The 71,888-nt window shown below is 43.3% G+C and overlaps 14 non-coding genes across 14 annotated transcripts; all 14 read left to right on the forward strand.

The window, feature by feature from the left end:
• The first annotated feature begins 10,977 nt into the window (after nucleotides 1–10,977).
• Nucleotides 10,978–11,141, forward strand: LOC147271842 (U1 spliceosomal RNA). Its single transcript, XR_015116927.1, has one exon. It is a non-coding gene; the product is annotated as a U1 spliceosomal RNA (small nuclear RNA).
• Nucleotides 11,142–11,727: 586 nt separating this feature from the next.
• Nucleotides 11,728–11,918, forward strand: LOC147271843 (U2 spliceosomal RNA). Its single transcript, XR_015117325.1, has one exon. It is a non-coding gene; the product is annotated as a U2 spliceosomal RNA (small nuclear RNA).
• Nucleotides 11,919–12,460: 542 nt separating this feature from the next.
• Nucleotides 12,461–12,624, forward strand: LOC147271844 (U1 spliceosomal RNA). The gene has a single exon (XR_015116627.1). It is a non-coding gene; the product is annotated as a U1 spliceosomal RNA (small nuclear RNA).
• Nucleotides 12,625–13,210: 586 nt separating this feature from the next.
• Nucleotides 13,211–13,401, forward strand: LOC147271845 (U2 spliceosomal RNA). The gene has a single exon (XR_015117455.1). It is a non-coding gene; the product is annotated as a U2 spliceosomal RNA (small nuclear RNA).
• A 618-nt stretch (nucleotides 13,402–14,019) lies between these two features.
• LOC147271846 (U1 spliceosomal RNA) lies at nucleotides 14,020–14,183 on the forward strand. The gene has a single exon (XR_015116628.1). It is a non-coding gene; the product is annotated as a U1 spliceosomal RNA (small nuclear RNA).
• A 586-nt stretch (nucleotides 14,184–14,769) lies between these two features.
• LOC147271847 (U2 spliceosomal RNA) lies at nucleotides 14,770–14,960 on the forward strand. Its single transcript, XR_015117326.1, has one exon. It is a non-coding gene; the product is annotated as a U2 spliceosomal RNA (small nuclear RNA).
• Nucleotides 14,961–15,578: 618 nt separating this feature from the next.
• LOC147271848 (U1 spliceosomal RNA) lies at nucleotides 15,579–15,742 on the forward strand. The gene has a single exon (XR_015116933.1). It is a non-coding gene; the product is annotated as a U1 spliceosomal RNA (small nuclear RNA).
• Nucleotides 15,743–16,328: 586 nt separating this feature from the next.
• On the forward strand, nucleotides 16,329–16,519 carry LOC147271849 (U2 spliceosomal RNA). The gene has a single exon (XR_015116445.1). It is a non-coding gene; the product is annotated as a U2 spliceosomal RNA (small nuclear RNA).
• Nucleotides 16,520–17,061: 542 nt separating this feature from the next.
• Nucleotides 17,062–17,225, forward strand: LOC147271850 (U1 spliceosomal RNA). Its single transcript, XR_015116871.1, has one exon. It is a non-coding gene; the product is annotated as a U1 spliceosomal RNA (small nuclear RNA).
• A 586-nt stretch (nucleotides 17,226–17,811) lies between these two features.
• On the forward strand, nucleotides 17,812–18,002 carry LOC147271851 (U2 spliceosomal RNA). The gene has a single exon (XR_015116512.1). It is a non-coding gene; the product is annotated as a U2 spliceosomal RNA (small nuclear RNA).
• A 542-nt stretch (nucleotides 18,003–18,544) lies between these two features.
• On the forward strand, nucleotides 18,545–18,708 carry LOC147271852 (U1 spliceosomal RNA). The gene has a single exon (XR_015116629.1). It is a non-coding gene; the product is annotated as a U1 spliceosomal RNA (small nuclear RNA).
• A 586-nt stretch (nucleotides 18,709–19,294) lies between these two features.
• Nucleotides 19,295–19,485, forward strand: LOC147271853 (U2 spliceosomal RNA). The gene has a single exon (XR_015116483.1). It is a non-coding gene; the product is annotated as a U2 spliceosomal RNA (small nuclear RNA).
• Nucleotides 19,486–20,027: 542 nt separating this feature from the next.
• LOC147271854 (U1 spliceosomal RNA) lies at nucleotides 20,028–20,191 on the forward strand. Its single transcript, XR_015116630.1, has one exon. It is a non-coding gene; the product is annotated as a U1 spliceosomal RNA (small nuclear RNA).
• A 13,966-nt stretch (nucleotides 20,192–34,157) lies between these two features.
• Nucleotides 34,158–34,230, forward strand: trnar-acg (transfer RNA arginine (anticodon ACG)). The gene has a single exon. It is a non-coding gene; the product is annotated as a tRNA-Arg (tRNA).
• The last annotated feature ends 37,658 nt before the right edge of the window (nucleotides 34,231–71,888 follow it).

Below are 71,888 nucleotides of genomic sequence, written 5' to 3' on the forward strand. Positions count from 1 at the left end.
GTAGCATCATTTTGAGGTTCGTAGAAACTCTCACGACATCACTTTCAGCATCATTTTGAGATTAGTAGCAACTCTCACCATATAACTTTAGCATCATTTTGAGGATAGTAGCAACTCTCACGACATTACTGGAGCCTCATTTTTAGGTTTTTAGCAACTATCACTACATCACTGTGGCATCAGTTCTTAGGTTTGTAGCAACTCTCACCACATCACTGTTGCATCATTTCTTAGGTTAGTAGCAACTCTCATTACATCACTTTAGCATCATTTTGAGATTAGTAGCAACTCTCACCCCATCACTGTGGCATCATTTCTTAGGTTAGTAGCAACTCTCATTACATCACTGTCAGCATCATTTTGAGGTTTTTAGCAACTCTCACTACATGACTGTAGCATCATTTTTTAGGTTAGTAGCAACTCTCACCACATCACTGTGGCATCATTTTAAGGTTTAAAGCAACTCTTACTGCATCACTGGAGGATCATTTTGAGATTTGAAGCAACTCTCAACACATCACTTTAGCATCATTTCTTAGATTAGTAGCAACTCTCACAACATCACTGCAGCATCATTTTGAGGTTTTTAGCAACTCTTCCTACATCACTGTAGCATCATTTTGAGGATAGTAGCAAATCTCACTTCATGACTGTCAGCATCATTTTGAGGTTCGTAGCAACTCTTACTACATCACTGGAGCATCATTTTGAGTTTTTTGAAACTATTACCACATCACTGTCACATCATTTTGAGATTTTTAGCAACTGTCACGACATCACTGTAGCATCATTTGGAGGATAGTAGCAACTGTCACTACATGACTGTCAGCATCATTTTTAAAGGTTTTAAGCAACTCTTACTGCATCACTGGAGCATCATTTTGAGGTTTTTAGTCAACCGAATACATTACTGTAGCATCATTTTGAGGATCGTAGCAACTCTCACTACATCACTGTAGCATCATTTTGAGGTTTTTAGCAACCTAATACATTACTGTAGCATCATTTTGAGGATCATAGCAACTCTCTCTACATCACTGTAGCATCATTTTGAGGTTCTTAACAACTCTCACTACATTACTATCAGCATCATTTTGAGGTTTTAAGCAACTCTTACTGCATCACTGGAGCATCATTTTGAGGTCCGTAGCAACTCTCACTACATCACTGTAGCATCATTTGAGATTTTAAGCAACTCTCACTACATCACTGTAGCATCATTTGGAGGATAGAAGCAACTCTCACCACATCACTGGAGCATCATTTTGAGGTTCGTAGCAACTCTCACCATATCACTGTCGCATCATTTTAAGATTTTAAGAAACTCTCACCACATCACTGTATTATCATTTTGAGATTTGAAGCAACTCTCACTACATCACTTTAGCATCATTTCTTCGATGAGTAGCAACTCTCACTGTATCACTGTAGCATCATTTTGAGGTTTTTAGCAACTCTCACTACATCACTGTAGCATCATTTTGAGGGTCGTAGCAACTCTCACTACATTACTGACAGCATCATTTTGATTTTTTTTTTCAACTCTCACCACATCACTTTAGCATCATTTTGAGATTTTTGGCAACTCTTACCACATTACTGTCGCATCATTTTTAGGTTCGGAGCAACTCTCACTACATTACTGGTGCATCATTTTGAGGTTCGTGGCAACTCTCACTACATCACTGTAGCATCATTTTGAGGATTTTAGCAACTCTCACCACATCACTTTAGCATCATTTTGAGATTTTTAGCAACTCTTACCACATCACTAGAGCATCATTTTGACGTTCGTAGCAACTCTCACTACATCACTGTAGCATCATTTTGAGGTTTTAGCAACCTAATACATTACTGTAGCATCATTTTGAGGATCGTAGCAACTCTCTCTACATCACTGTTGCATCATTTGAGATGTTAAGCAACTCTCACTACATCACTGTCGCATCATTTGGAGGATAGTAGCAACTCTCACCACATCACTGGAGCATCATTTTGAGGTTCGTAGCAACTCTCACTGTATCACTTTAGCATCATTTTGAGATTTTTAGCAACTCTCACCACATTACTGTCAGCATCATTTTGAGGTCTTTCGCAACTCTTACCACATCACTGTCGCATCATTTTGAGATTTTAAGAAACTCTCACCACATCACTGTAGAATCATTTTGAGGTTTTAAGCAACTCTTACTGCATCACTGGAGCATCATTTTCAGGTCCGTAGAAACTCTCACTACATCACTGTAGCATCATTTTGAGGTTTTAAGCAACTCTCACCACATTACTGTAGCATCATTTTGAGGTTTTAAGCAACTCTCACCACATTACTGTTGCATCATTTTGAGCTTCGTAGCAACTCTCACTACATCCTGTAGCATCATTTTGAGGATTTTAGCAACTCTCCCCCCATCACTTCAGCATCATCTTTAGATTTTTTGTAACTCCTACTACATTACTGTAGCATCATTTTGAGGTTCGTAGCAACTCTCACTACATCACTGGAGCATCATTTTGAGGTTCGTAGCAACTCTCACTACATTACTGACAGCATCATTTGAGGTTTTGAGCAACTCTCATCACATCACTTTCGCATCATTATGAGATTTTTAGCAATTCTCACCACATCACTGTAGCATCATTTTGAGGATAGTAGCAAATCTCACTTCATGACTGTCAGCATCATTTTGAGGTTCGTAGCAACTCTGACTACATCACTGGAGCATCATTTTGAGTTTTTTGAAACTATTACCACATCACTGTCACATCATTTTGAGATTTTAAGCAACTCTAACTACATCATTGTAGCATCATTTGAAGGATAGTAGCAACTCTCACCACATCACTGTCGCATCATTTTGAGATTTTAAGCAACTCTCACTACATGACTGTCAGCATCATTTTAAGGTTTTAAGCAACTCTTACTGCATCACTTTAGCATCATTTTGAGATTAGTCACAACTCTCACCCCATCACTGTGGCATCATTTCTTAGGTTAGTAGCAACTCTCATTACATCACTGTCAGCATCATTTTGAGGTTTTTAGCAACTCTCACTACATGACTGTAGCATCATTTTTTAGGTTCGTAGCAACTCTCACCACATCACTGTAGCATCATTTCTTAAGTAAGTAGCCACTCTCATTACATCACTTTGGCATGATTTTGAAATTACTATCAACTCTCACCACATCACTGTAGCATCATTTTGATGTCATGAGCAACTCTTACTACATCACTGTAGCATCATTTTGAGGTTATTAGCAACTCTCATTACATCACTTTAGCATCATTTTGACATTAGTTGCAACTCTCACTACAACACTGTAGCATCATTTCTTAGGTTCGTAGCATCTCTCATTACATCACTTGATTATCATTTCTTATGTGAGAAGAAACTCTCACTACATCACTGTAGCTTTATTTTCAGTTAAGAAGAAACTCTCACGACATCACTGTAGCTTTATTTTCAGTTAAGAAGAAACTCTCACTACATTACTGTAGCTTTATTTTCAGTTAAGAAGAAACTCTCACTACATTACTGTAAGCATCAATTTGAGGATAGTGTCAACTCTTACTTCATCACTGCATCATTTTGAGGTTCGTAGCAACTCTCACTCCATGACTTTAGCATCAATTTTTAGGTTTTAATCAACTCTCACTACATTACTGTCAGCATCAATTTGAGCTTCCTAGTAACTCTCACTACATCACTGTCGCATCATTTCTTAGGTTCGGAGCAACTCTCATTACATCACTTTAGCATCATTTTTAAATTAGTAGCAACTGTCATTACATCACTTGAGCATCATTTTGAGGTTCGTAGAACTCTCACCACATCAGTGTAACATCATTTTGAGGTTAGTAGCAACTCTCACTACATCACTGAAGAATCATTTTGAGAATAGTTGAAACTCTCACTACATCACTGTAGCCTTATTTTGAGTTTAGCAGAAACTCTCACTACATTACTGTCAGCATCATTTTGAGGTTTTTAGCAACTCTCACCACATCACTGGAGCATCATTTCTTAGGGTAGTAGCAACTCTTACTACATCACTGAAGCATCATTTTGAGGATAGTAGTAACTCTTACTACACCACTGTCGAATCATTTAAAGGTTCGTAGCAATTCTCACTACATTACTGTCAGCATCATTTTGAGGTTCGTAGAACTCTCACCACATCACTGTAGCATCCTTTCTTAGGTTAGTAGCAAGTCTCATGACATCACTTCAGCATCATTTTGAGGTTCGTAGCAACTCTCATGACATCACTTTAGCATCATTTTTAAATTAGTAGCAACTGTCATTACATCACTTGAGCATCATTTTGAGGTTCGTAGAACTCTCACCACATCAGTGTAACATCATTTTGAGGTTAGTAGCAACTCTCACTACATCACTGAAGAATCATTTTGAGAATAGTTGAAACTCTCACTACATCACTGTAGCCTTATTTTGAGTTTAGCAGAAACTCTCACTACATTACTGTCAGCATCATTTTGAGGTTTTTAGCAACTCTCACCACATCACTGGAGCATCATTTCTTAGGGTAGTAGCAACTCTTACTACATCACTGAAGCATCATTTTGAGGATAGTAGTAACTCTTACTACACCACTGTCGAATCATTTAAAGGTTCGTAGCAATTCTCACTACATTACTGTCAGCATCATTTTGAGGTTCGTAGAACTCTCACCACATCACTGTAGCATCCTTTCTTAGGTTAGTAGCAAGTCTCATTACATCACTTCAGCATCATTTTGAGGTTCGTAGCAACTCTCATGACATCACTATCAGCATCATTTTGAGGTTAGTCGCAACTCTCACTACATTATTGTGGCATCATTTTGAGGTTTTTCGCAACTCTCACTACATCACTGTAGCATCATTTGTTTGGTTAGTGGCAATTCTTATTACATCACTGTAGCATCATTTGAGCATCGTAGCAACTCTCACTACATCACTGTAGCATCATTTTGAGGATTTTTGAAACTCCCACTTCATGAGTGTCAGCATCATTTTGAGATTAGTAGCAACTCTCACTACATCACTGTAGCATCAGTTTGAGGTTTTTAGCAACTGTCACAACATTACTGATAGCATCATTTTGAGATTTTTAGCAACTCTCACTACATCACTATCAGCATCATTTTGAGGTTGGTAGCAACTCTCACTACATCACTGTAGCATTATTTTGAGTTAACAGAAACTCACACTACATTACTGTCAGTATCATTTTTAGGTTTTTAGCAACTCTCACTAAATGACTTTAGCATCATTTTGAGGTTCGTAGTAGCTCTCATGACATCACTTTGGCATCATTTTGAGGTTTGTAGCAACTCTCACTACATTACTGTAGCTTTATTTTGAGTTAAGCAGAAACTGTCACTACACTACTGTCAGTATCATTTTTAGGGTTTTAGCAACTCTCACTACATCACTGTAGCATTATTTTGAGATAAGTAGCAACTCTCACTACATCACTGAAGCATCATTTTGAGATTTTTAGCAACTCTCACTACATAACTGTAGCATCATTTTGAGGATAGTAGCAACTCTCACTACATCACTGTAGCATCATTTGGAGGATAGTAGCAACTCTCACTAAATGACTGTCAGCATCATTTTAAGGTTTCAAGCAACTCTCACCACATCACTGTAGCATCATTCATAGATTTTAAGCAACTCTCACTACATAACTGTAGCATCATTTTGAGGTTTGTAGCAACTCTCACTACATTACTGTCAGCATCATTTTGAGGTTTTTCGCAACTCTCACCACATCACTGTAGCATCATTTTGAGGTTCGTAGCAACTCTCACTACATTACTGTTAGCATCATTTTGAGGTTCGTAGCAACTGTCATTACATCACTTGAGCATCATTTTGAGGTTCGTAGAACTCTCACCACATCAGTGTAACATCATTTTGAGGTTAGTAGCAACTCTCACTACATCACTGAAGAATCATTTTGAGAATAGTTGAAACTCTCACTACATCACTGTAGCCTTATTTTGAGTTTAGCAGAAACTCTCACTACATTACTGTCAGCATCATTTTGAGGTTTTTAGCAACTCTCACCACATCACTGGAGCATCATTTCTTAGGGTAGTAGCAACTCTTACTACATCACTGAAGCATCATTGTGAGGATAGTAGTAACTCTTACTACACCACTGTCGAATCATTTAAAGGTTCGTAGCAATTCTCACTACATTACTGTCAGCATCATTTTGAGGTTCGTAGAACTCTCACCACATCACTGTAGCATCCTTTCTTAGGTTAGTAGCAAGTCTCATTACATCACTTCAGCATCATTTTGAGGTTCGTAGCAACTCTCATGACATCACTATCAGCATCATTTTGAGGTTAGTCGCAACTCTCACTACATTATTGTGGCATCATTTTGAGGTTTTTCGCAACTCTCACTACATCACTGTAGCATCATTTGTTTGGTTAGTGGCAATTCTTATTACATCACTGTAGCATCATTTGAGCATCGTAGCAACTCTCACTACATCACTGTAGCATCATTTTGAGGATTTTTGAAACTCCCACTTCATGAGTGTCAGCATCATTTTGAGATTAGTAGCAACTCTCACTACATCACTGTAGCATCAGTTTGAGGTTTTTAGCAACTGTCACAACATTACTGATAGCATCATTTTGAGATTTTTAGCAACTCTCACTACATCACTATCAGCATCATTTTGAGGTTGGTAGCAACTCTCACTACATCACTGTAGCATTATTTTGAGTTAACAGAAACTCACACTACATTACTGTCAGTATCATTTTTAGGTTTTTAGCAACTCTCACTAAATGACTTTAGCATCATTTTGAGGTTCGTAGTAGCTCTCATGACATCACTTTGGCATCATTTTGAGGTTTGTAGCAACTCTCACTACATTACTGTAGCTTTATTTTGAGTTAAGCAGAAACTGTCACTACACTACTGTCAGTATCATTTTTAGGGTTTTAGCAACTCTCACTACATCACTGTAGCATTATTTTGAGATAAGTAGCAACTCTCACTACATCACTGAAGCATCATTTTGAGATTTTTAGCAACTCTCACTACATAACTGTAGCATCATTTTGAGGATAGTAGCAACTCTCACTACATCACTGTAGCATCATTTGGAGGATAGTAGCAACTCTCACTAAATGACTGTCAGCATCATTTTAAGGTTTCAAGCAACTCTCACCACATCACTGTAGCATCATTCATAGATTTTAAGCAACTCTCACTACATAACTGTAGCATCATTTTGAGGTTAGTAGCAACTCTCACTACATCACTGTAGCATCATTTTGAGGTTTTTCGCAACTCTCACCACATCACTGTAGCATCATTTTGAGGTTCGTAGCAACTCTCACTACATTACTGTTAGCATCATTTTGAGGTTCGTAGCAACTCTCACTACATTACTGTAGCATCATTTTGAGGTTTTTCGCAACTCTCACCACATCACTGTAGCATCATTTTGAGGTTCGTAGCAACTCTCACTACATTACTGTCAGCATCATTTTGAGGTTTTAAGCAACTCTCACTACATTACTGTAGCATCATTTTGAGGTTTTTAGCAACTCTCACCACATCACTGAAGAATCATTTTGAGATTTTTAGCAACTCTTACTACATCACTGTAGCATCATTTTGAGGAAAGTAGCAACTCTCACTTCATGACTGTCAGCATCATTTTAAGGTTTGAAGCAACTCTCACTACATCACTGGAGCATCATTTTGAGGTTTTTAGCAACTCTCACAACATCACTGAAGCATCATTTTGAGATTTTTAGCAACTCTTACGACATCACTGTAGCATCATTTTGAGCTTCGTAGCAACTCTCACTACATCACTGTAGCATCATTTTGAGGTTTTAAGCAACTCTCACTAAATCACTGTTGCATCATTTCTTAGGTTTGTAGCAATTCTTTTTACATCACTGGAGCATCATTTCTTAGATTAGTAGCAACTCTCACTACATTACTGGAGCATCATATTGAGGTTCGTAGTGTCACGTCCCCATGGTCACGGGCATGGGGGCGTTGCATTATTTTTGACTTCCTTCCCTTTTCAGGTTCGAGCTTCATGGGGCGGAGCTGCTGACTAATTGGGAGCACCTGGGCCCGGCGTCTCCCAGCTATAAAGCAGGCGATCAACCTGGCCGGTTGTCTCTCGCTCACTCCTCCTGGCCCACGTCGGAGCGATGGTTGTGTTTCTTGAGTTATGTCTTGTTTAGTTCTCTGCATCCATCACACCGCACACATACACCCCCTGTACACTCATGCACACACTCGCACTCACCACTGACACTACTGATAACCACACTCCACTGTACGTTATGGTTTGCCTTGTGTTGATTTTGCGTTACTAATAATAAATTATTAGTTGTGTTTCACGTTTAGTCTGCGTCTCCCTCCTTCGATGTCACGATTTCTGAGCCGGGTCGTGACAGAAGCAACTCTCACCACATCACTGTCGCATTATTTTGAGATTTTAAGCAACTCTCAGTACATCACTGGAGCATCATTTTGAGGTTCATCGAAACTCTCACTACATCACTGTAGCATCATTTGGAGGATAGTAGCAACTCTCACTACATGACTGTCAGCATCATTTTAAGGTTTTCAGCAACTCTCAGTACATCACTGGTGCATCATTTTGAGGATAGTAGCAACTCTCACCACATCACTTTCGCATCATTTATTAGGTTAGAAGCAACTCTCATGACATCACTTTCGCATCTTTTTGAAATTAGTAGATACCCTCATTACATCACTGTCAGCATCATTTTGAGTTCATTATTATCATTGAGGTTATTCGAATCTTTCACTGCATTACTGTTAGCATTATTTTGATTTCATTAGCAATTCTTACGACATCTCTGTCGCATTATTTTGAGGTTATTAGCAACTCTTCCTACATCCCTGTAGCATTGTTTTTGAGGTCGTTAGCAACTCTTCCTACATCACTGTAGCATTTTTTGAGGTTATTCGCAAATCTTACGACATCACTCTCAGCATCATTTTGAGATCATTAGTAACTTTAATTACATCACTGTAGCATCGTTTTGAGGTTCGTAGCAACTATTACTACAATAATGTCAGTATTATTTTGAGTTTATTAGCAATTCTTACGACATCACTTTCGCATTATTTTGAGTTTTTTAGCAACTCTTACTAGATTACCGTCAGCATCATTTTGAGTTCATTAGCAATTCTTACAACATCACTGTCGCATCATTTTGAGTTCATTAGCAATTCTTACGACATCACTGTCGCATCATTTTGAGGTTATTAGCAACTATTACTACATTACTGTCAGCATCACTGAGTTTATTAGCATCCATCACCACGTGACTGTTAGCATCGTTTTGAGTTCAATAGCAATTCTTACGACATCACTGTCATCATCATTTTTAGGTTACTCGCAGCTCTAACCACATGACTGTCAGCATCACTTTGAGGTTATTCGAAACTTTCACTACATTACTGTTAGTATCATTTTGAGTTTATTAGCAATTCTTACGACATCACAGTAGCATTATTTTGAGTTTCGTAGCAGCTCTTACCACATGACTGTCAGCATCACTTTGAGGTTATTCGAAACACTTACTACATTGCTGTAAGCATCACTGAGTTGATTAGCAACTATCACTACATTACAGTTAGCATCATTTTAAGTTCATTAGCAATTCTTCCGACATCACTTTCAGCATCATTTTGAGGTTATTACCAATTCTTCTGACATCACTGTCGCATTATTTTGAGGTTGTTAGCAACTCTTACTACATTACTGTTGCATTATTTTAAGCAACTCTTTCTAACTGACTGTCAGCATCACTTTGAGGTTGTTCAAAACACTGACTAATTACTTTAAGCATCACTGAGTTAATTAGCAACTATCACTACATTACTGTTAACATCATTTTGAGTTCATTAGCAATTCTTCCGACATCACTGTCGCAATATTTTGAGGTTCGTAGCAACTTTTACTACATTACTGTCAGCATCACTTTTAGGTTATTCAAAACTTTCACTCCATTACTGTTAGCATCATTTTGAGTTCATTAGCAATTCTTACTACATCACTGTCGCATCATTTTGAGATCATTAGCAATTCTTCCGACATCACTATCGCATTATTTTGAGGTTCGTAGCAACTCTTTCTACTTTACTGTTGCATTATTTTGACGTCATTAGCAGCTCTCACTACATTACTGTCAGAATCATTTTGAGGTTATTAGCAGCTCTCACTAGATTACTGTCAGCATCATTTTGAGTTCATTAGCAATTCTTACTACATTACTGTTGCATTATTTTGAGGTTAGTAGCAACTCTTACTACATGACTGTCAGCATCACTTTGAGGTTGTTTGAAACACTTACTACATTACTGTAAGCATCACTGAGTTTATTCGCAACTATCACTACATTACTGTTAGCATCATTTTGAGTTCATTAGCAATTCTTACGACATCACTGTATTATCAAATTGAGGTTAGTTTCAACTTTTCCAAAATTACCGTCAGCATCATTTTGAGTTCATTAGCATTTCTTCCGACATCACTGTCGCATTATTTTGAGATTATTAGCAATTCTTCCGACATCATTGTCGCATTATTTTGAAGTTCATAGAAACTCTTACTACATGACTGTCAGCATTACTTTGAGGTTATTCGAAACTTTCACAACATTACTTTTAGCATCATTTTGAGTTCATTAGCAATTCTAATGCGGCTCGAGGCCACGCTGGTTCACCGAGCGACAAGGTGAGCCTTGAAAACGGCATCGGTCGAGCTTCCCGGGCTTGGGATATCCGACATCCGGCATCGTTGTGAGAAACAAAGGGGGCTGCGCACGCGGCAGATTGGCACAAGGTAGGAAAGATCAGGCGCTGTGTCGGCCTCCCTGCCTGTCAGTCAGAAGGCTGTGTCCCTGGAGCTCATGTCTGTTCCTAAGCTCAGCGAGTCATACTTACCTGGCAGGGGAGATACCATGATCAGCAAGGTGGTTCTCCCCGGGAGAGGCTCAGCCATTGCACTGGGGCTGTGCTGACCCTGGTGAATTCCCCAAATGTGGGAATCTCAACTGCATAATGTCTGACAGTGGGGGACTGCGTCCGCGCTCTCCCCTGTGATCGTGTGAAAAAAGGAAAGAAAGAAAGAAAGGCCGACCACGGCGGCAACAACAACAACGGTGACCGCCTGTCCCGGCCAGTTGGCGGTCTCCTCTTGTGCTGGCCAGCCTGAGGAGACCGCGGAGGACGTAGCCTCGATGAGCTCCCAGTATCTCTCACACCTTCCAGCCCTAAATGAAGAGGGCAGGGTTTCTGCCACATTTAGTTGAGGGTCATGGTATCTGACAAGCCCTGGGCTCAGGACAATACATCCACGGCTCGTCTTCGCAGTAAGTGGAATGATACCAGAGAATTCATGCGTGGGAGGAGATCAACTTGGAAAACCCCGACTCCAGGATGAGTCGCTGGCTTGTGGCTTTGAACACCGCTTTGTTTTACTTTGAGTCGCCCCACTAGCATAGCAGGGTGAAGGCACCGATTGCCTTTGCTTTGGATAGCAGTGGGGACAACCAGTGCGCCAGATGTAGTGTTTATGGCACTGCATTTTGTTTCGCCACCCAAAATGTTGCAGTTCCTGCCCACAGCCGCGGCCGGGATTGGCTGTACCGGGGGTGCTGGCTCTCACGTCGGGTGGCTGACAGGCATCGCTTCTCGGCCTTTTGGCTAAGATCAAGTGTAGTATCTGTTCTTATCAGTTTAATATCTGGTATGTTCCCTATCCGGGAACCATATATTAAATAGCTTTTTGGAACAGGGAGATAGAACGGGAGCTTGCTCCGTCCTTTCCACGCATCAACCTGGTATTGCAGTGTTTCCAGGAGTGGTGCAATGCCCCGCATTTCTCGTCGGAAATAAAACAAGCCTCCGCCAGGCACTCGCTCACCTGCTCCACCCAAAGCCGGACCAGGGTTCTCCTCCTGCACTGCAGCTTTTCCTCAGCCTGCGGCCGCAATGGCCTTCCAGGAACAGTGCGGGCCCCTCCCCTTTTGTCAGGAGCAAATCCCGTGCTCTTCAGGCCAACTCTCGAGTGCTGCACATGAGGCAGGGGCTGGATTTCCGCCCGCGCTGCCGCTGGGCGTCAAGCTGTGGCTCCGTTTGCACTCCAGATAAGGATGGAGGTCCGCTGACGGCACTGCTCTCGGAGCCTTTCCCAAAAGGCTTTGGAATGCACTCTGAAAGACCTGAACCTTCAATGTGCCTGAGCTTCCCGGGCTTGGGATATCCGACATCCGGCATCGTTGTGAGAAACAAAGGGGGCTGCGCACGCGGCAGATTGGCACAAGGTAGGAAAGATCAGGCGCTGTGTCGGCCTCCCTGCCTGTCAGTCAGAAGGCTGTGTCCCTGGAGCTCATGTCTGTTCCTAAGCTCAGCGAGTCATACTTACCTGGCAGGGGAGATACCATGATCAGCAAGGTGGTTCTCCCCGGGTGAGGCTCAGCCATTGCACTGGGGCTGTGCTGACCCTGGTGAATTCCCCAAATGTGGGAATCTCAACTGCATAATTTCTGACAGTGGGGGACTGCGTCCGCGCTCTCCCCTGTGATCGTGTGAAAAAAGGAAAGAAAGAAAGAAAGGCCGACCACGGCGGCAACAACAACAACGGTGACCGCCTGTCCCGGCCAGTTGGCGGTCTCCTCTTGTGCTGGCCAGCCTGAGGAGACCGCGGAGGACGTAGCCTCGATGAGCTCCCAGTATCTCTCACACCTTCCAGCCCTAAATGAAGAGGGCAGGGTTTCTGCCACATTTAGTTGAGGGTCATGGTATCTGACAAGCCCTGGGCTCAGGACAATACATCCACGGCTCGTCTTCGCAGTAAGTGGAATGATACCAGAGAATTCATGCGTGGGAGGAGATCAACTTGGAAAACCCCGACTCCAGGATGAGTCGCTGGCTTGTGGCTTTGAACACCGCTTTGTTTTACTTTGAGTCGCCCCACTAGCATAGCAGGGTGAAGGCACCGATTGCCTTTGCTTTGGATAGCAGTGGGGACAACCAGTGTGCCAGATGTAGTGTTTATGGCACTGCATTTTGTGTCGCCACCCAAAATGTTGCAGTTCCTGCCCACAGCCGCGGCCGGGATTGGCTGTACCGGGGGTGCTGGCTCTCACGTCGGGTGGCTGACAGGCATCGCTTCTCGGCCTTTTGGCTAAGATCAAGTGTAGTATCTGTTCTTATCAGTTTAATATCTGGTACGTTCCCTATCCGGGAACCATATATTAAATAGCTTTTTGGAACAGAGAGATGGAACGGGAGCTTGCTCCGTCCTTTCCACGCATCAACCTGGTATTGCAGTGTTTCCAGGAGTGGTGCAATGCCCCGCATTTCTCGTCGGAAATAAAACAAGCCTCCGCCAGGCACTCGCTCACCTGCTCCACCCAAAGCCGGACCAGGGTTCTCCTCCTCCTCAGGCCAACTCTCGAGTGCTGCACATGAGGCCGGGGCTGGATTTCCGCCCGCGCTGCCGCTGGGCGTCAAGTTGTGGCTCCGTTTGCACTCCAGATAAGGATGGAGGTCCGCTGACGGCACTGCTCTCGGAGCCTTTCCCAAAAGGCTTTGGAATGCACTCTGAAAGACCTGAACCTTCAATGTGCCTGAGCTTCCCGGGCTTGGGATATCCGACATCTGGCATCGTTGTGAGAAACAAAGGGGGCTGCGCACGCGGCAGATTGGCACAAGGTAGGAAAGATCAGGCGCTGTGTCGGCCTCCCTGCCTGTCAGTCAGAAGGCTGTGTCCCTGGAGCTCATGTCTGTTCCTAAGCTCAGCGAGTCATACTTACCTGGCAGGGGAGATACCATGATCAGCAAGGTGGTTCTCCCCGGGTGAAGCTCAGATTGGCACAAGGTAGGAAAGATCAGGCGCTGTGTCGGCCTCCCTGCCTGTCAGTCAGAAGGCTGTGTCCCTGGAGCTCATGTCTGTTCCTAAGCTCAGCGAGTCATACTTACCTGGCAGGGGAGATACCATGATCAGCAAGGTGGTTCTCCCCGGGTGAGGCTCAGCCATTGCACTGGGGCTGTGCTGACCCTGGTGAATTCCCCAAATGTGGGAATCTCAACTGCATAATTTCTGACAGTGGGGGACTGCGTCCGCGCTCTCCCCTGTGATCGTGTGAAAAAAGGAAAGAAAGAAAGAAAGGCCGACCACGGCGGCAACAACAACAACGGTGACCGCCTGTCCCGGCCAGTTGGCGGTCTCCTCTTGTGCTGGCCAGCCTGAGGAGACCGCGGAGGACGTAGCCTCGATGAGCTCCCAGTATCTCTCACACCTTCCAGCCCTAAATGAAGAGGGCAGGGTTTCTGCCACATTTAGTTGAGGGTCATGGTATCTGACAAGCCCTGGGCTCAGGACAATACATCCACGGCTCGTCTTCGCAGTAAGTGGAATGATACCAGAGAATTCATGCGTGGGAGGAGATCAACTTGGAAAACCCCGACTCCAGGATGAGTCGCTGGCTTGTGGCTTTGAACACCGCTTTGTTTTACTTTGAGTCGCCCCACTAGCATAGCAGGGTGAAGGCACCGATTGCCTTTGCTTTGGATAGCAGTGGGGACAACCAGTGCGCCAGATGTAGTGTTTATGGCACTGCATTTTGTTTCGCCACCCAAAATGTTGCAGTTCCTGCCCACAGCCGCGGCCGGGATTGGCTGTACCGGGGGTGCTGGCTCTCACGTCGGGTGGCTGACAGGCATCGCTTCTCGGCCTTTTGGCTAAGATCAAGTGTAGTATCTGTTCTTATCAGTTTAATATCTGGTATGTTCCCTATCCGGGAACCATATATTAAATAGCTTTTTGGAACAGGGAGATAGAACGGGAGCTTGCTCCGTCCTTTCCACGCATCAACCTGGTATTGCAGTGTTTCCAGGAGTGGTGCAATGCCCCGCATTTCTCGTCGGAAATAAAACAAGCCTCCGCCAGGCACTCGCTCACCTGCTCCACCCAAAGCCGGACCAGGGTTCTCCTCCTCCTCAGGCCAACTCTCGAGTGCTGCACATGAGGCCGGGGCTGGATTTCCGCCCGCGCTGCCGCTGGGCGTCAAGTTGTGGCTCCGTTTGCACTCCAGATAAGGATGGAGGTCCGCTGACGGCACTGCTCTCGGAGCCTTTCCCAAAAGGCTTTGGAATGCACTCTGAAAGACCTGAACCTTCAATGTGCCTGAGCTTCCCGGGCTTGGGATATCCGACATCTGGCATCGTTGTGAGAAACAAAGGGGGCTGCGCACGCGGCAGATTGGCACAAGGTAGGAAAGATCAGGCGCTGTGTCGGCCTCCCTGCCTGTCAGTCAGAAGGCTGTGTCCCTGGAGCTCATGTCTGTTCCTAAGCTCAGCGAGTCATACTTACCTGGCAGGGGAGATACCATGATCAGCAAGGTGGTTCTCCCTGGGTGAGGCTCAGATTGGCACAAGGTAGGAAAGATCAGGCGCTGTGTCGGCCTCCCTGCCTGTCAGTCAGAAGGCTGTGTCCCTGGAGCTCATGTCTGTTCCTAAGCTCAGCGAGTCATACTTACCTGGCAGGGGAGATACCATGATCAGCAAGGTGGTTCTCCCCGGTTGAGGCTCAGCCATTGCACTGGGGCTGTGCTGACCCTGGTGAATTCCCCAAATGTGGGAATCTCAACTGCATAATTTCTGACAGTGGGGGACTGCGTCCGCGCTCTCCCCTGTGATCGTGTGAAAAAAGGAAAGAAAGAAAGAAAGGCCGACCACGGCGGCAACAACAACAACGGTGACCGCCTGTCCCGGCCAGTTGGCGGTCTCCTCTTGTGCTGGCCAGCCTGAGGAGACCGCGGAGGACGTAGCCTCGATGAGCTCCCAGTATCTCTCACACCTTCCAGCCCTAAATGAAGAGGGCAGGGTTTCTGCCACATTTAGTTGAGGGTCATGGTATCTGACAAGCCCTGGGCTCAGGACAATACATCCACGGCTCGTCTTCGCAGTAAGTGGAATGATACCAGAGAATTCATGCGTGGGAGGAGATCAACTTGGAAAACCCTGACTCCAGGATGAGTCGCTGGCTTGTGGCTTTGAACACCGCTTTGTTTTACTTTGAGTCGCCCCACTAGCATAGCAGGGTGAAGGCACCGATTGCCTTTGCTTTGGATAGCAGTGGGGACAACCAGTGTGCCAGATGTAGTGTTTATGGCACTGCATTTTGTGTCGCCACCCAAAATGTTGCAGTTCCTGCCCACAGCCGCGGCCGGGATTGGCTGTACCGGGGGTGCTGGCTCTCACGTCGGGTGGCTGACAGGCATCGCTTCTCGGCATTTTGGCTAAGATCAAGTGTAGTATCTGTTCTTATCAGTTTAGTATCTGGTACGTTCCCTATCTGGGAACCATATATTAAATTGCTTTTTGGAACAGGGAGATGGAACGGGAGCTTGCTCCGTCTTTTCCACGCATCAACCTGGTATTGCAGTGTTTCCAGGAGTGGTGCAATGCCCCGCATTTCTCGTTGGAAATAAAACAAGCCTCCGCCAGGCACTCGCTCACCTGCTCCACCCAAAGCCGGACCAGGGTTCTCCTCCTGCACTGCAGCTTTTCCTCAGCCTGCGGCCGCAATGGCCTTCCAGGAACAGTGCGGGCCCCTCCCCTTTTGTCAGGAGCAAATCCCGTGCTCTTCAGGCCAACTCTCGAGTGCTGCACATGAGGCCGGGGCTGGATTTCCGCCCGCGCTGCCGCTGGGCGTCAAGTTGTGGCTCTGTTTGCACTCCAGATAAGGATGGAGGTCCGCTGACGGCACTGCTCTCGGAGCCTTTCCCAAAAGGCTTTGGAATGCACTCTGAAAGACCTGAACCTTCAATGTGCCTGAGCTTCCCGGGCTTGGGATATCCGACATCCGGCATCGTTGTGAGAAACAAAGGGGGCTGCGCACGCGGCAGATTGGCACAAGGTAGGAAAGATCAGGCGCTGTGTCGGCCTCCCTGCCTGTCAGTCAGAAGGCTGTGTCCCTGGAGCACATGTCTGTTCCTAAGTTCAGCGAGTCATACTTACCTGGCAGGGGAGATACCATGATCAGCAAGGTGGTTCTCCCCGGGTGAGGCTCAGCCATTGCACTGGGGCTGTGCTGACCCTGGTGAATTCCCCAAATGTGGGCATCTCAACTGCATAATTTCTGACAGTGGGGGACTGCGTCCGCGCTCTCCCCTGTGATCGTGTGAAAAAAGGAAAGAAAGAAAGAAAGGCCGACCACGGCGGCAACAACAACAACGGTGACCGCCTGTCCCGGCCAGTTGGCGGTCTCCTCTTGTGCTGGCCAGCCTGAGGAGACCGCGGAGGACGTAGCCTCGATGAGCTCCCAGTATCTCTCACACCTTCCAGCCCTAAAAGAAGAGGGCAGGGTTTCTGCCACATTTAGTTGAGGGTCATGGTATCTGACAAGCCCTGGGCTCAGGACAATACATCCACGGCTCGTCTTCGCAGTAAGTGGAATGATACCAGAGAATTCATGCGTGGGAGGAGATCAACTTGGAAAACCCCGACTCCAGGATGAGTCGCTGGCTTGTGGCTTTGAACACCGCTTTGTTTTACTTTGAGTCGCCCCACTAGCATAGCAGGGTGAAGGCACCGATTGCCTTTGCTTTGGATAGCAGTGGGGACAACCAGTGCGCCAGATGTAGTGTTTATGGCACTGCATTTTGTGTCGCCACCCAAAATGTTGCAGTTCCTGCCCACAGCCGCGGCCGGGATTGGCTGTACCGGGGGTGCTGGCTCTCACGTCGGGTGGCTGACAGGCATCGCTTCTTGGCCTTTTGGCTAAGATCAAGTGTAGTATCTGTTCTTATCAGTTTAATATATGGTACGTTCCCTATCCGCGAACCATATATTAAATTGCTTTGTGGAACAGGGAGATGGAACGGGAGCTTGCTCCGTCCTTTCCACGCAACAACCTGGTATTGCAGTGTTTCCAGGAGTGGTGCAATGCCCCGCATTTCTCGTCGGAAGTAAAACAAGCCTCCGCCAGGCACTCGCTCACCTGCTCCACCCAAAACCGGACCAGGGTTCTCCTCCTGCACTGCAGCTTTTCCTCAGCCTGCGGCCGCAATGGCCTTCCAGGAACAGTGCGGGCCCCTCCCCTTTTGTCAGGAGCAAATCCCGTGCTCTTCAGGCCAACTCTCGAGTGCTGCACATGAGGCCGGGGCTGGATTTCCGCCCGCGCTGCCGCTGGGCGTCAAGTTGTGGCTCCGTTTGCACTCCAGATAAGGATGGAGGTCCGCTGACGGCACTGCTCTCGGAGCCTTTCCCAAAAGGCTTTGGAATGCACTCTGAAAGACCTGAACCTTCAATGTGCCTGAGCTTCCCGGGCTTGGGATATCCGACATCCGGCATCGTTGTGAGAAACAAAGGGGGCTGCGCACGCGGCAGATTGGCACAAGGTAGGAAAGATCAGGCGCTGTGTCGGCCTCCCTGCCTGTCAGTCAGAAGGCTGTGTCCCTGGAGCTCATGTCTGTTCCTAAGCTCAGCGAGTCATACTTACCTGGCAGGGGAGATACCATGATCAGCAAGGTGGTTCTCCCCGGGTGAGGCTCAGCCATTGCACTGGGGCTGTGCTGACCCTGGTGAATTCCCCAAATGTGGGAATCTCAACTGCATAATTTCTGACAGTGGGGGACTGCGTCCGCGCTCTCCCCTGTGATCGTGTGAAAAAAGGAAAGAAAGAAAGAAAGGCCGACCACGGCGGCAACAACAACAACGGTGACCGCCTGTCCCGGCCAGTTGGCGGTCTCCTCTTGTGCTGGCCAGCCTGAGGAGACCGCGGAGGACGTAGCCTCGATGAGCTCCCAGTATCTCTCACACCTTCCAGCCCTAAATGAAGAGGGCAGGGTTTCTGCCACATTTAGTTGAGGGTCATGGTATCTGACAAGCCCTGAGCTCAGGACAATACATCCACGGCTCGTCTTCGCAGTAAGTGGAATGATACCAGAGAATTCATGCGTGGGAGGAGATCAACTTGGAAAACCCCGACTCCAGGATGAGTCGCTGGCTTGTGGCTTTGAACACCGCTTTGTTTTACTTTGAGTCGCCCCACTAGCATAGCAGGGTGAAGGCACCGATTGCCTTTGCTTTGGATAGCAGTGGGGACAACCAGTGTGCCAGATGTAGTGTTTATGGCACTGCATTTTGTGTCGCCACCCAAAATGTTGCAGTTCCTGCCCACAGCCGCGGCCGGGATTGGCTGTACCGGGGGTTCTGGCTCTCACGTCGGGTGGCTGACAGGCAACGCTTCTCGGTCTTTTGGCTAAGATCAAGTGTAGTATCTGTTCTTAGCAGTTTAATATCTGGTACGTTCCCTATCCGGGAACCACATATTAAATTGATTTTTGGAACAGGGAGATGGAACGGGAGCTTGCTGCGTCCTTTCCACGCATCAACCTGGTATTGCAGTGTTTCCAGGAGTGGTGCAATGCCCCGCATTTCCCGTCGGAAATAAAACAAGCCTCCGCCAGGCACTCGCTCACCTGCTCCACCCAAAGCCGGACCAGGGTTCTCCTCCTGCACTGCAGCTTTTCCTCAGCCTGCGGCCGCAATGGCCTTCCAGGAACAGTGCGGGCCCCTCCCCTTTTGTCAGGAGCAAATCCCGTGCTCTTCAGGCCAACTCTCGAGTGCTGCACATGAGGCAGGGGCTGGATTTCCGCCCGCGCTGCCGCTGGGCGTCAAGTTGTGGCTCCGTTTGCACTCCAGATAAGGATGGAGGTCCGCTGACGGCACTGCTCTCGGAGCCTTTCCCAAAAGGCTTTGGAATGCACTCTGAAAGACCTGAACCTTCAATGTGCCTGAGCTTCCCGGGCTTGGGATATCCGACATCCGGCATCGTTGTGAGAAACAAAGGGGGCTGCGCACGCGGCAGATTGGCACAAGGTAGGAAAGATCAGGCGCTGTGTCGGCCTCCCTGCCTGTCAGTCAGAAGGCTGTGTCCCTGGAGCTCATGTCTGTTCCTAAGCTCAGCGAGTCATACTTACCTGGCAGGGGAGATACCATGATCAGCAAGGTGGTTCTCCCCGGGTGAGGCTCAGCCATTGCACTGGGGCTGTGCTGACCCTGGTGAATTCCCCAAATGTGGGAATCTCAACTGCATAATTTCTGACAGTGGGGGACTGCGTCCGCGCTCTCCCCTGTGATCGTGTGAAAAAAGGAAAGAAAGAAAGAAAGGCCGACCACGGCGGCAACAACAACAACGGTGACCGCCTGTCCCGGCCAGTTGGCGGTCTCCTCTTGTGCTGGCCAGCCTGAGGAGACCGCGGAGGACGTAGCCTCGATGAGCTCCCAGTATCTCTCACACCTTCCAGCCCTAAATGAAGAGGGCAGGGTTTCTGCCACATTTAGTTGAGGGTCATGGTATCTGACAAGCCCTGGGCTCAGGACAATACATCCACGGCTCGTCTTCGCAGTAAGTGGAATGATACCAGAGAATTCATGCGTGGGAGGAGATCAACTTGGAAAACCCCGACTCTCAATTCTGACGACATCACTGTCGCATCATTTTGAGATCATTAGCAATACTTGTTACATCACTGTCGCATTATTTTTAGTTTCATAGCAACTCTTACTACATTACTGTGTCATTATTTTAAGTTTTTTAGCAACTCTTCATAAATTACTGTCAGCATCACTTTGAGTTTATTAGCAACTATCACTACATTACTGTCAGCATCATTCTTGAATTCATTAGCAATTCTTCCGGCATCACTGTAGCATCTTTTTGAGATCATTAGCAATTCTTACTACATCACTGTCACATCATGTTGATATCATTAGCAATTCTTACGACATCACCGTAGTATTATTTTGAGGTTAGTAGCAACTCTTACTACATGACTGTTAGCTTCACTTTGAGGTTGTTCAAAACACTTACTACGTTACTGTAAGCATAACTGAGTTTTTTAGCAACTATCACTACATGACTGTCAGCATCACTTTGAGTTCATTAACAATTCTTCCGACATCACTGTAGCATTATTTTGAGGTTATTAGCAACTCTTACTACATTACTCTCAGCATCATTTTTAGGTTACTCGCAACTCTAACCAGGTGACTGTCAGCATCACTTTGAGGTTATTCGAAACTTTCACTACATCACTGTCGCATCATTTTGAGATCATTAGCAATTCTTCTGACATCACTGTCGCATTATTTTGAGGTTCGTAGCAACTCTTACTGCATGACTGTCAGCATCACTTTGAGGTTATTCGAAACTTTCACTACATTACAGTTAGCATCATTTTGAGTTCCTTAGCAGTTCTTCCGACATCACTGTCGCATTATTTTGAGGTTCGTAGCAACTCTTACTACATGACTGTCAGCATCACTTTGAGGTAGTTCGAAACACTTACGACATTACTGTAAGCATCACTGAGTTTATTAGCAACTATCGCTACATTACTGTTGGCATTATTTTGAGTTCATTAGCAATTCTCACTACATGACCGTCACATCATTTTGATATCATTAGCAATTCTTACAACATCACTGTAGCATCATTTTGAGATCATTAGCAGCTCTTACTAGATTTCCGTCAGCATCATTTTGAGTTTATTAGCAATTCTTCCGACATCGCTGTCGCATTATTTTGAGTTTTGTAGCAACTCTTACTATATGACTGTCAGCATCACTTTGAGGCCATTCGAAACTTTCATTCCATTACAGTTAGCATCATTTTGAGTTCATTAGCAATTCTTGCTACATCACTGTCGCATCATTTTGAGACCATTAGCAATTCTTCCAACATCACTGTCGCATTATTTTGAGGTTCGTAGCAACTCTTACTACATTATTGTCAGCATCACTTTGAGGTAGTTCGAAACACTTACTACATTACTGTTAGCATCATTTTGAGTTTATTAGCAATTCTTATGACAACAGTGTAGCATCATTTTAACGTTAGTTTCAACTCTTCCTACATTACCGTCAGCATCATTTTTAGTTTTTTAGCATCTCTTACTTCATCACTGTAGCATCATTTTGAGTTCATTAGCAACTCTTCCGACATCACTGTCGCATTATTTTGAGTTTAGTAGCAACTCTTACTACATGACTGTCAGCATCATTTTGAGGGAGTTTGAAACTCTTCCTACATTATTGTAAGTATCACTGAGTTCATTAGCAACTATCACTACGTTACTGTTAGCATCATTTTGAGTTCATTAGAAATTCTTCTGAAATCACTGTCGCATTATTTTGAGGTTATTAGCAACTCTTAATACATTACTGTCCGCATCATTTTTAGGTTACTCGAAACTCTTACCACATGACTGTCAGCATTACTTTGAGGTTATTCGAAACTTTCACTACATTACTGTTAGCATCATTTTGAATTTATTAGCAGCTCTTACTAGATTACCGTCGCATCATTTTGAGATCATGAGCAATTCTTCCGACATGACAGTCGCATTATTTTGTGGTTTTTAGCAACTCTTACTCCATGACTGTAAGCATCACTGAGTTTATGAGCAACTATCACTACATTACTGTTTGCATCGTTTTGAGTTTATTAGCAATTCTTACGACATCACTGTCGCATCATTTTGAGATCATTAGCAATTCTTCTGAAATCACTGTCCCATTACTTTGAGGTTCGAAGCAACTCTTACTACATTACTGTCAGCATCACTTTGAGGTTAATCGAAACTCTAACCACATGTCTGTCAGCATCACTTAGTTTATTAGCAACTATCACTACATTACTGTTAGCATCAATTTGAGTTCATTAGCAATGTGGGGCTTTGATTGGGAATTGTAAGAAAAATCACTGAATGAACAACACAAACACAGACTGTGTCTGAAATTCCACACCTGCACTTGAAACCAGTGTGGAATCAATTGTATCCACTGTCAATCCTGATTCTGGAGAAATTTCTTTGTGTGTTTTGATGGACGCGAGCCAAGCAGAAATTTCCCACAATGAAATAGGGCGGCGTTTGGTCAGTGTTGAGCAGGCGTCAGTCTGACAATGATGTCATATTATTGTGTCATCACTTGACCAGACCCAAAAGTAGGCTCAGGTATCAGTTTCTTCTCAATGCTAATGTCTACTAGCTTAGTCTGCTACTTTGATGGCTCTGCCTGCTCAAAGGTCCAGACCCCTGGATGTGGTGGTTCCTACCTGAACGTAGATTCTGTCAGCTCATGTTGTTAAATCAACTCACCAGGAACACCAGTAGATTTCAATGGACTGACAATGAGTCTCATTGAATGGGTGTCTCGTCCAATGAGAAACAATCAGTCTCAGGTTGAAGCTCATCAATGAGGTCTTGTGGATCAGTGGCTTGCATGAATGAATGAGTTGGGAGACTTCTTGGAAATTAAAGAGGATTTAATACAATTAAGAAAACACTTAAGACAGAGTGACAATTCCAGCAGAGTAATTAAGGCCCATATTGAGTAGCAGGTATGAATTAGCCTGGATTTATCTGAGCTTCAAGTAGACGGCTAAGAGGCAGGTGGAAAGGTGTGTAGGATGAACGATGGTGACCTCCAACCAAATGAAGAGGACTGAGTGGAGGCTGACCAGCTCTACGGAGTCAGGCGGAGTTTGGCAGCGAGACAGGAGTCCAGGCCTGAATCGGTGAAAACCAACGTAACCGGCTTACGTTCTCAGCTGGATTCTCCCATCGATGTACGACGCCTCTCCAACGAACTGGTGGGAGGACGGCCTCCAAAGCCTCCACCTCGTCGACCGTGGCTCCCGCTGAGATTCGCTCGATGAAGAAGGGAAGCGCGTTGATTGGCTACCCTCTGGTCTCAGGCTGCTGGCTGCCTGGACTAAGCTGCTCTTCTCCAACACAAAGGTGGCTTCTCTCTCTTCAAGGCTCACAGGAGGTCAAGAGTGTAGCGACCGTGAGCCGAGATCGATGATGAATTACAAAAATAGAAAATCAAAAAATAAATTAGAGGAATAGAAAAGAAAAGGGGGGGGCGGACCAGCTGCTCTAGGAGCTCACACACAAAGGGCAGAAACAAGAAGCACTGAAGAGAGCGCCAGCAGTGGATGGTGCCACCACTGTTACAGTAAACTGGTCCGCCTCAGAGCAGTGACCTTTGACCTGTGAGGGGTTGTTGGCCAATCAGCACACTTTGCTGTCTTCAGTCCTTCTCAGATATCAACAAATGAAGCTGGTTGAACAGACAGCAATCATCATCACTCAGAGACATCACCTGGAGAGGAAGACTGCTCAGAGTTCTGACAATGACAGTGAAGAGACAAGGAGAGCTGGACAACCACAGACAGTGAAACATTCGGAACATCATGTTGATACACGTGTGTGTGTGTGTGTGTGTGTGTGTGTCAGAATCGGAATCAGAATCTTTTATTTTCGTTGTGGGGGGGGGTACAGTGACAATAGTTAGAGCGCTCTTCCAGAGCCACCGTGCACCACAGAATGCAGATACAAAGAAAAGATAGAAAAGATAAAAGCAAGATAAAAGACACTGTTAGAACAGAGAGATCCATCAACCCACCAACCAGAGGTGTGTCTGGTACAGATGTGGAATTATTGGCTCACACAATGTTGAGGCAACTGGAAGAAGACAAACAAAAAAGGCTGGTGTGATCCAGACCTTCATCAAAGATGGTCCTGGAGAACTGTTCAATGTGTCAGGACTTCTGTCCATTGTCTTCTGCTTATCCTGTTCAGGGTCATGAGGGGGTGGAGCCTATCCCAGCAGCTTTTGGGCGACAGGCCGTGTTCACCCTGGACAGGTCACCAGTCCATCACAGGGCCAACACATCCACAGACAAACATTCCAAGCCAGACTCAGGAGGATCTCTCCACCCTACAGACTGTAAAGGAACCATCAAAGATGGCAGTTGGAGTTCTGTGGATCTGTGCTGGATTCCTCATCCTCACGGACCAGAAGTCTGTCTGAAATACTGCACTGATTGATGATCTTTTCATGAATCTGGAAAAGCTTCTAAAACGAAAGGAAAACAATCCTATCTTCTTCATGCCTCAAGCCAAATCAAACCAAGAGTTCTTTTATCATATTTTTTTAACCGGACGTCTGCTTTGACTGGTTGGTTGTTGAAAGAGAGCAGGACAGGACAGACAGCAGAAGACAAATATAGAGAAGGAAAGACAAAAGACAGAGAGAAAGGAGGGAGAGAATGACAAAAAGATGGGAACAAGATGAGGGTGAAAGACAAGCAGAGAGAAAGACAGAGGGACAGGGGGATGGAAGACAGACACACAACCAACAACAGCAGCAGCAATAATAGTAAACTAGCTGCCAATGATAACATCTCCTGGTCGCTGAAGCAATCAACTTCATAATAGGAGGATTGAAGAGCCAGGAAATAAAATATTAGCACAATACTGATGTGAATGTTCGTGCAATACTGAGAACACTGATATGTAGACGACTAGTAGGGGCGGCACGGTGGTGCAAGAAGACAAACAAAAAAGGCTGGTGTGATTCAGACATCCATCAAAAATGGTCCTGGAGAACTGTTCAATGTGTCAGGACTTCAGAAGCTCCAATCCTCTCTAAGGTCCAGTGAGAGTGGAAGAGATTATAAATGAGAGAAGCAGGGCCCTCACTCAGAACTGAACCAGCTCAGTTGGGAGAGCCTTAGACTGAAGATCTAAAGGTCCCTGGTCCGATCCCAGGTTTCAGCAGAGGAGCAGCATTGACTTTACTTTCCAGTGGAGGAACTGCAGACATGAAGGAAACTAACATCTTGTCCTGTGCATTCTTGTGACATTCAGGACATTTTTGGAGCCTCTTGTTGGATTTTGCCACAGAGAATCAGAGCCAATCAAAAGCATGGTGGACTTCAACATGGAGGACTGAACAAGTCAAGAAAGCATCAGTTTGACCTTCACAGGTGTTTCTGTTCCTGTCTCAATGCTGTAGAAAGAGCCTGAGGAGCTCAGAGGGTAGAGCATCAGACTTTTAATCTGAGGGTCCAGGGTTCAAGTCCCTGTTCAGGTGCTGTGGAGGTTCCAGTGTTTGACAACATGGTACTGGATGAAGTTCAGTGTTGAACAAACTGTCAACATTAAAAGTAGAAGTGTTCTTGTCTTGCCACTGTGAGACAGTCGCTAGAAAACTGAACAACAATAATTTCATGTGGCATGCAATTAACAAAAGACCTACACTGATGGTCGAGGGGGGGGCTGGAGCCTATCCCAGCATCTACAGGCCAGAGGCGGGGTTCACCCTGGACAGGTCACCAGTCCATCACAGGGTCAGCATACAGAGACGAACAACCATTCACACTCACATTCATACCTACGGTCAATTTAGAGTGTCCAATCAGCCTCGTCCCCAATTACATGTCTTTGGACAGTGGGAAGGAGCTGGAGTACCAGAGAGAACCCACGCATTCATGGGGAGAACATGCAGGCTCTACACAGAAAGATTCCCCACCCGAGCCTGGACTCAAACCAGAACCTTCTTGCTGTGAGGCCACAGTGCTCACCACTGCACCATCATGCTGCCATGCTCTCTTCTACTTTCCTCAATTGTGTTTCTTTCATGTCCTCCTGAGATCAAAGACAGAATTCTAGCTATTGTCAAAGCCCTGATGACATCATCAGGAATTCTGACTTTGATCTGGAGACTCTTGCTTTAATCTGAATTTGACCTGACTAATGTTTTAGTTTAGGTTGCATGATACCGACCACCTCATTTCTCCTGATGGACTGGTGACCTGTCCAGGGTGAACCCTGCCTCTTGAACAATGTCACCTGGGATCGCCCCCCCCCCCCCCCCCATGACCCCATACCCCCTTCCCTCATGTGACTCTTTCATGCGGGCCTCTCAAAACAAAAACGTGGCCGCCGCTCCTGTCATTTTCGGAGGAAAGTGCCTTCTTCCAAGATAGTTTTGATTTAATAAAGCATTCTGATGACATTTCTAGAGAGAAATATACATTTTGTTTTCATAATCTTTGCTCAGTTCTTGTGTTTAATCTTTGGTTTGTTCGTTATTACGGTGAATCTTTCACCTCTCGGAAGAGAGTCGTTACAGTGTCACATTTCTACTGTTGCTATGTTGGTTGCTAAGGAAGCCATTACGGACGAGTGTCATTTCAAGATAGGTTTGATTTTTAAAAAGCATTTTAAGGACATTTCTGGCGAGAAATATAAATTTTATTTCCATAATATTCGCTGTTCAAGAAAGAATAATATGAAATGGATTTTAGTGCCCCAGGAATTACAAACATCTGCTTCCGTGGAAGTCGCCCCCCGTTCTTCTGTGAGAAAATCCGGTAGTTGTCGCTCACTCCGAGGAAAAAAAACAAATATTTTTAATACTTCATCTTTTGATTAATAAGACAATCTACAAATTCATTTAATTTCTGGATGTTTATTCTACCTACGAAGTCCATTTGTCACCATTATAGATCGACCAATCAGTATTAAGAATATAAACAATGACTCAAACTAATGGCGGTCTGCTGACGTCACATCCGTCACAGAGGCTCACTCCTGCACTCAGAGGTGGCCTTTTAGTTCCATCACTTCACGCTATATTTACAGATTTATGATTGAGGGGAACAAACCACTCTGATGTCTGGGTTCATCAAGGATATCATTAAAGAAATCCTAACTATCTGGCCAGTTAAATTGATCCTAACTGTTCTTCAGATGTTGTGCTGGTAATGTCATGTAGTTTCTTTTCCAATGTAACTTTGTCGTTCTGATGTGTGTATTTTTACTGCTCCAACAAAGCTGTTCCTCTTCTGGGGAAATCAAACATTCAGGCAATCAATAACTGAGTGTCTCTGATGCTGTACTGTAGTATTGCAGTACAACAACACTCTGATCCTTCCTTTTCAAATGTTTTTATTGTGTTTCTCTCATCAGGTGTTCAAAATGATGACAATAAAAATCAATAATTGATATTCAGCTTTGTTTCAACAATAATAATTGATCAGAAATGAGGCCTGATGGCTGCAATAGCAGCTTTGTGCTGTTCAGTGACTCCTGCTATAAAAAGGAGTCAAGGCGGTCTTAAAGATGTGAAAATGTTCCAAAGATCCTTCTTCATGTTGGTCCTGAACAAGATTGGTGTCAGGCCTTTTTTCAAAGGAGCTCCAAAAGGCTCACTTAACCCTTTGAGGCCTGGCTGAGACACGAGGCCTGTTGACCTTTGACCCTGTTGCTCTTTTGCTCTCATTGGCCTCTCCAGTGGATACAGACCTGAAACTTTATGAAATCCTAATCTGGTGGAATAATTCTAGAACCCCCTCCCAAACAGGAAGTAGCTTCAGGAAGGAGGTGGGGCTTCAAAGTTTTAAATGTTGGTTTCTGGCAGAGGTGTGAACTCCTCCCAGAAATCTCATCTCATTTGGAGCAACTTTGACCAGTTATGATGCTTCATTTAAAGACTTTACTGGACTTTGCCACACCCTTTACGGACAGCAGAAAGGACTTAGGGGGGTCAAACCAGCACAGATGTGATCCTTATGGAGGACAGAACAACACACTCAAATTTCAACTTCCTAGGTTCAAAGAGAAAAAACTATCCCCTTGTGAAACTGGGCAAAATCAGGGTCTGGGACTTCTGCACTCCGAGAGCCTTTTGGAGCAGAATTGAGGATCAAATCTGGGTTCTGGTGTTTGTACTTGGGCTACATCCACCAAACTTTACACACATAGTGTGATGCCCCAGAGTAGCATGTGCTGGGAATTTCAGCCATCTAGGTGCTAAGGGGCCCAAGCACGGTCCCGGGGCATCCACTAACCCTAAGGGGCTCCTCAAAGTCTGGCCCCTCTTCCCTGGTTTCATTTGAGCTGAAGCCACCAAAAGTCACACCAATGGTTGATGTCAGTGAGAGGACTGATTCTGACATTTTCAGCCATCCAGAAGTTACAGAGCTGAAACACAAGACCCCAAAGCCCCTTCCATGCTTGTTGCCAGAGATATCGTAGTCATGACTGTGCACCTCCTTTATGAAGAAAAACAAAACAACTACTGCTTTGGGGCTTGTGTTCAGGGTTATTATATTATATTATTATATTATATTATGTGTGTAAAGTTTGGTGGATGTAGCCGGATGGGCCGGTGTGAGCAGGCATTTCAAAATATATATTTCTGGTAAAAACGCAGAAACAGCGGTTAGTTTGTTTTTGTGTTAAAATGAGAAACAGACCCATCCAGTTGTAGTGCCACCACTCAGCGGCCGCCTTGCAGTCAGAAGCCACGAAGAATGTTGCCCAGTAAGAGGAAGGAGAAAGGAGGAGCCAAAAAAGAGAGACACCGGAGAAGAAAAGCAGCCGAATTTCCAAAACTCGACGCGTTCTTTCCAGGGCTGGACTGGGAAGAAGAGACGTCAGGTGTTGGAACGTGTAGTGGAAGAAGAAGGTCTCTGTGAGTAGTGAAAGAGTATCATTCTTTTAACATGGTTACTGTCTTCCATGTAGAATACTGCACTTTATTTTAATTTTTGAAACTTCAAAATGTGCACATACATCCTCTGGTATGGCGTGTGCTTACACATATCGTGTAAATAACCATGGAGGGCTGCCAGGAATGAAAAATGCCAGGGCCATTTTTTGGTCCCAGTCCAGCCCTGCTTCTTAACCTGCTCACGGTGTCCTGTCAGCTGTCTTCCCTCAAGGAGGTGGCCAGTCTTGCTCTGGAGCAGTTTCAAAAATAGGCCTCAGCACACTGCCTCTGTGCCATGCCTCTCTCATGCTCCTCTACTCTTTGGTGCACATGCCTCCAGTCTGTCAGGCCTCTAATGAAGACACTTGGATCACTGGGCTTGCTAAAAGCAGGGCAAACAAAACAAAACAAAGCATGACGTTGACCACAATAAGTCAGCCATTTCCACGTCGTGCCGTCCGTTCTAACGAAGAGCCTCTGGACGACAGGGTTTATGGAATCTTGTTGAGGATGAAACTTTAAAAAATCAGTCCTCTGTGTGGAAGAAGGGCGACTAAAATAGTCTCCAACTGTCTGATCTGACTCCTCCACTTCCATTGCAACAGCATGGCTTGACTAAGAGAAAGAGAGAGAGCTGAGAGATTTCATTGGACGAGCCCAATGTCCTTCAAGAAAATCAACCAATGGGCCGCGTTTCGCGTCTCCGATACCGTTACGGTCGATTAAAATCTATACACTTTTGAAAAAAAAATTATGACAGTTATGGGCCGGCCCAAAGATGTGCATCGGCCAGGTGGCCAGTCCAGCCCTGGGTTCACCCTTGATGGGTCACCAGTCCATCCCAGGACCAACACACACACACAGACAGACAACCATTCACACTCACAGTCATTTAGAGTGTCCAGGTAACCACTACCCTCTTGATGTCTGGACCGTGGGAGGAAGCTGGAGTACCAGAGAGAACCAACACAGAGACAGGGAGAACCTGCAGGAGGGGTGGAGATCGATGAGTCCTGGAGACGTTCAATAATGTCCACAACTTTGGCACCAGGAAGACAGCAGGTGATGGCACCTGGGAGTTCAACAGACCTGATGATTGAACCACCAATCACAAGGATTTCAGCCTCCATTGTAAACAGAGAGTTTAGATGAGAGAGAACCTGCTGTCAGCCTCACCAGTCAGGGCAGTGGCAGAGGCAGCAGAGTTGAATGAAGCCAGACCACCTGGCAGGTCTCAGCTGGAGGTGATGACATCACTGGCCTCAGTCCTCACCAGTGCTCTGCCTAGCAACAGGGACGATGGAGAGAAACCAGTAGAAGCGCTCTGAGAGTTGGAGACAGCAGGAGAGAGACCACGACAGAGTCACCCATGGGAAACTGTTGGATCCACTCAGGACAAACTGGACAGACACAGATCAAAGTCAGAATTGATGATGATGTCATCAGGAGGCTTTGATAGTGTTTTTATTTGTACCTAGAATTCTGTCTTTGATCTCAGGAGGACATGAAAGAAACCCAATTGAGGAAAGTAGAGGCGAACATTCAGCTTCATTAGAAACACTTGAACTGTTGAACAGTAGAATTTGTTTGAAACAGTTTACAACACTGAGTGACAGGATTGAGGAGGGAAGATTTTTGTATTTTCAGTTTAATTCTAACTTAAAACTGGGCATGAACATTTTTAGTCGTTCATATTCTAACATACAGAGGAAGTCATGGCATTCCCTTTTTTTTAACCTGTCCTGTTCAGGAAATGGAAATGGAAATTTAGCTGCTATGTTGAATCAGAAAAACCTTTTGAAGTCTACTTTTGCTTCAGTCAGAAAGTGGACTGTTGTTAACTCTCACAATGGTTGGTGATTGTGGAGGAAGACAAAATCCTTATGAACCTCTTTTTAACAGACACACATTTCTAAAGATGCAGGTTCATTTTATTTTGTTCTTTTAGCAGAGGATGGTTTCGATCCATCGACCTCTGGGTTCTGGGCCCAGCACGCTTCCTCTGCACCACTCTGCTCTACCACTGATGGTGCCAGGAGGCCTAAAAACACAAAACACCAATTCAATCCAGGACCTTGGAGCCTGAACTGAAACTCCATCACCCGGTGGCTCTGCTGGGGCTCCCACAGGTGAGTGAGGCTGAGCTCCAGTCTGCTCTGAGGAGGCAGCAGACATCTGCACCACTCAGAGGTTTGGTTGGTGGCTTTGACAAAATCCCAACAAACTCAAATCCTGTTGAATCAGGAAGTTCTAGTTGAACTCTCATCCACGTCACATGACCAAGAAAACCTTCTCTTTCATTCAGACCAGAACAGACAAACATAGAAACATTGTTTCAGCTTCTTATCAAACAATAACAAGTTCTTGATTGTTTGTCATGTTCTATTAATCAGACTGATGATCTCTGGATGTTCTAGGAGGGGGGTCTGTTTCTGATGAAGCCTGTTTGGTCTGGGGGGGTTAAGATGGTGGGGCTGTTTCAGTTCTAGTGCTGAAGGCTTTCATTATGACAGTCAGACTCTCCTCTGTCCTTCATGGTCCCTCAAATGTGCAGTGTGGACCTCACAAACTGAATTTAGCCTGAAAACTCTTCATGAAAAGCAGTGACTCAGAGTCTCTGTGGCGCAATCGGTCAGCGCGCTCGGCTGTTAATCGAGAGGCTGGTGGTGCGAGCCCACCCAGGGACGATGAACAGGCTCTACTGGTGCTTAGGAGTCGCTGTGTTAATGATCTGAATGTGGACAGACAGACTGACCCTCCACAGCAGACTCATGTGACAGATCTCTGGATGAGACGCTTTAGTCATCGTGTGTCATGCAGTGTTGAGGAGGCCTGCTGGCTGTGGGTAAAGTGGGGGCTCAGAGTTTGTGGAGTCGGCTCTGGAGTGAAGGGGGTCACTGTTTGGTTCTCAGATGCTCCAGCTCAGGTTAGCGAGGTGGTGGAGAAACCAGTGAGAGCTCTGCCAGCTGGAGCCTCTTGGGTCCCGGGAGGCTTCACTCCTGGAGGTGGAAATGTTGAGGAGTTTTAAAATCTGCTCCTCTTTCACGCTGACTTGTTTTCTAGGGTTCCCTCTTTTATTCTCCTGGAGATCAAGAGGATCCTGCCATGTTTGTCCAGGAGACCCACAGTACAACAGTCAGTGAATGGGGATGCAGGCAGACTTTTAATGGGGGTCATTTGAAGTCCCAAGTCCAGTTGGAGCAGAGGGTGGAGTTTGATTCTCCAGGAGGTTTTTGTTGTTGTTTTTTCACCAGTTTCTTTTGATTTGGAGGAAATCATTCCAGGTGTTTGAAAGAAGGTGAGAGCAACTTTGGAAAATGTTCAACTGGTGTTTTTAAATGTCTTTGCACCAACAAATGGTGGACAGGACAGCTTTTGAGACATTTTAATGCCACCGTTCAACAGTGAATGTGCTGGTTTCCTGTTTTTAGGAGCTGATGGGAGCTGCACAGAGAAGCTCTTTGAGACAGGAACCATTCAGAGCTCCACCCTGCTTCTTCCAGCAGGATCCACAGATCCACCAACACACCAGCTGTTTGATGAGTGGAGGCTTTTGACCAGGATTCCTGGACAGCACAGCTGGACTCACTCAACAGCTAACTTGTTAGCACCGACTAGACAGGAGCGCTTCTATGGTTTTACTCAGTGGTTCAATGTTTTTAAGAGATGTCCCATTCAGCCTGTGGGTTTGAGTGATCACTCTTCAGTCTCCTGTTCTGTTTTATTAAAATATTCATTTAAAAGCTCCTGAGAGAGAGAGAGAGGGGGGGGGAGACAGAGAGAGAGAGGGAGAGGGGGGTAGACAGAGAGAGGGGGAGAGAGGGGGGAGACAGAGGGAGAGAGAGGGGGAGAGAGGGGGGAGACAGAGGGAGAGAGGGGGGGAGACAGAGGGAGAGAGGGGGGAGGGAGAGAGAGGATCAAACTGATCTCAAACTTGACTTCAAAATTCTCAGATTATAATCATTTGTACTCCTTGATAGATTCATCACTGCAGTGTCATAGAGGGTCCATTACTATTGCAGTATATTAAAGAATATAAGAACGAGGTTACCATTCATGTAAATATAATATTTCATGTATTGCAGTATATTTTCAAAGATATAACACTTTAATTTTTTTAATCAGAGACTTTAATGTGAGACTTTAATGTCTGTCTTTGATCTCTAACTCTGACTCTGATGTCATTGGTGGTGACTGAACTCTACCCCCTGACAGACTGGGAAGGCTCCTATTGGTGATGTCATCATAAATACATGAAGGTCTTTTTTCAATGGTATAACATTAAAGCTCATCTTAGTAAAACAATCAAGTTACTAAATTCTTGAAAAAATGACTGTCACTGACTTAAATAAATCAAATCTACTTCAAAGTTCCTTCTGTTGTCATAAGTCAGCCATTTTAAGTGTACTTGTAGTTCCAGAACATTCCAAGAGGAGATGATATGAATCATTTTGTTAGATGAACTCAGTTCCTCTGCTTTGATGTTGGTGGACCGAGGGGAGTTTGCCTGAACCTGCTTGGACCTGCTGGCTCCTGCTCAGTCCCTCACTCAGCCTCACTCAGCCTCAGCAGCACCGCTCCACTGAGGCCTGATTCAGGTTCCTAGCAACCAAATAGGAGGAGAGCTGAACCTTCTTGCTGGGAGGCCACAGTGCTGACCACTGCACCATTGTGTCCCCTGAAAATGCCAACACCTTGTTGGGATTTTCTGTAACAGCAAGCACACATGAACACAGCAGCTTCTTCACAGGGCTGGTGGCGCAATGGACAACGCGTCTGACTACGGATCAGAAGATTCTAGGTTCAACTCCTGGCCAGCTCGCTTTGAACTTCATACTGAGAAGATGAAGTGAGAACCACTGATCAAAGTCACTGAAGTCCTCCCAGGTTTCCTCCTTGTCTGCTGGAAACATGAACACATGAATGATCCTGCTACCTCTCATGTTAAGCTGCACTTGACAGTGACAGCAGGAGAACAAAAATCCCAGTTTGTCATCAACATTTCCTGTCAATCAATGATAGAAGCTGTTGAATTTCTGTATCAGAACAAGGAGAAAGGAGCCCCAATGAAAGAGTGATGGTTCTTGATTCTGATTTTGTTCTTCACTCCTACACCAGAGAGTGAAAGTGTGGGCTGGCTGGGCGCAACTGCCTGCTTCAGAGTGGGAGGAGCCTCAGGACTTTCCAGTGAGAGCTGCAAACTTCCACCAGTGCCAGCAGGTCTTCATGATGGAGCTGAGAAGAACACAACAACACCAGAGCACTGGAGAGGAGCACAACACTTCTTTGCTTCCTGGCCTCTCTCATGTCTGTCTGTTCAGAGCTGGGGGGAGGAGCTTCACATGTTTTTTATTTTCTTAAAAAGGGAATGACATGACTTCCTCTGTATGTTAGAATATGAACGACTAAAAATGTTCATCTCCAGTTTAAAGTTAGAATTAAACTGAAAATACAAAACTCTTCCCTCTTCAATCCTGTCACTCAGTGTTGTAAACTGTTTCTAACAAATTCTACTGTTCAACAGTTCAAGTGTTTCTAATGAAGCTGAATGTTCTCCTCTACTTTCCTCAATTGGGTTTCTTTCATGTCCTCCTGAGATCAAAGACAGAATTCTAGCTACTGTCAAAGCCCTGATGACATCATCAGGAATTCTGACTTTGATCTGGAGACTCTTGCTTTAATCTGAATTTGATCTGACTAATGTTTTAGTTTAGGTTGCATGACACCGTCCACCTCATTTCTCCTGATGGACTGGTGACCTGTCCAGGGTGAACCCTGCCTCTTGAACAATGTCACCTGCGATCCCCCCCCCCCCATGACCCTTAAAGGATAAGAACAGAAAGTGGATGGAGGGATGGACTCAACACTGAAATCAGCTGATCTGATCCACATTCTAATGTTTCCTGTCCCTCTTTAGGAGTCAGTGAGAATAGTGGTGTATATAATAATGTGTATCCAACCTTGTAGTATCTTTCCAAAGCTTTTAGTATTTCTTCTTGTTTCTACTTGTAGTTTTAGTGTCTGGATCTTTTCTTTTGATGTCCTGCTGTCTGCTCTTTGCTTTTGGAGCTTCCTTCAACAACTACCAGGCCTCCTGGGTACTGTAGGAAACATGGTCAAGTTCTTCTGACTTCTCCAGGAACGTCCTGCTCACATTGGTCTGTCTTCATTTTGACTCCTCCCACTGCCACAATGACCAGCCTTTATACTCTTGGTGACTGGGGCCCTGGTTGCTGCAGGCCTCAACACCAGCCTGTGGTTGTGAGCAGGGCAGAACAGAACTGACAGTATCTCCCATGCAGGACCTGGGTCAGCGCCTGGTGCCAGCTGGGGCACCGCTTTAACCTGGACCCCTAGAAGATCTTCTCCAGGAACTGGCCTTTTTCAATCGAAACAGCGTGAAACTTCAAGTAAAGAATTAAAATTATTTAATTCACAATGAAGCCTCTGTCAAAAAACAAAGGAACAACTGACTACCTCCCCATGACTTCACCCTGATAACCAGGAGGTAACCTGGTAGTCAGAGCAGCGATGCTCAGGTCTGTGGACTCAGAGGAGGATTCTTCTTTTGGTCACAGGTTTGAAGACCTCAGTGGAAGAGAGAGGAGAGGCAGTAAGAGACCTGCCACACCTCTCCAGTGACCTGGGACATGATGGCAGTGGTGGGATTTGAACCCACGCCTCCTCAGAGACTGGAGCCTTAATCCAGCACCTTAGACCGCTCGGCCATACTACCTCACTGTGCTGCTCTCTGAGTTGGTCTGCTAAAGGCATGTTGAAGAGGAAGTAACATCATGAAATCAAACTTATTCTGAAGGGGGACCCCTTTCCTCCCACGGTCACAGGAAGTGACGACAGCGCTGCTAGAAGCAGGAAAGAAATGGTAAAAGGACTCAGTTTGTACAGAGCCTTTCTACCTCAGCAGCACTCAAGGAGCTGAACAATGTCCTCTCATTCACACACTCACACACTGATGCTGAAGGCTGCCATGCAAGGAGCCAACCTACTCATCAGAAGTATTTAGGGGTTCAGTATCTTACTCAAGGACACTTTGACATGGTCACTGGAGAAAGTGAGGATCAAACCAGCCACCCTTTGGTTGCCAGACGGCCACGCTACTCCTGAGTCATGTGACCTGGATAAGATGGTGAACTACAGCTGATCGCCATGCTAGCAAACCCCCTTTTGTTTGGTTTGGTTGTTGTTTAGTGACTGTGGATGAATACACAGGAGAAGTTGAGCATAAATTTGTGTTCCCTGTTCACTTGAATATATGCAGGAGTGTGAGGTGGAAATACTACTTGGAGGAGAATGAGAGTTCAGTCTCAGCGCTATGACCTGTGCTGACACTAAAACATGTCAGCCCACAGAACAAAGATGGCAGTCCTCTGGGAAAGCAGGTACACCACACATACATGAAGAAACCCTACAGGAAACAAATATGTTGCCAGAGACTTTTACTCTGTTTTTGTTGTTTACCCAAGAACAGGATTGGAGGGAGACTGATGGTCGCTGTTTGGGTTTTTGGAAAACAAGGAGGCTGTGGGTTCAAGCTGGATTCTCAGAGACTATTTCCCCAACCTCTACATTGGAATCTGCACTGTCATCCAGTCACATGACTGAAGTCCTCCAGTCACGTGACTGAAGTCATCCAGTCACGTGACTGAAGTCATCCAGTCACGTGACTGAAGTCATCCAGTCACGTGACTGAAGTCATCCATTCATGTCAGTGATGTCACTTGGCAGGACTGTCATTGCCGTCTCATTCTAGAAAAGAATCCAGACTCCACCTGTGGCTCCATGATAACTGATGGACCTCTGGTTGGAGGCTGGACGATGATGTTTGGACTGGAAGGAAAACTCCTTGTCCAAATTCCATTGTGTTCAAGTTTAAAGTCCCACAATCAGAAGTAGCTGAATCTGACAGGTGGAGGTTTGGAACTACAAGATGGTGATGTTTTCTTGACTTGATGCTCTGACTGTCAGGGTGGATGACAGCTTCTTCTGCTGCTGCATCTGAGTGGCTATGATTGGAGCTTTTACCTCCCAAGGTTGTTTGGTTCCAGGGGAAATTTTAAAATTCCAGTCCCCAACCTGGGCTGTTCTGAAACTCTTCTCCTGAATCACTCCTGAGCTGCAGCAAGAACAAATACCAGTGCCAACCAGATCAACTTCATGGCTGCTAACAGCCTCAGACACTTGATTTCCATCAATCTGGAGCCAAGAAGGCCCTCACCTGTGGTTCTCCTCCAGGAGGGTCCAGGTTCTGCCATTGTGGCTCCTGGTGCCACTGCCAGAGAGCCTCAGCTGCACACTGCAACATTTCAACAGGAGATTGACATTCCTTCAAATGTCCTGACATCTGATTCCAATGGTTCTGTTCCATATTTATATTTTAAAATGAATCACACAATGAAAGCTGCCTCAGCTGCTTTAAGAGAGAGAACAAGCTAAGAGATCTGAAACCAGTAAAATATGCTTTTCTGTGTGCAAACTAGTGAGGGGCATGGAAGGATATTTTACCACCAATCCAGAACCCAGACTTTAGTCATGTGATGAGATGGAGACTCTGATTATGAAGTTAATGGACAAAATGTGACTTGAAAGAAAACACATTCCTTCAGCAGACTTTGATCCAACATTGAAGTTAGAGTTTGGTGGCTGCTCCATGTTGGAGGAAACCAGGCGATGTTGGACCATCACAGGGAAGCTCCTTTGCCTCCTCTGCTGCCAGTTCAACCACTCACTCCCCTCAGTGGAGAGCAGCTTCAACTGGGTTTGGAATTTACCACTGTGGATGCATAGGAATGTGGAGAAAATGTCCTTTGTCAGAAGTGGGATTCCAACCCACGCCTCCAGGAGAGACTGCGACCTGAACGCAGCGCCTTAGACCGCTCGGCCATCCTGACAGAAACTTGGATACAGACTGAATTAATTCACTGACAAAGTAGAATTTTTTTCCACAGGAGCTACTGGCTCCTTAGTTGGTTTATTTATTGTTAACATTAAACACACAGTCTGAGTTCATGGCAGGAAGAAATGATTTTCATTTTTCTAAAGGACAAGAAATGAACCAGAACATTTGAACCACATAACATCTCTTCAGCAGTTTGTTACATGGGACACATTCCAGACAGGAAGGTCCCACAAAGACTTGAACTGGGATCACTGGATCCAGAGTCCAGAGTGCTCGCCCTTCCACCATGGAACCAAACACAAGGAGGAGGTTCCTCAAAATACCACTTGACATCACCTGCAATCAACCTGTTGCTATGTGGAGGTTCATCTTGCTCTTGTTCCAGACTACATTGGCAAAAGGAACAAGAACCACAAGGAAATCAAGGAACTCCAGATTTATTCAGGACTTTCTAACTCCATCGTATGACCTGGGAGTAAAGACTGGCCAGGCCTTCCTTAATTTATCAGTTAATTACTGCTTCAACAAATATGCCACTTAATTAAGTTACCAGAATTTCTCTCATTGAAAAACCCACCAGCCTGATTTCTTGACATGACATGAAAAATTCTCCAAGAACCCACAGTTGGGTGGAAAGATACCAGGTTAACCAGGAGGAGTCCTGTTCCTGAACCATGGATGGAACAAAGTCCACTGGAAAACTCAGCAGTTCCTGAGTGCCAGATCCATCCGGGAGCTTGGGTCTCCCCTTGACTGTGGTGATCCATGAGATCAAGGAGGACAGAGGGAAGAAGGATCCTGTTGGAGATCTCCTACCTTCTTCCTCCACTTCACTACTACTTGGATGTCAGGAATATGAGGTACTTTACTCAAATGAGGTATTAGGAGTTTCCTGTTTGACAAGAAGGAAGTCAGAGGTTCATCCCTCACTTGTTGGTGGTGCCCTCAACCTGCTGAGAGCATCACTTAGTTCTCTACAGAGAAACATGGCAGCTCTGCTGAAGGCTGCAGGAAACCTGCTAGAACTGAGACTTGGACTCAGGTCACTGGATTCAAAGTCCAGGGTGCCACCAGGTCCACCAGGGCATCTATGCTTTCCTTACCGTGTAAAAAGGACCACAGTGGTCGTCTGGTTTTAATTTAACAAACAAATATGGTTGAAAACTTTGAGACAGTGACACAGGGCTCTTATTTGAAGGGCCATGGGATGGGAAATATCCCAGACCTCTGAGACCAGAGCGCTCACTTTGATCTCAGGGTCCTGACTTTGGGGGTTCTTCCTTTGGTCTTCAAATACTTGTGGTTTTTATTGGCATAACTTTCAACTTGCATGCAAAAAGAGAATCACAGTCAATGGAAACCCAGCAGACAGTGTTTATTTCTAATAAATCAGACAATCGCACAAATGAGAATGAAAGGAAAAAACAATAAAATGTTTTAAAATCCTTCTCCACTCTAAAGCTTTTTAAAGTTCATTTGAAGGTTCAAAGGTGGTGGTGAGGAGGTCACCCTGATCCTCCCTGTCGTCACTGCCAGGATTCTTTCTTCTGGTGCTGTGGTTCTTCTGATGAAGGGGGCGTGATGTTTGCTGTCTCAGGCTCCACCAAATGTCCTCTTTAGGACGCCACAATGTGGTCTCTTCACTGCTCCATCTTCCCTGCATCGGAGACACCAGGGTTCCTCCTGGTGCCGACCCCCTCGTCCTTCTACCCAATGGTGCGGCCATGGATCCTCAGAGGACGCTGGGATCCTTTTCTCATCAGAGCCACAGTTTTTCCTGGAGGGAACAACAGGAGCTTTGTTGTAATGTTTTGCTCGGTATTTCCTGCTCAGAGCGTCAGGATCTGTGACGCCATCTTGTGGTAGGGGGTCACCATCTTGTTGTGTGGTAGTGGATTCATTGATCTGCTGTTTCAACACATTCAAGTTCATTACCCGACAAGTCAAAGTACATTTGGTGTGGAGTTTTAGTTTCTGGCCTCAATCATAACGTGTGCCTTTCTTCTTCATGAACATTTCTCAGCTTTGTAAGTTTATTCTAGTTTTTCTTCCTCTCTTTTCTATTCCATTGTTGAAGATTCTACTGCAGGTTGGAGTTCCCTGTTGACTGAAGCAGAAACAGGAACAACAAGCTGGAGGCTGTCAGAGCTCCAAGTTGGGGGCTGATATTAAAGTAGGAGATGAACACATCCAGGTTAGCATCCCTCTCAGAAGCTGCTACTTTAGCTCTTCAGAGTACAGCAGCCTAGCATAGCTTCATCTGGCCAGTTAGTGGCCCACTTTGATGTCTGGGATATCAGGTTCAAGGTTCTTCACAGCTCTGAATGAAGGCTTTCTAAAGTGTTAACCAGTACTCCAGTTGTAAAAAACAATCAGGGGGGATGGTAGATTTTGATGTTTAGGAACAGATCATTTGTGCTGATGACAGCGCATCAGGTGAGAGACCAACAGTGTACCCTTACTCCTCTCAAACAACATGCATGCTATGGATATTACCTGTCTGCTACTCCTGTCATTGATCTTGACCAAGCCCCCAGGCTGACACTGCTACCACTGCTCCTACATAGTAAGAGTCAAATGCAGAGGAAATTTTCCCACCGGGTGCAAGTGCAACTTCATACTCATGCTACCTATAAATCTGGGAATTCTTCTATATTTTGAAACAAAACGTTCTCAAGTCAAGTCCATTTTAATTAAAGTGAAAGAGCAAAAGAATGAAACAAATGTACTGTGGCAGGATAGCGCTACACTCCCCACCATGAGGGGCAGTGTGGCAGACGATAGTGATGGGTCACCTAGAAATATACCTGGTCCGACCCTTCTCCGTCCTTTCCACTTCCTCTCCCTCCTTTACGGAGCCGACAGCCGTGCGTGGTGGCGTCTCGCTGGTCAGCAGATCGGTTACAAACAAAGGTACCTCAAAACCTCAAAATAATGCTACAGTGATGTCGGAAGAATTGCTAATGAACTCAAAATGATGCTAACAGTAATGGAGGAAGAGTTGCAAATAACCTCAAAATAATGCTACAATGATGTCGGAAGAATTCCTAATGATCTCAAAATGATGCGAACAGAAATGTAGTGAAAGTTTCGAATAACCTCAAAGTGATGCTGACAGTCATGTAGTAAGAGTTGCTACGAACCTTAAAATAATGCAACAGTAATGTAGTAAGAGTTGCTACGAACCTCAAAATAATGCGACAGTGATGTCGGAAGAATTGCTAATGATCTCAAAATGATGCGACAGTGATGTAGTAAGAATTGCTAATGAACTCAAAAGGGTGCTAACAGTAATGGAGTGAAAGTTTCGAATAACCTCAAAGTGATGCTGACAGTCATGTAGTAAGAGTTGCTACGAACCTCAAAATAATGCTACAGTGATGTCGGAAGAATTGCTAATGAACTCAAAATGATGCTAATAGTAATGGAGGAAGAGTTGCTAAATAACCTCAAAATAATGCTACAATGATGGTGTAAAAATTGCTAATGATCTCAAAATGATGCGACAGTGATGTCGTAAGAATTGCTAATGAACTCAAAACTATGCTAACAGTAATGTAGTGATAGTTGCTAATAAACTCAGTGATGCTAACAGTAATGTAGTAAGAGTTGCTACAAACTACAAAATAATGCTACAGTGATGTCGGAAGAATTGCTAATGAACTCAAAATGATGCTAACAGTAATGGAGTGATAGTTGCTAATAAACTCAGTGATGCTAACAGTAATGTAGTGAAAGTTTCGAATAACCTCAAAGTAATGCTGACAGTGATGTAGTAAGAGTTGCTTCAAACCTCAAAATAATGCGACCGTGATGTCAGAACAATTGCTAATGATCTCAAAATGATGCGACAGTGATGTCGTAAGAATTGCTAATGAACTCAAAATGATGCTAACAGTAATGTAGTGATAGTTGCTAAGAAACTCAGTGATGCTTACAGTAATGTAGTAAGTGTTTCGAACAACCTCAAAGTGATGCTGACAGTCATGTAGTAAGAGTTGCTATGAAGCTCAAAATAATGTGACAGTGATGTCAGAAGAATTGCTAAATATCTCAAAATGATGCGACAGTGATGTAGTAAGAATTGCTAATGAACTCAAAATGATGCTAACAGTAATGGAGTGAAAGTTTCGAATAACCTCAAAGTGATGCTGACAGTCATGTAGTAAGAGTTGCTACGAACCTCAAAATATTGCGACAGTGATGTCGGAAGAATTGCTAATGAACTCAAAATGATGCTAACAGTAATGTAGTGATAGTTGCTAATTAACTCAGTGATGCTTACAGTAATGTAGTAAGAGTTTCGAACAACCTCAAAGTGATGCTGACAGTCATGTACTAAGAGTTGCTACGAACCTTAAAATAATGCAACAGTAATGTAGTAAGAGTTGCTACGAACCTCAAAATAATGCGACAGTGATGTCGGAAGAATTGCGAATGATCTCAAAATGATGCGACAGTGATGTAGTAAGAATTGCTAATGAAGTCAAAATGACGCTAACAGTGATGTACTTAAAGTTGCTAATCAACTCAGTGATGCCTACAGTAATGCAGTACGTGTTTCGAACAACCTCTAAGTGATGCTGAAAATAATGTAGTAAGAGTTGCTACGAACCTCAAATAATGCGACAGTGATGTCAGAAGAATTTCTAAAGATCTCAAAATGATGCATAAGTGATTTAGTAAGAATTGCTAATGAACTCAAAATGATGCTAACAGGAATGGAGTGAACGTTTCGAATAACCTCAAAGTGATGCTGACAATCATGTAGTAAGAGTTGCTACGAACCTCAAAATAATGCGACAGTGATGTCGGAAGAATTGCTAATGATCTCAAAATGATGCGACAGTGATGTAGTAAGAATTGCTAATGAACTCAAAAGGGTGCTAACAGTAATGGAGTGAAAGTTTCGAATAACCTCAAAGTGATTCTGACAGTCATGTAGTAAGAGTTGCTACGTACCTAAAAATAATGCTACAGTGATGTCGGAAGAATTGCTAATGAACTCAAAATTATGCTAACAGTAATGTAGTGATATTTGCTAATAAACTCAGTGATGCTAACAGGAATGTAGTAAGAGTTGCTACAAACCACAAAATAATGCTACAGTGATGTCGGAAGAATTGCTAATGAACTCAAAATGATGCTAACAGTAATGTAGTGATAGTTGCTAATAAACTCAGTGATGCTAACAGTAATGTAGTGAAAGTTTCGAATAACCTCAAAGTAATGCTGACAGTGATGTAGGAAGAGTTGCTTCAAACCTCAAAATAATGCGACAGTGATGTTGGAAACATTACCAATGATCTCAAAATGATGCTAACAATAATGGAGTGAAAGTTTAGAACAACCTCAAAGTGATGCTGACAGTCATATACAAAGAGTTGCTACTAACCTCAAAACAATGCAAAAGTAATGTAGTAAGAGTTGCTACGTACCTCCAAATAATGCGAAAGTGATGTCGGAAGAATTGCTAATGATCTCAAAATGATGTGACAGTGATTTCGTAAGAATTACTATTGAACACAAAATAATGCTAAAAGTAATGTAGTGATAGTTGCTAATAAACTCAGTGAGGCTTACAGTAATGTAGTAAGTGTTTCGAACAATTTCAAATGATGCTGAAAGTCATGTAGTAAGAGTTGCTACTACGCTCAAAATAATGCTACAGTGATGTCGTAGGAATTGCTAATGAACTCAAAATGATGCTAAGAGTAATGTAGTGATAGTTGCTAATGATCTCAAAGTGATGCTAACAGTACTGTAGTAAGAGTTTCGAACAACCTCAAAGTGATGCTGACAGTCATGTAGTAAGAGTTGCTACGAACCTCAAATAATGCGACAGTGATGTCAGAAGAATTTCTAAAGATCTCAAAATGATGCATAAGTGATTTAGTAAGAATTGCTAATGAACTCAAAATGATGCTAACAGTAATGGAGTGAACGTTTCGAATAACCTCAAAGTGATGCTGAAAATCATGTAGTAAGAGTTGCTACGAACCTCAAAATAATGCGACAGTGATGTCGGAAGAATTGCTAATGATCTCAAAATGATGCGACAGTGATGTCGTAAGAATTGCGAATGAACTCAAAATGATGCTAACAGTAATGTAGTGAAAGTTTCGAATAACCTCAAAGCGATGCTGACAGTCATGTAGTAAAAGTTGCTACTAAACTCAAAATAATGCGACAGTGATGTTGGAAGCATTGCTAATGATCTCAAAATGATGCAACAGTGATGGAGTAAGAATTGCTAATGAACTCAAAATGATGCTAAGAGTAATGTAGTGATAGTTGCTCATGATCTCAAAGTGATGCTAACAGTAATGTAGTGAAATTTTCGAATAACCTCAAAGTGATGCTGACAGTCATGTAGTGAGAGTTGCTAGTAACCTCAAAATAATGCGACAGTGATGTTGGAAGCATTGCTAATGATCTCAAAATGATGCGACAGTGATGGAGTAAGATGTGCTAATGAACTCAAAATGATGCTAAGAGTAATGTAGTGATAGTTGCTAATGATCTCAAAGTGATGCTAGCAGTAATGTAGTGATAGTTGCTAATAAACTCAAAGTGATGCTGACAGTAATGTAGTAAGAGTTGCTACAAACATTTAAATAATGCAACAGTAATGTAGTAAGAGTTGCTCCGAACGTCAAAATAATGTGACAGTGATATCGGAAGAATTGCTGATGAACTGAAAATGATGCTAACAGTAATGTAGTGATAGTTGCTAATAAACTCAAAATGATGCGACAGTGATGTCGGAAGTATTGCTAATGAACTGAAAATGATGCTAACAGCAATGTAGTGATAGTTGCTAATAAACTCAGTAATGCTTACAGTAATGTAGTAAGAGTTTCGAACAACCTCAAAGTGATGCTGACAGTCATGAAGTAAGAGTTGCTACTAACCTCAATTTAATGCTACAGTGATGTCGTAAGGATTGCTAATGATCTCAAAATGATGCGACAGTGATGTAGTAAGAATTGCTAATGAACTCAAAATGATGCTAACAGTAATGGAGTGAAACTTTCGAATAACCTCAAAGTGATGCTGACAGTCATGTAGTAAGTGTTGCTACGAACCTCAATTTAATGCTACAGTGAAGTCGTAAGAATTGCGAATAAACTCAAAATGATGCTAACAGTAATGTAGTGATAGTTGCGAATGAACTCAAAGTGATGGTAACAGTAATGTAGTGATAGTTGCGAATGAACTCAAAGTGATGGTAACAGTAATGTAGTAAGAGTTGCTACGAACCTTTAAATAATGCAACAGTAATGTAGAAAGAGATGCTATGAACCTCAAAATAATGCGACAGTGATGTCGGAAGAATTGCTAATGATCTCAAAATGATGCGACAGTGATGTATTAAGAATTGCTAATGAAGTCAAAATGACGCTAACAGTGATGTACTTAAAGATGCTAATGAACTCAGTGATGCTTATAGTAATGCAGTACGTGTTTCGAACAACCACAAAGTGATGCTGACAATAATGTAGTAATTGTTGCTACGAACCTCAAAATATTGCGACAGTGATGTCGGAAGAATTGCTAATGAACTCAAAATGATGCTAACAGTAATGTAGTGATAGTTGCTAATTAACTCAGTGATTCTTACAGTAATGTAATCAGTGTTTGGAACAACCTCAAAGTGATGCTGACAGTCATGTGGTAAGAGTTGCTACGAACCTTAAAATAATGCTACAGTGATGTCGGAAGAATTCCTAATGATCTCAAAATGATGCGACAGTGATGTCATAAGAATTGCTAATGAACTCAAAATGATGCTAACAGTAATGGAGTGAACGTTTCGAATAACCTCAAAGTGATGCTGACAATCATGTAGTAAGAGTTGCTACGAACCTCAAAATAATGCGACAGTGATGTCGGAAGAATTGCGAATGATCTCAAAATGATGCGACAGTGATGTTGTAAGAATTGCTAATGAACTCAAAAGGGTGCTAACAGTAATGGAGTGAAAGTTTCGAATAACCTCAAAGTGATGCTGACAGTCATGTAGTAAGAGTTGCTACGAACCTCAAAATAATGCTACAGTGATGTCGGAAGAATTGCGAATGATCTCAAAATGATGCGACAGTGATGTTGTAAGAATTGCTAATGAACTCAAAAGGGTGCTAACAGTAATGGAGTGAAAGTTTCGAATAACCTCAAAGTGATGCTGACAGTCATGTAGTAAGAGTTGCTACGAACCTCAAAATAATGCTACAGTGATGTCGGAAGAATTGCCAATGAACTCAAAATGATGCTAACAGTAATGGAGGAAGAGTTGCTAATAACCTCAAAATAATGCTACAATGATGGTGTAAAAATTGCTAATGATCTCAAAATGATGCGACAGTGATGTCGTAAGAATTGCTAATGAACTCAAAACTATGCTAACAGTAATGTAGTGATAGTTGCTAATAAACTCAGTGATGCTAACAGTAATGTAGGAAGAGTTGCTACAAACTACAAAATAATGCTACAGTGATGTCGGAAGAATTGCTAATGAACTCAAAATGATGCGAACAGTAATGTAGTGATAGTTGCTAATAAACTCAGTGATGCTAACAGTAATGTAGTGAAAGTTTCGAATAACCTCAAAGTAATGCTGACAGTGATGTAGTAAGAGTTGCTTCAAACCTCAAAATAATGCGACCGTGATGTCAGAACAATTGCTAATGATCTCAAAATGATGCAACAGTGATGTAGTAAGAGTTTCGAACAACCTCAAAGTGATGCTGACACTGATGTAATGACAGTTGCTTCTAACCTCAAAATGATGCTAACAGTAATGTAGTGATAGTTTCTAATAAACTCAGTGATGCTGACAGTCATGTAGTAGGAGTTGCTATGAACCTCAAAATAATGCAACAGTAAAGTAGTAAAAGTTGCTTCGAACCTCAAAATAATGCGACAGTGATGTCAGAAGAATTGGTAATGATCTCAAACTGATGGGACAGTGATGTCGTAAGAATTGCTAATGAACTCAAAATGATGCTAACAGTAATGTAGTGATAGTTGCTAATCAACTCAGTGATGCTTACAATAATGTAGTAAGTGTTTCGAATAACCTCAAAGTGATGCTGACAGTCATGTAGTAAGAGTTGCTACGAACCTAAAAATAATGCGACAGTGATGTCAGAAGAATTGCTAAAGATCTCAAAATGATGGGACAGTGATGTAGTGATAGTTGCTAATAAACTCAGTGATGCTTACAGTAATGTAGTAAGAGTTGCTACAAACATTTAAATAATGCAACAGTAATGTAGTAAGAGTGGCTCCGAACGTCAAAATAATGCGACAGTGATGTCAGAAGAATTGCTAATGATCTCAAAATGATGCGACAGTGATGTCGGAAGAATTGCTAATGAACTCAAAATGATGCTAACAGTAATGTAGTGATAGTTGGTAATAAACTCAGTGATGCCTACAGTAATGTAGTAAGAGTTTCGAACAACCTCAAAGTGATGCTGACAGTCATGTGGTAAGAGTTGCTACTAACCTCATAATGATGCTAACAGTAATGTAGTGATAGTTGCTAATGAACTCAAAGTGATGCTGACAGGAATGTAGTAAGAGTTGCTACAAACATTTAAATAATGCAACAGTAATGTAGTAAGAGTTGCTCCGAACCTTTAAATAATGCAACAGTAATGTAGTAAGAGTTGCTACGAACCTCAAAATAATGCGACAGTGATGTCAGAAGAATTGCTACTGATCTAAAAATAATGCAACAGTGATGTAGTAAGAATTGCTAATGAACCAAAAATGATGCAAAAAGTAATGCAGTACGTGTTTCGAACAACCTCAAAGTGATACTGACAGTCATGTAGTAAGAGTTGCTACGAACCTCAAATAATGCGACAGTGATGTCAGAAGAATTTCTAAAGATCTCAAAATGATGCATAAGTGATTTAGTAAGAATTGCTAATGAACTCAAAATGATGCTAACAGTAATGGAGTGAACGTTTCGAATAACCTCAAAGTGATGCTGACAGTAATGTAGTAAAAGTCGCTACGAACCTCAAAATAATGCGACAGTGATGTCGGAAGAATTGCTAATGAACTCAAAATGATGCTAACAGTAATGTAGTGATAGTTGCTAATTAACTCAGTGATGCTTACGGTAATGTAGTAAGTGTTTGGAACAACCTCAAAGTGATGCTGACAGTCATGTGGTAAGAGTTGCTACTAACCTCATAATGATGCTAACAGTAATGTAGTGATAGTTGCTAATGAACTCAAAGTGATCCTGACAGTCATGTAATAAGAGTTGCTCCTAACCTCAAAATAATGCGACAGTGATGTCGGAAGAATTGCTAATGAACTCAAAATGATGCGAACAGTAATGTAGTGATAGTTGCCAATAAACTCAAAGTGATGCCGACAGTAATGTAGTAAGTGTTTCGAATAACCTCAAAGTTATGCTGACAGTCATGTAGTAAGAGTTAATACGAACCTCAAATATTGCGACAGTGATGTCGGAAGAATTGCTAATGATCTCAAAATGATGCGACAGTGATGTAGTAAGAATTGCTAATGAACTCAAAATGATGCTAACAGTGATGGAGTGAAAGTTTCGAATAACCTCAAAGTGATTCTGACAGTCATGTAGTAAGTGTTGCCACGAACCTCAAAATAATGCTAAGGAAATGTAGTAAAAGTTGCTACGACCCTCAAAATATTGCGACAGTGATGTCGGAAGAATTGCTAATGAACTCAAAATGATGCTAACAGTAATGTAGTTATAGTTGCTAATTAACTCAGTGATGCTTACAGTAATGTGGTAAGTGTTTCGAACAACCTCAAAGTGATGCTGACAGTTATGAAGTAAGTTTCGAACAACCTCAAAGTGATGCTGACAGTCATGTAGTAAGAGTTGCTACGAACCTTAAAAAATGCAACAGTAATGTAGTAAGAGTTGCTACGAACCTCAAAATAATGCGACAATGATGTCGGAAGAATTGCTAATGAACTCAAAATGATGCTAACAGTAATGTAGTGATAGTTGGTAATAAAATCAATGATGCTTACAGTAATGTAGTAAGAGTTGCTCCAAACCTTTAAATAATGCAACAATAATGTAGTAAGAGTTGCTACAAACCTCAAAATAATGTGACACTGATGTCAGAAGAATTGCTAATGATCTCAAAATGATGCGACAGTGATGTAGTAAGAATTGCTAATGAATTCAAAATGATGCAAACAGTAATGGAGTGAAAGTTTCGAATAACCTCAAAGTGATGCTGACAGTCATGTAGTAAGTGTTGCTACGAACCTCAAATAATGCGACAGTGATGTCAGAAGAATTTCTAAAGATCTCAAAATGATGCGTAAGTGATTTAGTAAGAATTGCTAATGAATTCAAAATGATGCTGACCGTAATGGAGTGAATGTTTCGAAAAAACCTCAAAGTGATGCTGACAATCATGTAGTAAGAGTATCTTCGAACCTCAAAATAATGCGACAGTGATGTCAGAAGAATTGCTAATGATCTCAAACTAATGGGACAGTGATGTCCTCAGAATTGCTAATGAACTCAAAATGATGCTCACCGTAATGTAGTGATAGTTGCGAATAAACTCAGTGATGCTAACAGTAATGTAGTAAGAGTTGCTACAAACATTTAAATAATGCAGCAGTAATGTAGTAAGAGTTGCTACGAACCTCAAAATAATGCGACAGTGATGTCGGAAGAATTGCAAATGAACTCAAAAGGTTGCTAACAGTAATGGAGTGAAAGTTTCGAAAAACCTCAAAGTGATGCTGACAATCATGTAGTAAGTGTTGCTACGAACCTCAAAATATTGCGACAGTGATGTCGGAAGAATTGCTAATGAACTCAAAATGATGCTAACAGTAATGTAGTGATAGTTGCTAATTAACTCAGTGATGCTTCCAGTAATGTAGTAAGTGTTTGGAACAACCTCAAAGTGATGCTGACAGTCATGTGGTAAGAGTTGCTACTAACCTCATAATGATGCTAACAGTAATGTGGTGATAGTTTCTAATGAACTCAAAGTGATGCTGACAGTAATGTAGTAAATGTTTCGAACAACATCAAAGTGATCCTGACAGTCATGTAGTAAGAGTTGCTACTGACCTCAATTTAATGCTACAGTGATGTCGTAAGAATTGCTAATAAACTCAAAATGATGCGAACAGTAATGTAGTGCTAGTTGCTAATGAACTCAAAGTGATGCTGACAATAATGTAGTCAGAGTTGCTACGAACCTCAAAATTATGCGACAGTGATGTCAGAAGAATTGCTAATGATCTGAAAATGTTGCGACACTGATGTAGTAAGAATTGCTAATGAACTCAAACTGATGCTACCAGTAATGGAGTGAAAGTTTCGAATAACCTCAAAGTGATGCTGACAGTCATGTAGAAAGTGTTGCTACGAACCTCAAAATAATGCGACAGTAATGTAGTAAAAGTTGTTACGAACCTCAAAATATTGCAACAGTGATGTCGGAAGAATTGCTAATGAACTCAAAATGATGCTAACAGTAATGTAGTGATAGTTGCTAATTAACTCAGTGATGCTTACAGTAATGTAGTAAGAGTTTCGAACAACCTCAAAGTGATGTTGACAGTCATGTAGTAACAGTTGTTTCTAACCTCAAAATGATGCTAACAGTAATGTAGTGATAGTTGCTAATAAACTCAGTGATGCTTACAGTAATGTAGTAAGAGTTGCTACGAACCTTTAAATAATGCAACAGTAATGTAGTAAGAGTTGCTACGAACCTCAAAATAGTGCGACAGTGATGTCAGAAGAATTGCAAATGATCTCAAAATGATGCGACAGTGATGTAGTAAGAATTGCTAATGAACTCAAAATGATGCTAACAGTAACGTAGTGATAGTTGTTAATAAACTCAGTGATGCTTACAGTAATGTAGTAAGAGTTTCGAACAACCTCAAAGTGATGCTGAGAGTCATTAAGTAAGAGTTGCAACTAACCTCAATTTAATGCTACAGTGATGTCGTAAGAATTGCGAATAAACTCAAAATGATGCGAACAGTAATGTAGTGCTAGTTGCTAATGAACTCAAAGTGATGCTGACAGTAATGTAGTAAGAGTTGCTACGAACCTCAAAATAATGCGACAGTAATGTAGTAAAAGTTGCTACGAACCTCAAAATATTGCGACAGTGATGTCGGAAGAATTGCTAATGAACTCAAAATGATGCTAGCAGTAATGTAGTGATAGTTGCTAATTAACTCAGTGATGCTTACAGTAATGTAGTAAGAGTTTCGAACAACCTCAAAGTGATGCTGACAGTCATGTAGTAACAGTTGTTTCTAACCTCAAATTGATGCTAACAGTAATGTAGTGATAGTTGCTAATAAACTCAGTGATGCTAACAGTAATGTAGTAAGTGTTTCGAACAACCTCAAAGTGATGCTGACAGTCATGTAGTAAGAGTTTCGAACAATCTCATCCACCCCCGGGGCTCTGCCACCGCGGAGTTGTTTAACTGCCTCGGCGACTTCTGCCCCGGAGATTGGACGACCCCCCCCCAAGCACTCCCCAGACTCTGTCTCCTCCACGGAGTACGTGCTGGTGGGATTGAGGAGTTCCTCAAAGTATTCCTTCCACCGCCCAATTATCTCCCCAGTTGACGTCAGCAGCCTCCCACCCCCACTGTAAACAGTGTGGGCAAGTTGCTGCCTTCCCCCCCTGAGGCGACGGACGGTTTGCAAGAACCTTTTTGGAGCCGACCGATAGTCGTTCTCCATGGCCTCACCGAAATCTTCCCACGCCCGCGTTTTTGCTTTGGCGACCGCCACAGCTGCACACCGTTTGGCCTGCCGGTAGCGGTCAGCTGCCTCTGGAGACCCACAGGCCAGCCATGCCCTGTAAGCCTCCTTTTTCAGCCTGACGGCTCCCCTCACCTCTGGTGTCCACTAGCGTGTTCGAGGATTACCCCCGCGGCCGGCCCCCGCGGCCGGCCCCAGCAGCCTTGCGGCCACAGCTCACAGCAGCCGCCTCGACAATGGCAGAGCGGAACATGGCCCATTCGGACTCAATGTCCCCCACTACCCCCGTGATGTGATCAAAGCTCTGCCGGAGGTGGGAGTTAAAGATCGTTCTGACTGTTTCTTCTGCCAGGCGTTCCCAACAAACCCTCACTACTCGTTTGGGCCTGCCAGGTCTGCGCGGCATCTTCCCCTGCCATCTGATCCAACTCACCACCAGGTGGTGATCAGTTGACAGCTCAGCTCCTCTGTTCACCCGAGTGTCCAGAACATGCGGTCGCAGGTCAAATGATACGACTATAAAATCGATCATAGACCTGCGACCTAGGGTGTCCTGGTGCCATGTGCAATGTGGGCATCCTTATGCTCGAACATGGTGTTCGTTATGGCCAAACTGCGACTTGCACAGAAGTTCAATAACTGAACACCACTCGGGTTCAGGTCGAGCCTGCCGTTCCTCCCAATCACACCTCTCCAGGTCATGCTGTCGTTGCCCACGTGAGCGTTGAAGTCTCCCAGTAGGACAATGGAGTCCCCAGCCGGGGCACCATCCAGTACCCTTCCCAAGGACTCCAAAAAGGGTGGGTACTCTGAACTAGTGTTCGGCGCATATGCGCAGACCACAGTCAGGACCCGTTCCCCGACCCGAAGGCGCAGGGAAGCAACCCTTTCGTCCATGGGGGTAAACCCCAACGTACAGGCAGAGAGTCGAGGGGCAACCAAAAAGCCCACCCCCGCCCTCCGCCTCTCACCCGGAGCAACTCCAGCAAAAGAGAAAGTCCAACCCCTCTCAAGGACTCGGGTTCCGGACCCAGAGCTATGTGTCGAGGTGAGGCCGACTATATCTAGCCGGTAACACTCAACCTCTTCCACCAGCTCCACCTCCTTCCTCACCAGAGAGGTAATGTTCCATGTCCCAAAAGCCAGCTTCCATGTCTGTGGTTCAGACAGCCGAGGCACCCGCCTGAAACTGCCACCCAAACCACATTGCACCGGACCCCTCCGGTTCCCCCGATGAGTGGTGAGTCCAAGGGAGGACGTGCCTGTGTCTCCTCTTCGGGCTGGGCCTGGCCAGGCGCTCGCCTTCGAGCCGCCACCCTGGGCCTGGCTCCAGGGCGGGGCCCTAGTGCCCCTCCGGGCAGGGTACATGTAGCACTTGCTGGATTTTCCATGAAGGGTCTGTTGAACCGTTCTTTGTCTGGCCCTTCGCCTAGGACCAGTCTGCCTTGGATGACCCTACAAGGGGAAAAATGCCCCCGACAGCATTGCTCCTAGGGTCACTAGGGCACTCAAACTCCTCCACCACGGTAAGGTGACGGTTCCAGGAGGAGTAAGAGTTGCTACTAAACTCAATTTAATGCTACAGTGATGTCGTAAGAATTGCAAAGAAACTCAAAATGATGCTAACAGTAATGTAGTGATACTTGCTAATAAACTCAGTGATGCTTACAGTAATGTAGTAAGTGTTTCGAACAACCTCAAAGTGATGCTGACACTCATGTAGTGACAGTTGCTTCTAACCACAAAATGATGCTAACAGTAATGTAGTGGTAGTTGCTAATAAACTCAGTGATGCTGACAGTAATGTAGTAAGAGTTTCGAACAACCTCAAAGTGATGCTGAAAGTCATGTAGTAAGAGTTGCTACGAACCTTTAAATAATGCAAAAGTAATGTAGTAAGAGTTGCTACGAACCTCAAAATATTGCGAAAGTGATGTTGGAAGAATTGCTAATGAACTCAAAATGATGCGAACAGTAATGTAGTGATAGTTGCTAATCAAGTCAGTGATGCTTACAGTAATTTAGTAAGTGTTCCGAATAACCTCAAAGTGATGCTGACAGTCATGTAGTAAGAGTTGCTACGAACCTTAAAATAATGCGACAGTAATGTAGTAAAAGTTGCTACGAACCTCAAAATATTGCGACAGTGATGTCGGAAGAATTGCTAATGAACTCAAAATGATGCTAACAGTAATGTAGTGATAGTTGCTAATAAACTTAGTGATGCTTACAGTAATGTAGTAAGTGTTTCGAACAACCTCAAAGTGATGCTGACAGTCATGTAGTAAGAGTTGCTACGAACCTCAAAATAATGTGACAGTGATGTCAGAAGAATTGCTCATGATCTGTAAATGATGCGACAGTGATGTAGTAAGAATTGCTAATGAACTCAAAATGATGCTAACAGTAATGGAGTGAAACTTTCGAATAACCTCAAAGTGATGCTGACAGTCATGTAGTAAGAGTTGCTACGAACCTCAAAATATTGCGACAGTGATGTCGGAAGAATTGCTAATGAACTCAAAATGATGCTAACAGTAATGTAGTGATAGTTGCTAATCAACTCAGTGATGCTTACAGTATTGTAGTAAGTGTTTCGAATAACCTCAAAGTGATGCTGACAGTAATGTAGTAAGAGTTGCTACGAACCTTAAAATAATGCGACAGTAATGTAGTAAAAGTTGCTACGAACCTCAAAATATTGCGACAGTGATGTCGGAAGAATTGCTAATGAACTAAAAATGATGTTAACAGTAATGTAGTGATAGTTGCTAATCAACTCAGTGATGCTTACAGTAATGTAGTAAGTGTTTTGAATAACCTCAAAGTGATGCTGACAGTCATGTAGTAAGAGTTGCTACGAACCTCAAAATAATGCGACAGTAATGCAGTAAAAGATGCTAGGAACCTCAAAATATTGCGACAGTGATGTCGGAAGAATTGATGATGAACTTAAAATGATGCTAACACTAATGTAGTGATAGTTGATAATCAGCTCAGTGATGCTTGCAGTAATGTAGTAAGTGTTTCGAATAACCTCAAAGTGATGCTGACAGTCATGTAGCAAGAGTTGCTACTCACCTCAAAATAATGCGACAGTGATGCCAAAAGAATTGCTAATGATCTCAAAATGATGCGACAGTGATGTAGAAAGAATTGCTAATGAACTGAAAAACATTCTAACAGTAATGGAGTGAAACTTTCGAATAACCTCAAAGTGATGCTGACAGTCATTTAGTAAGAGTTGCTAATGAACTCAATTTAATGCTACAGTGATGTCGTGAGAATTGCTCAACAACTCAAAATGATGCTAACAGTAATGTAATGATCGTTGCTAATAAACTCAAAGTGATGCTGAAAGTCATGTAGTAAAAGTTGCTACGAACCTAAAAATATTGCGACAGTGATGTCGGAGGAATTGCGAATGAACTCAAAATGATGCTAACAGTAATGGAGTGATAGTTGCTAATAAACTCAAAATAATGTGACAGTAATGTAGTAAAAGTTGCTACGAACCTCAAAATATTGCGACAGTGATGTCGGAAGAATTGCTAATGAACTCAAGATGATGCTAACAGTAATGTAGTGATAGTTGCTAAGAAACTCAGTGATGCTTACAGTAATGTAGTAAGAGTTTCGAACAACCTCAAAGTGATGCTGACAGTCATTTAGTAAGAGTTGCTAATGAACTCAATTTAATGCTACAGTGATGTCGTGAGAATTGCTCAACAACTCAAAATGATGCTAACAGTAATGTAGTGATCGTTGCTAATAAACTCAAAGCGATGCTGAAAGTCATGTAGTAAAAGTAGCTACGAACCTAAAAATATTGCGACAGTGATGTCGGAGGAATTGCGAATGAACTCAAAATGATGCTAAAAGTAATGTAGTGATAGTTGCTAAGAAACTCAGTGATGCTTACAGTAATGTAGTGATACTTGCTAATAAAATCAAAGTGATGCTGACAGTAATGTAGTAAGAGTTGCTCCGAACCTTAAAATAATGCGACAGTATTGTAGTAAAAGTTTCTACGAACCTCAAAATATTGCGACAGTGATGTCGGAAGAATTGCTAATGAACTCAAAATGATGCTAACAGTAATGTAGTGATAGTTGCTCATCAACTCAGTGATGCTTACAGTAATGTAGTAAGTGTTTCGAATAACCTCAAAGTGATGCTGGCAGTCATGTAGTAAGAGTTGCTACGAACCTCAAAATAATGCGACAGTAATGTAGTAAAAGTTGCTACGAACCTCAAAAATATTGCGACAGTGATGTCGGAAGAATTGCTAATGAACTCAAAATGATGCTAACAGTAATGTAGTGATAGTTGCTAATAAACTTAGTGATGCTTACAGTAATGTAGTAAGTGTTTCGAACAACCTCAAAGTGATGCTGGCAGTCATGTAGTAAGAGTTGCTACGAACCTCAAAATAATGCGACAGTGATGTCAGAAGAATTGCTAAAGATCTCAAAATGATGCGACAGTGATGTCACAAGAATTGGTAATGATCTCAAAAAGATGCTAACAGTAATGGAGTGAACGTTTCGAATAACCTCAAAGTGATGCTGACAGTCATGCACTAAGAGTTGCTACGAACCTCAAAATAATGAGACAGTGATGTTGGAGGAATTGCGAATGAACTCAAAATGATGCTAACAGTAATGTAGTGATAGTTGCTAATAAACGCAAAGTGATGCTGACAGTCATGTAGTAAGAGTTGCTACGAACCTCAAAATAATGCAACAATAATCAAGTAAGAGTTGCTACGAACCTCAAAATAATGTGACAATGATGTCAGAAGAATTGCTAATGATCCCAAAATTATGCGACAGTGATTTAGTAAGAATTGCTAATTAACTCAAAATGATGCTAACAGTAATGGAGTGAACGTTTCGAATATCCTCAAAGTGATGCTGACAGTCATGAACTAAGAGTTGCGACGAACCTCAAAATAATGCGGCAGTAATGTCAGAAGAATTGCTAATGATCTCAAAATGATGCGACAGTGATGTAGTAAGAATTGCTAATGAACTCAAAATGATGCTAACAGTAATGGAGTGAAACTTTCGAATAACCTCAAAGTGATGCTTAAAGTCATGTAGTAAGTGTTGCTACGAACCTCAAAATAATGCGACAGTAATGTAGTAAAAGTTGCTACGAACCTCAAAATATTGCGACAGTGCTGTCGGAAGAATTGCTAATGAACTCAAAATGATGCTAACAGTAATGTAGTGATAGTTGCTAATCAACTCAGTGATGCTTACAGTAATGTAGTTAGTGTTTCGAATAACCTCAAAGTGATGCTGACAGTCATGTAGTAAGTGTTGCTACGAACCTCAAAATAATGCGACAGTAATGTAGTAAAAGTTGCTACGAACCTCAAAATATTGCGAAAGTGATGTCGGAAGAATTGCTAATGAACTCAAAATGATGCTAACAGTAATGTAGTGATAGTTGCTAATAAACTCAGTGATGCTTACAGTAATGTAGTAAGTGTTTCGAATAACCTCAAAGTGATGCTGACAGTCATGTAGTAAGAGTTGCTACTAACCTCAATTTATTGCGACAGTGATGTCTATGAATTGCTAATGAACTCAAAATGATGCTAACAGTAATGTAGTGATAGTTGCTAATAAACTCAAAGTGATGCTGACAGTAATGTAGTAAGAGTTGTAACGAACCTTTAAATAATCCAACATTTATGTAGTAAGAGTTGCTACGAACCTCAAAATACTGCGATAGTGATGTCAGAAGAATTGCTAATGAACTCAAAATGATGCTAACAGTAATATAGTGATAGTTGCTAATCAACTCAGTGATGCTTACAGTAACGTAGTAAGTGTTTCGAATAACCTCAAAGTGATGCTGACAGTAATGTAGTAAGAGTTGCCACGAACCTCAAAATAATGCGACAGTGATGTCAGAAGAATTGCTAATGATGTCAAAGTGATGCAACAGTGATGTAGTTAGAATTGCTAATGAACTCAAAATGATGCTAACAGTAATGGAGTGAAAGTTTCGAATAACCTCAAAATGATGCTCACAGTAATGTAGGAAGTGTTTTCGAACAACCTCAAGGTGATTCTGACAGTCATGTAGTAAGAGTTGCTACGAACCTTAAAATAATGCAACAGTAAAGTTGAAAGAGTTGCTTCGAACCTCAAAATAATGCAACAGTGATGTCAGAAGAATTGGTAAGGATCTCAAACTGATGGGACAGTGATGTTGTAAGAATTGCTTATGAACTCAAAATGATGCTAACAGTAATTTAGTGATAGTTGCTAAAAACTCAGTGATGCTTACAGTAATGTAGTAAGTGTTTCGAAAAACCTCAAAATGATGCTGACAGTCATGTCGTAAGAGTTGCTACTAACCTCAATATAATGCGACAGTGATGTCTATTAATTGCTAATAAACTCAAAATGATGCTAACAGTAATGTAGTGATAGTTGCTAATAAACTCAAAGTGATGCTGACAGTAATGTAGTAAGAGTTGCTACGAACCTTTAAATAATGCAACAGTAATGTAGTAAGAGTTGCTACGAACCTCAAAATAATGCGACAGTGATGTCAGAAGAATTGCTAAAGATCTCAAAATGATGCTACAGTGATTTAGTAAGAATTGCTAATGAACTCAAAATGATGCTAACATTAATGGAGTGAAAGTTTTGAATAACCTCAAAGTGATGCTGACAGTCATGTAGTAAGAGTTAATACGAAACTCAAAATATTGCGACAGTGATGTCGGAAGAATTGCAAATGATCTCAAAATGATGCGACAGTGATGTAGTAAGAATTGCTAATGAACTCAAAATGATGCTAAAAGTAATGGAGTGAAAGTTTCGAATAACCTAAAAGTGATGCTGACAGTCATGTGTTTTGAGTTGCGAGTAAATTAAAAATGATGCTGACAGTGATGTCGTAAGAATTGCGATTGAACTCAAAACGATGCTAACAGTAACATAGTGATAGTTGCTAATAAACTCAGTGATGCTTACAGTAATGTAGTAAGTGTTTCGAACAACCTCAAAGTGATGCTGACAGTCATGTAGTAAGAGTTGCTACTAACCTCAAAATAATGCGACAGTAAAGTAGTAAGAATTGCTTTGAACCTCAAAGTAATGCGACAGTGATGTCAAAAGAATTGTTAATGATCTCAAACTGATGGCACAGTGATGTCGTAAGAATTGCTAATTAACTCAAAATGATGCTAACAGTTATGTAGTGATAGTTGCTAATAAACTCAGTGATGCTTACAGTAATGTAGTAAGTGTTTCGAATAACCTCAAAGTGATGCTGACAGTCATGTAGTAAGAGTTGCTACTAACCTCAATTTATTGCGACAGTGATGTCTATGAATTGCTAATGAACTCAAAATGATGCTAACAGTAATGTAGTGATAGTTGCTAATAAACTCAAAGTGATGCTGACAGTAATGTAGTAAGAGTTGCAACGAACCTTTAAATAATGCAACAGTTATGTAGTAAGAGTTGCTACGAACCTCAAAATACTGCGACAGTGATGTCAGAAGAACTGCTAATGAACTCAAAATGATGCTAACAGTAATATAGTGATAGTTGCTAATCAACTCAGTGATGCTTACAGTAATGTAGTAAGTGTTTCGAACAAACTCAAAGTGATGCTGAAAGTCATGTAGTAAGAGTTGCTTCTAACCTCAAAATGATGCTAACAGTAATGTAGTGATAGCTGCTAATGAACTAAGTGATGCTTAAAGTAATGTAGTAAGTTTTTTGAACAACCTCAAAGTGATGCTAACAGTCATGAATTAAGTATTACGAAAAACCTCAAAGTGATGGTTACAGTCATGTAGTAAGAGTTGCTACTAACCTCAATTTAATGCTACAGTGATGTCAGAAGATTTGCTTATGATCTTGAAATGATGCGACAGTGATGTCGTAAGAATTGCGAATGATCTCAAAATGATGCTAACAGTAATGTAGTGATAGTTGCTAATAAACTCAAAATGATGCTGACAGTCATGTTGTAAGTGTTGCTACGAACCTCAAAATATTGCGACAGTAATGTAGTAAAAGTTGCTACGAACCTCAAAATACTGCGACAGTGATGTCAGAAGAACTGCTAATGAACTCAAAATGATGCTAACAGTAATGTAGTGATAGTTGCAAATGAACTCAGTGATGCTTACAATAATGTAGTAAGTGTTTCGAACAACCTCAAAGTGATGCTGATAGTCATGAAGTAAGAGTTTCTACGAACCTCAAAATAATGCGACAGTGATGTCAGAAGAATTGGTAATGATCTCAAACTGATGCGACAGTGATGTCGGAAGAATTGCTAATGATCTCAAAATGATGCGACAGTGATGTAGTAAGAATGGCTAATGAACTCAAAAGAATGCGAACAATAATGGAGTGAAAGTTTCGAATAACCTCAAAGTGATGCTGAGACTCATGTAGTAAGTGTTGCTACGAACCTCAAAATAATGCGACAGTAATGTAGTAAAAGTTGCTACGAACCTCAAAATATTGCAACAGTGATGTCGGAAGAATTGCGAATGAACTCAAAATGATGCTAACAGTAATGTAGTGATAGTTGCTAATTAACTCCGTGATGCTTACAGTAATGTAGTAAGTGTTTCAAACAACCTCAACGTGCTGCTGAAAGTTATGTCGTAAGTGTTTCGAACAACGTCAAAGTGATGCTGACAGTCATGTAGTAAGAGTTGTTACGAACCTCAAAATAATGCGACAGTGATGTCGGAAGAATTGCTCATGATCTCAAAATGATGCGACAGTGATGGAGTAAGAATTGATAATGGACTCAAAATGATGCTAGCAGTAGTGTAGTGAAAGTTTCGAATAACCTCAAAATGATGCTGACAGTCATGTAGTAAGAGTTGCTACGAACTTTAATATAATGCAACAGTGATGTCGGAAGAATTGCGAATGGTCTCAAAATGATGCTGACGGTAATCTAGTAGGAGCTGCCAATAACCTCAAAATGATGCTGACAGTTATGTAGTAAGTCTGCTAATAACCTCAAAATGCTACAGTGATGTAGGAAGAATTGTTAATGAAATCAAAATGATGCTGACAGTGATGTCGTAAGAATTGCTAATAACCTTAAAATAATGCTTGTGATGTAGTAAGAGTTACTACAAACCTGAAAATGATGTGACAGTGATGTAGTAAGAATTGCTAATGAAGTCAAAATGATGCTAACAGTAATGTAATGAAAGTTTCTATTAACCTCAAAGTGATGCTGACAGTCATGGAGGAAGAGTTGCTACAATCCTCAAAATAATGCTACAGTAATGTAGTAAGAGTTAATACGAACCTCAAAATAATGTGACAGTGATGTAGTACGAATGGCTAATGATCTGAAATGATGGGACAGTGATGTAGTAAGAATTGCTAATGAACTTAAAATGATGCTAACAGTAATGGAGTGAAAGTTTCCAATAACCTCAAAATGATGCTGACAGTCATTTGGCCTGATTTGCGAGTAAATTAAAAATGATACTGACAGTGATGTCGTAAGAATTGCTACTAACCTAATGTAGTAAGTGTTTCGAACAACCTCAAAGTGATTCTGACAGTCATGTAGTGAGGGTTGCTACGAACCTCAAAATAATGCAACAGTGATGTCAGAAGAATTGGTAATGATCTCAAATGGATGGGACAGTGATGTTGTAAGAATTGCTAATGAACTCAAAATGATGCTAACAGTAATGTAGTGATAGTTGCTAATCAACTCAGTGATGCTTACAGTAATGTAGTAAGTATTTCGAACAACCTCAAAGTGATGCTGACAGTCATGTCGTAAGAGTTGCTACTAACCTCAATTTAATGCTACAGTGATGTCTATGAATTGCTAATAAACTCAAAATGATGCTAACAGTAATGTAGTGATAGTTGCTCATAAACTCAAAGTGATGCTGAGAGTAATGTAGAAAGAGTTGCTACGAACCATTAAATATTGCAAAAGTAATGTAGTAAGAGTTGCTACGAACCTCAAAATAATGCGACAGTGATGTCAGGAGAATTGCTAATGATCTCAAAATGATGCTACAGTGATTTAGTCAGAATTGCTAATGAACTCAAAATGATGCTGACAGTCATGTGGTAAGAGTTGCTACGAACCTCAAAATAATGCGAAAGTGATGTCGGAAGAATTGCGAATGATCTCAAAATGATGCGACAGTGATGTTGTAAGAATTGCTAATGAACTAAAAATGATGCTAACAGTAATGGAGTGATAGTTGCTAATAAACTGAGTGATGCTAACAGTAATGGAGTAAGTGTTTCGAACAACCTCAAAGTGATGCTGACAGTCATGTAGTAAGAGTTGCTACAAACCTTAAAATAATGCAACAGTGATGTCAGAAGAATTGTTAATGAACTCAAAATGATGCTAACAGTATGGTAGTGAAAGTTTCAAATAACCTCAAAGTGATGCTGACAGTCATGTAATAAGAGTTGCGACGAACTTTAAAATAACGCAACAGTAATGTAGTACGATTTGCCACGAACCTCAAAATAATGCGACAGTGATGTCAGAAGTATTGCTTATGATCCCAAAAAAATGTGACAGTGATGTCCTAAGAATTTCTAATGGTCTCAAAATGATGCGACAGTGATGTAGTAAGAATTGCTAATGAACTCAAAATGATGCTAACAGTAATGGAGTGAAAGTTTCGAATAACCTCAAAGTGATGCTGACGGTCATGTAGTAAGAGTTGCTACGAACCTCAAAATAATGCGACAGTAATGTAGTAAAAGTTGTTACGAACCTCAAAATATTGCGACAGTGATGTCAGAAGAATTGCTAATGAACTCAAAATAATACTAACAGTAATGTTGTGATAGTTGCTAATAAACTCAGTGATGCTTACAGTAATGTAGAAAATGTTTCGAACAACCTCAAAGTGATGCTGACAGTCATGTAGTAAGAGTTGCTACGAACCTCAAAATAATGCGACAGTGATGTCAGAAGAATTGGTAATGATCTCAAACTGATGCGACAGTGATGTCGGAAGAATTGCTAATGATCTCAAAATGATGCTAACAGTAATGGAGTGAAAGTTTCGAATAACCTCAAAATGATGTGACAGTGATTTAGTAAGAATTGCTAATAACCTCAAAATGATGACAGTAATTTAGTATGAGCTGCTAAAAACCTCAAAAGGAAGAATTGTCAATGAATTCAAAAATGATGCTGACAGTAATGGAGTGATAGTTGCTCATAAACTCAAAGTGATGCTGGCGGTAATGTGGAAAGAGTTGAAACGAGAACAACAAACTGTCCTCTGATGGTTGGACAGGTTGCTTTGGTCCGTCCTCTCACTCATCAGTAAAAGCCCTTATTACTCATCATTCATCCAATCTGACACTCACGTCTGCAGTGGGGAATCCCCAGCAGCCCGCGGCCCACATGGAGAAGTCTCGGCCAATCACGTGGGGCCTGCAGCTGCACCGACCACCAAATGGCTCGCAGGTGTCACTCTCAGCTCCAACCTCATGGCAGGCACAAGGCAGGGCGTCGTTGTTGAAGAGAGCCCAAGAGACACAGCTGAGCTGAGACAGAATGGAGACGAAGGACAGGAGGGACGACAGAGAAAAAGGAAACGTTAGCGAGACATTTTAGGAAAATTAGTTTAGTGGGGAAACGGTTCTTAGCCAAACTTGCTAAATGGAAGGACAACAAAAAAACAAAGATCTTCAAAAGAAAATTAGCACAAAATGAAACCCTGCAAGAGAAAGTAAATCAAGAACTAAATATTCTTGAGGCTCAGGTCTTTAGTTCCAATGCTTGTAAATGACATCTGAATGCATTCACAACCCAAATCTGTGCAGACAGAAGCATCCCAGTCAGGCCCAGTTTAGTTCCTCTAGAACATTCAGGGATACAGAACAGGGACCAACTCAGGCTGAGAGACACCGACTTGACATGAAAGCTGTTGAGGCCACAGTTGCTGATGAAGTGGTCAGATTTCTCCAGTGGTTCTTGGTTCAGGGAGCTGGAGCTGGAGCTGCTCTCAGGCACCACCAGGACGTAATCCTGGAGAGACAGAAGGAAGAAGTCCAGGCCTGACAGAGGAGAAGGAGGCACAGAGTAGAAACAGCAGATACGTGTCGGGAAAGGGAGAGGGTATCAGTCCAGCAGAGGAGCAGGAAACCTACCACCACAGTGCTCTGCCTGCAGGAACCTGCAGGTGAGGAGGACCTGGTGGTCCGGCACATCCAGAATGATCTGGTTTTCAGACACCGGCACGTTTCGGCAGCCGTAAGCGTGGGGACAGAAGGAGGCGTTGGCGTGGCCTGAAAGACACAAACAACCATCTCCATTTGAATGTTTCTCAAACAGCCGGAGCAGGAAAGCTAAGATGAATCAAAGATCCTCCACCCTGCCAGATCCGACCCTGGTAATGTAGACCTGCACAGGGTGGGTGGGGTGGAGCGGCTGGTGGTGGTGGAGGATGAAGACGTATCTGCCCAAAGCCTGGACACGGTGGAGTCCACCGCAGCGTTCTGAGTAGAAGGATGAAAGCGATGTTCAATGGTACATGTTTTCTTTCCTGAACCGCCGATGTTTCCAATCACGAATCTCAGTCATGAGATCTGAACATCATGGAGGAGTTCAAAAGTGTCAAACTGGGCCGGTCTCCATTTTATGAGTCCGGAGACCGAGGATAAAACTACAAGTCCCTGGTTCAGATTTGACTCGTCTGAATCCAAACACAGCAGCGTTCTTCCACCAGGCCAGATGAGTTGATCATGATAACAAGATATCTTCATGCTACTACAACACACAAACTCATCACAAGAAAAGACTTCATGGTGGAACAACAAATCTCCTCCCAATGGGAAAAACATTGAGTTGAACAATCAACTTTTCCATGATGACATGGAGAGCTTGGCAGCAGCAGCAGGCTTCCATTGGGGGCTGATATGCCAGCTCCACTTAGCCTTCTTTGGAATGGTTTCACCTGGAGTGATGCTGTTATTGAGACCTTTTATCTGGAACAACACCACCTGCATGGAAACTGAGGACTTCAACAGATGCAGATGTTGACCCAGAATAAATCTAAATATTCCAGATGTGTTAAATCAATCCAGCAGCAGTGGTGGGAGCGTCGTAAACTCACTCACTCAGCAGCCGTCAGCCTCCGTACCTGCACGGAGTCCAGCCTGATGTGGTCTCTGTTGTCTGCTCCCAGAGGTGGTCTGTCACCTCTGAACCAGGGGGCTCATCTCTCTGGTGGGAGGTCAGTGGAGGAGCTGCAGCGGGGGAGGCCAGGATGGGCTCCTGTAGGAGGAGCTCTGGCCCTCCTTCAGCACCAGCCAGTGGGAGGGAGTTTGGAAACGTGAGGGGACACAGGAGGAGCTACAGGGGGAGGGAAGGTGGATCAGAACCCTTCTAACAAGAGCGCTGAGGGGACAGAGGAGGAGCTACAGGGGGAGGGAAGGTGGATCAGAACCGTTCTAACAAGAGCGCTGAGGGGACACAGGAGGAGCTACAGGGGGAGGGGAGGTGGATCAGAACCCTTCTAACAAGAGCGCTGAGGGGACACAGGAGGAGCTACAGGGGGAGGGAAGGTGGATCAGAACCGTTCTAACAAGAGCGCTGAGGGGACACAGGAGGAGCTACAGGGGGAGGGAAGGTGGATCAGAACCCTTCTAACAAGAGCGCTGAGGGGACACAGGAGGAGCTACAGGGGGAGGGAAGGTGGATCAGAACCGTTCTAACAAGAGCGCTGAGGGGACACAGGAGGAGCTACAGGGGGAGGGGAGGTGGATCAGAACCCTTCTAACAAGAGCGCTGAGGGGACACAGGAGGAGCTACAGGGGGAGGGAAGGTGGATCAGAACCGTTCTAACAAGAGCGCTGAGGGGACACAGGAGGAGCTACAGGGGGAGGGAAGGTGGATCAGAACCCTTCTAACAAGAGCGCTGAGGGGACAGAGGAGGAGCTACAGGGGGAGGGAAGGTGGATCAGAACCGTTCTAACAAGAGCGCTGAGGGGACACAGGAGGAGCTACAGGGGGAGGGAAGGTGGATCAGAACCGTTCTAACAAGAGCGCTGAGGGGACACAGGAGGAGCTACAGGGGGAGGGAAGGTGGATCAGAACCGTTCTAACAAGAGCGCTGAGGGGACACAGGAGGAGCTACAGGGGGAGGGAAGGTGGATCAGAACCGTTCTAACAAGAGCGCTGAGGGGACACAGGAGGAGCTACAGGGGGAGGGAAGGTGGATCAGAACCGTTCTAACAAGAGCCTGAGGGGACACAGGAGGAGCTACAGGGGGAGGGAAGGTGGATCAGAACCGTTCTAACAAGAGCGCTGAGGGGACACAGGAGGAGCTACAGGGGGAGGGAAGGTGGATCAGAAGCGTTCTAAGAAGAGCGCTGTCCCACTAATGTTCCTCACCAGAATCCTCCTGTCAGGGGGGAACCGTCCATGGGTGCTGATGCAGTGGACTGAAGGTTCAACGTAGTCCATGCTGAACTGGTCTTTAGGCACCAGGTGGACTTATTGCTAAAAACAGCAGAAAAAAATAAATAAATAAATAAAACAAAACAAAAAGGGGAGAATTTTAACAAAATTATGCAAATGAGCTGAAGATCAAAATAGAAAAAGTAAATCAAGGTGTTTTTCAAATGATTGTCAGCTATTTAGCTAAGAGAAGGACAAATGTCAATCAAGATGTCAGAATGGAACGATCCCACTGGCTTCTGGTCAAGGGAACCATGGAGATGCTAACTTCCTGTTGGACTATCAGGGTGTCTCATCCCTGACATGCTAACTTCCTGTTGGACTATCAGGGTGTCTCATCCCTGACATGCTAACTTCCTGTTGGACGATAAGCGTGTCTCATCCCTGACATGCTAACTTCCTGTTAGACGATAAGGGTGTCTCATCCCTGACATGCTAACTTCCTGTTGGACTATAAGGGAGTCTCATCCCTGACATGCTAACTTCCTGTTGGACTATAAAGCCTGAATTAAGCCTGATTTATGCGTCTGCGTCGTGGCGACGCCATACCTACGCCGTCAACGCAGACCCCTACGCCGTAGCCCGACCTCCAAAAAATCCGACTGTGATTCGCTCACATGACGTTTACCGGGTGTCTCATCCCTGACATGCTAACTTCCTGTTGGACGATAAGGGTGTCTCATCCCTGACATACTAACTTCCTGTTGGACTATAAAGCCTGATTTATGCTTCTGCGTCGAGTAGTATTCATACCTCCGCCGTAGCCTGACACGCGCCTCCAAAAAATCCTGCCTCAGCATCGCGTCGACGCGTGGTGACGTCAACGTCGAGGACTGTGATTGGTCCCGCTCAGAACGTTATTTCCGGTTCAGTCGCGGCAAAGCAACACCGCCATTTTCAAAGTTTCTGTGGTGAAGGCTCCAAGAAAAAATGGACCAAGCTGAAGAAAGGATTATCGAGGAGGTGCTCAAGTACGACCACCTCTACAACTCCTCTTCGCGGCACTACAAAGACTGACAAATGGCCAACAATTGTTGTCTGTGACCGGAAGAAAACCAAGGAATCCGACAAGAGCCCCGTAAACAATACAAAGACAAAGCCACACCCCCTAGCGGCTTGGCGGTGTATTGCAGAGCAACGCGTTCCCTCGACGCAGAATAAACCAGGCTTTCCAGTCGCACCTGTTTTACGCCCCCGTGCCAGATAAGGACCCCCATCGGGCTGTGCCACTCTGGAGGGAGCGCGTCTCACAGTCAGTCAGCGGAACCATGCGGATCCGGGCCGGGGCTGTGGGAAGGAGCGTCAATTGTATCGGGTTGTTGTTTTCTGGACTGCAGCAGAACAGGAGCAGCCGGGACTGGAATGTAGAAGTAGGTTATCTTGAAGTTGACTAAGTTACGGTGAACGATATTGTGGTTCAACACTTTAATGAGCTTTAAGGCAAACATATTTCATGAGGAAACAACGCCGGAATTGGACGGATTTCAGCGGCACACAACAACGTATCCGATACACCTCATTGGAAACCTGGTGGTCTAAGACTAAGAAACACCAGTCACCATGAAGAAAGGAACTTTTAGCTGAGCACTCATGTTCTTTTCTGCAGGTTGAATGTGGCATTTGTTGGACAGAAGCGTCTCATCTCAACAAAAGCACCTCTTCAGTGCTGAGGCATGATGGGGCCAGGCATGAGAATGAAGTCCCAGATCCACCAGGATGAACTCAGGTATACAGCCACTCTCCAACTGACTCACAGTTGCTTCATTGATCATTAATTCCTATTCATTTCTTCTCTCCTTCATCTTTAACCATCCAGCTTCCAGGAAGCAGATGCTGGATGAGGCTCTGCTGAATTTGATCCTGAAGGACTGCCAGCCCCTCAGCACTGTTGAGAGGGAAGGGTTCAGGGAACTGGTTCAGGTCCTTGAGCCTCATATGTTTGCCAACCAGAAAGGTTTGTGTGGAAATGATCTAAAGCAGTCGTTGATATCTCCAGTTTATTTCATCTCTAATTTCAATGTATTGATTTACTCTGGGTGTCATTTTCAGACCATCAAACAAACGGTGGCCAAAAAGAACAAGGAGGAACGGGAAGGAGTGAAAAAGGAAGTCCAGCTGCCATGTGGACATCTGTGGACATGGAGGCTCCCTTGGCTCTGACCTGTCACTGCATTCATGAGAATGAATGTGTTGGGAGTGCAAGACTTTCCACAAAGTCACCCTGCTGACAGTTTGGCCCCAGTCCAAAGAGGCCTGATGGAGGACTGGGCCATCACCAACAAAGTCAAGTGTCTTGTGAGCGACGCAGCACCAAACATGACAGCATCCACTAGACAGCTCCAAATTCACCACTCAGTCTGCACTGCACATCGTCTGAATCTAGGAGTCAGAAAATCCTGTGATCAGATCCCCACTTCCATCATCAGACACAAAGCCAGGAACACTGTCACATCCTTCAGATCAGCACTACAGCCAAGGAGAAGCTGGCTCAGGTGCAGCAACAGATGGGAGGGCCAACCCTGAAACTCATCAGTGAGGTGCCAACACGCTGGAACAGCACACACAGCTGTCAGGGCTGCATGGTGAGAGGGAACCAGTGTGGGAACCTCTGGCCTCTCTAAGACAGATTTGACTCCACTGACAGCTGAGGAGTTCACCACCATAGGAGAAGCACTTCTAGTAAACAGAGGTCATTCTAGTAGCCTGGTCCCTCTGTGGTTGAGCTATAATTTGAGGAAATATGGTCATTATTCAATGGTGACATCTCTCTGCTGAATAATGTAGAACTGAACGGATCCACTGGACCTTCTTTTTACAAACAGCAGCATGCAGCAGCTGTCCTGAGTGGAAAACTGCACATTTCTGTTGGTGAGAGTTAATCAAGCGATGGACTTTGTCTCTCAACAGAAGCTGTGTGGAAAAACCCTGCAGCTACGAGCGCTTCAGATTCTGAGAGTGATTCTTACGCCATTGGCTGGTTTAACCTGGCGTCTGACCGTGGAGGTGGCCGAGAGGAGCGTGACATGGCTGCACAGGTAAATCAACTAAAGCAGTGTTAGTCTTTGGCAGCAGGCCAGGCCGACAAATGCTAATGTCTCTGACTGACTGACTGATGAAGTTGGACCATTGGTCAGCCACAATGATGCATGACCACAAATAGTGGCCTGGGTCTTGATGAAGCTCACAAGACTGTTAGCATCATTTTGAGGTTTGTAGCAACTCTCATTACATCACTGTAGCATCATTTCTTAGGTTAGTAGCAACTCTCATGACATCACTGTTAGCATCATTTTGAGTTCATGAGCAATTCTCACGACATCACTGTCGCATTAAATTGAGGTTCTTAGCAACTCTTACTACATTGTTGTTGCATTATTTTAAGGTTCGTAGCAACTCTTACTACATTACTGTCAACATCACTTTGAGTTGATTAGCAACTATCACTACATTACTGTTAGCATCATTTTGAGTTGTTGAGCAATTCTCACGACATCACTGTAGCATTAAATTTAGTTCATCAGCGACTCTTACTAAATGACTGTCAGCATCACTTTGAGGTTGTTCGAAACTCTTACTACATTACTGTAAGCATCACTGAGTTTCTTACCAACTATCACTACATTACTGTTAGCATCATCTTGAGTTCATTAGCAATTCTTCCGACATCACTGTCGCAATATTTTGAGGTTCTTAGCCACTTTTACTGCATTACTGTCGCATTATTTTGAGGTTCGTAGCAACACTTACTACATGACTGTCAGCATCACTTTGAGGTTATTCGAAACACTTACTACATTACTGTAAGCATAACTGACTTGATTAGCAACTTACACTCCATTACTGTTAGCATCATTTTGAGTTCATTAGCAATTCTTCCGACATCACTGTCGCAATATTTTGAGGTTCGTAGCAACTTTTACTAAATTACTGTCGCAATATTTTGAGGTTCGTAGCAACTCTTACTACATGACTGTCAGCATCACTTTGAGGTTATTCGAAACTTTCACTCCATTACTGTTAGCATCATTTTGAGTTCATTAGCAATTCTTACTACATCACTGTCGCATCATTTTGAGATCATTAGCAATTCTCCCGACATCACTGTTGCAATATTTTGAGGTTCGTAGCAACTCTTACTACATTATTGTTGCATTATTTTGAGGTTCGTAGCAACTCTTCCTACATTACTGTCAGCATCACTTTGAGTTTATTAGCAACTATCACTACATTACTGTTAGCATCATTTTGAGATCATGAGCAATTCTCACGACATCACTGTAGAATTGAATTGAGTTCATTAGCAACTCTTACTAAATGGCTGTAAGCATCACTTTGAGGTTATTCGAAAGTTTCACTCCATTACTGTTAGCATCATCTTGAGTTCATTAGCAATTCTTCCAACATCACTGTCACAATATTTTGAGGTTTGTGGCAACTTTTACGACATTACTGTCGCATTATTTTGAGATTCGTAGCAACTCTTAGTACATGATTTTCAGCATCACTTTGAGGTTATTCGAAACGTTCACTCCATTACTGTTCGCATCATTTTGAGATCTTTCGCAATTTTTCTGACATCACTGTCGCATTATTTTGAGGTTCGTAGCACCTCTTAGTACATGACTGTCACCATCACTTTGAGGTTATTCGAAACACTTACTACATTACTGTAAGCATCACTGACTTGATTAGCAACTACCACTACATTACTGTCGCATCATTTTAAGTTCATTAGCAATTCTTCCGACATCACTGTCGCATTATTTTGAGATTCGTAGCGACTTTTACTACATTACTGTCGCATTATATTGAGGTTCGTAGCAACTCTTACTACATGACTGTCAGCATCACTTTGAGGTTATTCGAAACACTTACTACATTAATGTAAGCATCACTGAGTTGATTAGCAACTATCACTACATTACTGTTAGCATCATTTTGAGTTCATTAGCAATTCTTCCGACATCACTGTCGCAATATTTTGAGGTTCGTAGCAACTTTTACTCCATTACTGTTGCATTATTTTGAGGTTCGTAGCAACCCTTATTACATTACTTTCAGCATCACTTTGAGTTTATTAGCAACTATCACTACATTACTGTTAGCATCATTTTGAGTTGTTGAGCAATTCTCACGACATCACTGTAGCATTAAATTGAGTTCATTAGCAGCTCTTACTAAATGACCGTCAGCATCACTTTGAGGTTGTTCGAAACTCTTACTACATTACTGTAAGCATTACTGAGTTTCTTAGCAACTATCACTACATTACTGTTACCATCATCTTGAGTTCATTAGCAATTCTT

The sequence above is a fragment of the Aulostomus chinensis genome, chromosome 1 (assembly GCF_037954235.1).
Source record: "Aulostomus chinensis isolate RoL2024-O1b breed Wild chromosome 1, RoL_Achi_v1.0, whole genome shotgun sequence".
Lineage (NCBI taxonomy): Eukaryota > Metazoa > Chordata > Actinopteri > Syngnathiformes > Aulostomidae > Aulostomus > Aulostomus chinensis.